The sequence below is a fragment of the Phaseolus vulgaris genome, chromosome 2, assembly GCF_051622355.1.
Source record: "Phaseolus vulgaris cultivar YP4 chromosome 2, ASM5162235v1, whole genome shotgun sequence".
Lineage (NCBI taxonomy): Eukaryota > Viridiplantae > Streptophyta > Magnoliopsida > Fabales > Fabaceae > Phaseolus > Phaseolus vulgaris.
The window spans coordinates 13,861,127-13,933,215 of record NC_143499.1 but is presented as its reverse complement, the minus strand read 5'-3'; the positions used below and the strand labels follow the sequence as shown (position 1 = coordinate 13,933,215).

Below are 72,089 nucleotides of genomic sequence, written 5' to 3'. Positions count from 1 at the left end.
TTCTGTTGAGATAAGGTTCTCATGAATGAAAGCTGTTACAAGAGTAGTTATAAAAGGGGCATGAGACCCTAGGTAAAGGGACGTTGTTTCTGAATACTAGACTGAAACCGAATACTTATCTTATTTTAGTAATCTCTCACTGACTTGATCGTCAAAGTGTGAGCAATAGGTAGAGCCCCTCTGTCCCAATAGAGCCACGTTCCAGTGCAACGAAAAGACACAGAAAAGAAGTTAGAGGAGACAGGTTAGGAGTAGAGCTTTCCACTCAAGTCAATCGGCAAGAACAATTTATATTGAACAAAATAATGTTCCAAATTTTCTAGGATCTCATGATACTTTTCTTTGTTTTTCATTGGTTTGATGTTGCTTATTACATTGAAACCATATTATTTAGATGTTTAAATTTAAAAATCTGAGAATTGAAATTAATTGTTAAAATTAGTTTAATATAATAGATTAATGTTTTATTTTACTTTATTCTAACTAACATATGTCTTTACTTTAAATAGAGTTGTGGACGACACAAACATTTTAACTAGCATAGGTAGAAAAAGGTCACTGCAATTCTTGTATCCTAAGGTTAGAAATCTTTTTTTACAATATGTACAAGTTGTATGAAATTATTTTTTGTCATTTCTTCTCATTTTACTGTTTAGGCAAACAAATTCATTCAAATGTGACTACTACATCATGTACTAGATAAAAGTCATCATTTGGATGGGTATTATTAACACCTGGACAGAGGTAACATATTTCAATGTAGGATGAATTTGTATTCTACCTTTACGAGTACTGCACAATAACGTGAGTGAAATGCTTCAGGTCTTTAATGATCAATCTTCGTTGTCCCAAGATGGCATCCAACAACTGAGACAACAATAGGCAGCTTTCCATCTCTAGCATAAATGGTGTGGTTTTATTTTCTTGTTCATAAAATTTTTAGGTTATTGGATTAGATAATATTTTTCATAAAACTTTTTGTGGAAATGGCTAGCTTATATTGTATGCAATGATTATTGACAATTTTCTATATTTTAGGTTTCCGTTTTGAATCCAAAGCTAATTCTATTTATGGAAAAAACATCCAAAATTTACATCAGACCGTTGATGACTGTTTTACGACAAGTGTACCATATCCGAAATAATATTTTGTCCATAAGAACGTATATCGAATCCACAAGAAATAATTGAATTTTTAAGTAAAATATTCATTAAGTAGAAAACAATAATTAATGTTTGTTGTATGTGACATTGCAAGAATTTTAAATAAAGCAAAGTAAAGAGTTGGTTGATTGAATTGAGAAAATTAGGATTCACTACAAAAAATATCAGATTTATCGACGAATTTTTTTCCACAAACCTGAATCCGTAAGTAAATTCACCATTATTTACGAATATTATTAATTGATTTGAATCCGTAGGTAAATTTAACTTTACCTATGGATTATTACCTACATATTTCTATCCATAGGTAAATTTTACATTATCTACAAATTTTACTATCTTAAATAAATTCAATATTATTACTAATTAATAATATATTTTTATTTATTAATAATATGAAAAATATTAAAAATGTAAATAATCTTTATAATTTTAAATTTTTTAATAAAATAAATAATACTATTCATAATAATTATATACATAACATTAAAAATATTATTATAATATAAATAATTTTAAAATTATAACTAATATTCATAAACAATAATAATAAATAATAGATATACATACTATTAACATTGTAAAATTAATAATATTAATATAATAAAACTAATAATATTATTAATAACAATATTATTAATAATAATATTAATGGTATTATTAATGTTGATAACACGAATAATAATAATTATAAATAATAATCTTAACAATATGTAATATTGATAAATAATAGTTAGAAATAATAAAAAAATTCAAATAATAATTAAAAATTTAAAAATAAAATATGTTGAATTTATCCACGAACTAGAGTTTGTCGGTAACTACTGTTTCCATTATCTATGGTCTGGAGTTGGTAGGTAACTACGGTTTCCATTATCCATAGACTGGAGTTGGTAGGTAACTACTGTTTTCATTATCTACGCCCATATTACATACAAATTTATATTAATAATATAAATAATAATCATAACATGACAATAAAACATGATTGATCTAACGGTTAAAGCTTCTTTTGTTATTCAAGGGACGTGACTTTGAGTCTCACCTGCAGTTTATCTCTAACATTAATAATAGTTATAATAACATATATAATAGTTGTCAATAATATCCTAAAAATAGACATAAGTAATATTGCGAAAAAAAATTAGAAATAATAATAAAATTCAAATACTAATTAAAAATTTAAAAATAAAATATGTTGGATTTACCTACAGACCAGAATTGGTAGGTAACTACTGTTTCCATTACCCACATACACATTGTTCATAGGTATATTACCTACACCGACATTACATACGGATTTTGGTTCGTGGGTAATTCGTAGGTAATGCTGATTTACCTACGGATTTTGGTTGTTACCTACGAAATTATTCCGTAGATAAATGGGTTTTTTCTTGTAGTGATTGAGGTTTATCCTTCTCACTTTTTTTTGTATTTTGAAAAGCATAATAATATTATCTTTTATTGATATTGATGCTCATATAAAATTCATTCATATGACTTCTCGCATATATAATTATTAAGATAATCTCCTAAATATAAATTTCTCACATATTTATATAAAATCCTTATCCTTATGAACAAATGTTGATAGCAATTAACATTTTAAATTTATTCCTAGCATTTAAATATGTTAAGCATTATCGTTTAGGTCAGATACTTAGAAGTATTTTCAATCAAATCTAAGGGTCAAATTCATGATAAAACAAGCATTACGAATAAAATGACAATACCAATCATCAATCAAGAACATAATATTATACTTAAATTTCACCTCAATACATAAGAGTTTGAACAGATTACTCTCAATCTCTAAGGATAGAATTAGCTACTCATGTTGGCCATTACAAGCATGAAAAGTAAGAAAAAAAGATTCAGGATGTTTCTCCTTGACAGTTGCCTCCTCTAGAGTTTTTTTATCACCTTCTATTCTCCAAATCATGTCTAGTGTTATGCCTCATGCCTCATATTTAACCTAGTTGAGCTTGGGCTAAGTGACTTTTCGCCTGTGCTTGATTGAGCTCGGATAGTTGAGTTGGATGAGAAAAAGCCCAACTTCTCTAGGGTGAGTTCCTCTAGAGTGCTTCTGGCTTAGACGAGTTTTGAGTGTTCCAGGCTTCCCTTTTCATCTTGTCTATTCTCCTTTAGCCCTTTTATCTCCATTTTCCCTTAGAATTATGTAATTAACACAAATTTTGGAATAAATCAATCTTATTCATATTATTATCACAAAATATGCAAAAAAAAAAGGTTTAAATTCATAAATTAGGGGTTAAGTTATAGTTATTTTATCAACAAATATCCATAAGCGTTTGTCTTTTAATATGAAATATTACTGAAATATGACACTTATCAACTCCCCCCAACCTAGAGTGTTGCTTGTCCTCAAACAAAGTAAATGAATATAAATAAATCATATTTGAATTGAAAAATAAAATCAACATTATTCACTAAGCAAAAGATTAAATTAGAAAGTTATGTTGCTTCCAACTTCAAATATAGAAAAATATAGATACAGTCAACTTCCAGGATCAAACTAAAACAATAAAATGACAACTCATCAAAGAATTTCTTCTCATGCTCACAGGTAAGTGTTTCTATCTATTTTCACCGAATCATAACAAATCACAGTTTCTTTTCATTTGATCTTCATATCACAATCATATTAGAAACATGAACCTTAAGGCCTTTTATATGGTTATAATGAGGTTTGGCTTCCAAAAAGTGTTTTTCAAATAACAAAATACATATTTTAAAGAAGAAGAACATACCTACAATCCAATTACTACACATATGTGTTATCTAATCACCATTTTCTTTTCACGTTTTTTCTCATTTTCTTTTTACTTTTTCATGATTTCAGCATGAATTTTTCTTTCTCTTCCTCTCTCTTTTTTATCAAATAATAGGAATACATTATTCCTACTTCCAATAACTGAATTATTTAAACTCTAAAACAACTACAACCAACCATTCATTTTCTATCTATCTATCTATATATATATATTGCATCTATGTTCTCTTAATAATAACAAAAATTCTTAGCTCAAAAAGGGTTATCAAAAAATGAATTCTATTTACATAGAGGTTGGCTATTTGGTCCTGAGTTCTAAATTAACACAAATGCCTCAATCATCTTCATGCTCTTTTATGATGTACATAACTAAAAACTAAGCAACCACAACTTTCAATTCATCAGTAAAATTCAACTATTTAAAGTTCACATACACACTTGGTTTAATTAGTCTCATTCCTTGATTTATCATTATCTGTTTTAATCAATCATTCTGTTAAATTTTCATGTATCATAATTTCAAATACATTTGAATAGGGATTCAATCACATTTTCTTTTCCAACTTATGTCTATTTCATTTCACTATTTAATATTTAAGCACAAATTCCTTTTTTTCCACAATTCAAATTTAATAATGCAGTTCTTATTTATTTAAGAAAAAAAACTAGAAAATCACTCAACAATTAATTAAATTAAAATTTAAAATAAGTCAAGAATAACAATACAAGCAAATTAAACAACTGAAAGAAAAATATAACAAAATAAGAAAATAAAATAAACAACTGAAAAAATAACTAGAAGGATAAAAAATTTAAATATCTGAAAAGAAAAGAAAACTAGAAAGATAAGACTTTGTTTTTGCTCAATCTTCTCTTCTTAGGATTTCATCCAGCTTTGTATTAAAGCCTTAATCTACAGTTGTAGATGGTCCTGCTTCTTCTACTGGATCTGCCCCTGAAAAATAGAACTTGTCCCAAGGCCAAGCTACATAAGATCCAAATTGATCTGGATACATATAGGGGTTGGGAGTGCCCTTAATTACGTACTTTTATATTGCTTGGGCGAGATTGTATAAGTGGAATCTCGCCTAAGCAAGATTTGTCTTGCTTGGGCGAGATTACTCCAGAGAGCACTCCTTTTAAATTTGCTTAACTCACTTAGGCGAGCTATATCACGCCTGTGCGAGTTTCCCTGCACATAAAATCTAAAATTTATGCAAAAACATGGATTTATTAATAAAAAAGAAAAACAAAATTTAAAATAACAAATCATAATAATAAAAAATATCTACAGGGTTGCCTCCCAGAAAACGCTTGTTGAACGTCATAGAGCTTGACACCTATTTCTCTACGATGGATGATCGCTTTGTCGAAACAATTTCTTGGTTACAACTTTAGTTCTTCTAGAATATGGGCTTTTAAGTTCAATAGTGACATCCATCCTGAGTTTTTTAATAACCCATAATCTTGACCCTTTTGTCCTCAACCATCTAGGTTGAAATTTTAACTTAGCAATTCTAAGCATGATGGGTTGCCCTAGTTTATATTCATCATTCTCTATAATTACCTCCTCTTTTGTCCCTGATTTAGATGACTCTTTATTAGGGAAATGCTTTTCTACAATTTTTGGTTTCAACTCTTTGTCTTCAGCTTTTGAAATGTGATGATGTATAACTTTCTCAAAAACAATTGAGAGGTTGATGTGAGGTTATTTTAGATTACTCAATTTTAGAGGTGACACTTTACTTATGATTGAGGTTTTTTAACAAGTATATGGTGAGACCTAAGGAAGATGTCCATTGCACACGAACTTAACCAAGTGGTTAAGTAAGTGTGAAGGTTCACTTTCAAAGGCAAAGAGGAAAATAAAGTTAAGGTGATAATGATGATGCATTGCAGAAATTGAAAGACACGAAAGGAAATAATTAAGATGGCCATGGCCGAATGCTAAATGGAAGAACAACACAAGAACACGAAGGAAAACCGAATTATAACAATTACAGAACACAATAATAAAGTGGCAAAATGGAAATGAAGGAAAATGATGGAAGAAGAATGCTTATGTGTGAATTGAGAAGGGACACGCCACTTGGAGTATGGTTTCCTCCAAGATGAGTGTAGAGGGTTGCCACTTGAGAGCTCTCAAACTCACTCAAGATAAGACCTATTGCTAGAGTAAAAAATCATCACACAAAATGTGCAGAGTTTTTCTTCTTTTATAAAATTCAACACGAAAATACAAGGAGGAAGACACCCTATTTATAAGAGATGGTGCCTTGGAAAACAAGAAGCAAGGGTGATGTGAGTTGATTTTAAATTTATCCATTTTAGATATGACACTTTACTTAGGATTGAGATTTTTATCAATTATATGGTGAGAACCTAAAGAAGATTATCATTGGACACGAACTTAACCAAGTGGTTAAGTAAGTGTGAATGTTCATTTCTAAAGGGGAAAAGAAAAATACAAGTATATGGTGATTGATGATGAAGGGCGGAAACTAAATGAACATGGAAGGAAACATAAAAGCATGATGGAAACCGAATTGACAATGGAGGAAAATAAGAACATAAGAACACAAAGATAAATGGAGTAATAGAAAAATGGAAGAGATGAAGAAAGGAAATGTTTATGTGATGGAAGAGAGTTGGTCACGCCACTTGGAGTGTGGTTTTCCTCCAAGATAAGTGTTGATGGCCGCAACTTGAGAGTTCTCCAATCACTCAATATAAGACCTAATGCTAAGAGGAAACAAGCCTCACAAACACCTCACACAATTTGTGCAGAGTAACTTTTCTATTCAAATTCAACATATAAATACAAGGAGGAAGACACCCTATTTATAGGAGATGGTGCCTTGGAAAACAAGAAGCAAGGGTAGGATGGTAAATGTGTGAGGGAGCTACCTTTAGGGTTTGACTAAGTCAAAACCACACCTTAGGCCACTTCTTCTAGAAACTAGGTAAAAAACAAGCTAAAATGATAACTACACCCCCCTATTATGCTAAAGACATCTATTCTAGCCTATCTTGTTATTTGGATCCCTAAAGTGAGGCCAATTTATTTACAACTTTTTTAATTCTTAAGAAGACTAGCATAAAGAACATTAGATGCTCTGGTCTTTGTCCATTTCTCCTCTGGAGAGGTCTTCACTTGAAAGTAGAGATGACTTCTCATAGTGTGAATGGTAATTTGCATCCTTGGTCATCTCTTTGTTGGCTTGGTTTGTATCAAAGGGTAGGATGGTAAATGTGTGAGGGGGCTGCCTTTAAGGTCTGACTAAGTCAAAACCACACCTTAGGCCACTTCTTCTAGAAACTAGGTAAAAAACAACTAGACCCTCCCTATTATGCTAAAGGCACCTATTATAGCATATCTTGCTATTTGGACCCCTAAAGTGAGCCTAATTTATTTACAACTTGTTTTATTCTTAAGAAGACCAGAAGGAAGAACATTTGATGTTCTGGTCTTTGCCCATTTCTCCTTTTGGTGAGATCTACTAGATCCTTAGTGGGGTCTTCACTTGAAAGTTGAGATGACTTTTCATAGTGTGAATGGTAATTTGGGTCCTTGATCATCTCCTTGTTGGCTTGGATTGTATCATGCCCCCCAAGTTTGAGAGAATTCGACCTCGAATTTAGAACTCCTGGAAAAAACATAGTTAGTTTGTTCACTTATAAAAGAGTGTAAGGTGTGGGAAGTGAAACAAAATTATGTTTTTCTGAGCTTGGGGAGTTCAAAAGGGAAAGCTCTTTGTACAAGCCATGTTGATAGAATATTTGAGGATGAAAGGGCTTGATGATAAAAATCCTCTTAAAAGGTGAGAACCCTTAGGAAGTGTTTGATGTTCATCCCAAAATTTCTTTGTTCAAGATGTCAAGTAATTAGTTTTATTTGGTAATGAAAATGATAAGGAAGAAGAACACCTTGGATGTGTAGTTTGTAGCATGGCACGAGTCAACATGATTGATTTAGTTGTGTAACATGATATGTTGTAACTCGATTTATCTTTTCTTTCTTTCTTTCTTTCTTTTCATTTTCTCTTTTGTTTTTCATTATTATTTGGTCCTCATGGACCTCTCTTGGACAAGATTGAACATGCATTAAATTGATTCAACTTGAAACTCACAAGTAAAGCACGTGTCTATTGGTTTAATCCATACCTGCTATGTTCCATGTGTGTACTACATGGCAATGCTTATCTCCTATCTCTTGAATCATGCACCAAGAAATTAATTAGAATAATGCGAACTAACCAAGAAAACAAAATTTAAGATAAGGAAGACTCTCAATCATGCGTTCAAGTACAACCTCTCACAAAAACCAGTTTTCCAGGAGATTAGAAGATAAAAAGAATTGGTATAGAGAACTCAAAAACATAACTTTTATTGATCAAAATCTCATAACTTAGTATGGAATTACAAAGGAATCAACCAAAAGAGTTTAACCTTCCACGCGGAGGCAAAACAAAAGAATTACAAAGAAAAAAAGAAACTGAGAAAATCATGTGAAACTTCCTTCCTTTCTCCTTGAGGCTTGTGTCTCTTTATAGCTTTTTCTACTCCAAAGTTCTTGGGAAAATATATTGATTTAGATTTTGTTAACAGTTTCTCAGTTTCCAACTTTCCAGAATTCTTGGATTTTGTTTCCTTGCATTTTGCATAAGATTTGTTTCCAATTATGTTTCTGAGATACTGTGAATTTTATTCTCTCATTCTTCTCCTCAAATTTTGTTTTCTATTTTGATTCAATGAAGCAACTTGGACTTTTGCATATTTGACCCATTTGCAAATGTAGACACTTCCTTCAGACTATCTAATCTAAAAAACACAAAATTAACACAAAAAACTAGTTAAGGCCCTAATAAACCGAACTATATGAATCTTAATTAAAACAATGAGTTTATTTATTATTACATTCCAATAATTTATGATTAAAGTTAATAAGTGTGAATAAAAGTATGTTCATCAATGACAAGGAAAGGTATGTTCATCAATGCCACTTTGGAGCACATGTGGAGGGTGTAAATACAGCTGGACTAGCCAGCAAGACAAAGCATGGAGGGCGTGAGTGACACATCTACTAATGTTACTAGAGTAACCATTTGGAATAATTATGTTCTTCATCTTTTTCCTTTTAATTCATTTTTTCTTCCTTTGCACCATCTTACCTCTCACCTTCTTTCTCTTATCTTCTTTATTTTCGGTCCACATATTGTCATATTCATCTTTGTTCATGTTAGCTTTCGCACCTTCATCATTATAATCATTATATATCTGTGTTTTTCTTTTTGCCCTTCTGAAGTGAACATTCACACTTACTTAACCACTTCTTTAAGTTCATGTCCAGTGGGAATCTTCTTAGGATTCTCACCATAATTGCTAAATCAAAAATCATAAACAACGAGCAAACAATAAAATGTGCAATCCTAAAATAAACTCACATCATGTGATAATCAGAGCATGGTTCTAATTGTGCTTATCTTTTAAGAGTTGATTTTATGCCTTTGATTTTCTGCATATTTATATTTGCTTTTACCTTCAATCAATTTAATTTTGCTTTACAATTCAGCACCTTTCTTTTCCACTTTTAAATTCCTTATCATTTACAATTTTGCTTTTTTTCATTAAGCAGTTTAAATTCTGCTTTTGGTGTCAATTTTTTTCTTCCTTACATTTTTGCTTGAATCATAGGTTCTTAGTGTTCTAGGAGTCTTAAATCCATTCTACTTCTTTTGATTTTAATTGTGAAGAGCTAAAATCAAATTAGAAGTTGTTTTAATAAGTGGTTGATTTAATTCCACACATAGAATGCAAGTGTTCATATGAATTGAATCCCAATCCAATCTTTTTTTTAAAAAAAAAATTGAAAGTGAATTACAAATATGCATGAAAAAAAAGGATATGGAACTTTTGAATCCATAAAAAAAAGCAAGAACAAAATAAAAAGAAATTGAGAGAATTCATATTTCAACTTTCAATTTCAAGTTTCTAAAAAAAAGGATTTAAGTATGTGGCAAATTGTGTTCATACTTGTGGAGTTTGATCCTTCTTGCTTTCACATTTTCTAAGAACTTTCAAACCTTCATAATTAAAGTTTAAGTAAGTTTCTTTGCATCTTTTTTGTGATTTTCTTGTTTGTCTTGTTCAAAGTTTTGTCTTCACCTTAATTCCATTTTGGTTTAGCTTTCTTTGCTTTAAGCTTTTCCATCTTGTCCTTTTTCTTAAGTTTTTGTTGAGGACTCTTTGGTGAGTAAGTGTAAGAACTTTGTCATCTTTCACTTGAGGTGTTGCTACAAGTGTAGACCCTTTTGAGGGAGTATCTTTCTTTAGTGATACACATGAGTTAAGGCTTAAACAATTTATTTTAACTAACCGTTTGCTTTCTTTGTGCAAATTTTAATGGCTCATTTCTCTTCGAGGGAGTCTTCCAAGCCTTAACCCCCCTAAAAAGGCACGTCTTATGGGGGAATTAGCCGAAGCCCAAAGAAAATTGGCCCAAAAAGAAGAGGAGATGAGACAACTGCTATAGAGAATGCAGAGGTTAGAAGCCAACCAAGAAAGCATGGTCCGAGAAAGGAGGCGGGAGCCTAGGCACCATACAAGACATCATATGCACTATAGGAGTTATGAAGACGAAGACCAAGATTGGAGAGTGCATAATTTTGAAGAAAGACGCCATCAACACCAACATCAACCAAAGAATTCTTTTTATTTTGTAAAGTTACCTAGTTTTAGTGGGGATAGTGACCCAAATGCGTATTTAGGATGGGAAGCTAAAGTGGAACAAATATTTAAAGTGTATAAGGTCGAAGAGGACCAAAAAGTTAGGTTAGCATCCCTAGAATTTGTAGACTATGTCAGACAATGCTGACATCAGACGGTAATGGACATTGGGCTAAACAAGAGGCCAATTGTGGTCTTTTGGAGTGATTTAAAGTGACACATGCACGCGCGATTTGTTCTTTCTTATAGGAAGGAACTCTTGTTGAAGCTCCAACGACTTCATCAAGTACCTAGGCCAGTAGATGAATACTTTAAAGACTTAGAAACTACTTTGACTAAAATTAATATGCATGATAGTGAAGAGTCAAAGATCACTAGGTTTGTGAGTGGTTTAAAGAGAGAAATCCAAGATATTGTAGAGTTATATGAGTACTCTTCTTTAGAAAAATTGGTTTCCTTAGCAATCAAGGTGGAATCACAACTTTTGCAGCAAACAAATTTCAAAAATACTCATAATGATGGCTTCCACAAATCTTCATGGAAGGATAAAACCAAAAATTCTACGAAAAATTTTCCTTCCGAAACCACTTCTCACCTTAGAGTTTCTAAAGACAACCCTTCCATCTCTACCCCTAAGTCACCCACCAAAACTTCAAGCACAAAATGTTTTAAATGTTTAGGTTTTGGGTACATAGCTGCCAATTGTCCAAATAAAAGAACCATAATGATAAAAGAGGTAAATCGAGACCAAATTAAAACAAAAACCAAAATAGAAAAATGAAAAAGAAGAGGAAAGTAAAGCGAGTCTCATCTTGTTAACCCATACGAAAATAACTGTGTCTCCTAGGTATACTTCTTCCTTTTTTTTCATTCCCAAATAATTCTAAATACTTAACATCTTTGATAAAGAATTTTAGGGATGATCTTCAAAAACCTCCTAAAGGTTCTCCCCTTCTAAGAGGATTTTCACAAACAAATCATCTCTTCCCTAAATATTCTCTACAAACATTACCTGTATCTAGAATTCACCCATGTGAACTCCTCAAGCGTCATGAACATAAGTTTGTTTCACATCCCAAACTTAGAAATATCTTCTCTGGGGACAAACTAACTATGTTATTTGCAGGAAATCTAAATTCGAGGACGAATTCTTTCCAACCAGGGGGGCATGATACAAACCAAAACAACCAACAAATGATTAAAGACACATCAAGCACTTCACAAAAAGGTCAATCATCTTAGTATACAAAGTCGGGCCCCACCAAACCTCGAGAAAGCATCAGCAGAAGAAGTACAAGCTATAAATCAGAATATCAGAAGTTCTTCGTTCTGGTCTTTCCACAAGAGAAAATTTATGTAAATAAATTGGGCTCACTTTAGGGGTCCAAATAGAAATAGGCTAAGATTAGGTCCACATAGCATAAAAGGGAGTGTACTTAGCGAAATGGCCTTGTACCAAGCACACTTTTTCAAGACAAGGCAACTAGAATTAGGGTTTTTAACCTACCTTTTAGAAGCTATGCATAAAGGCGCGGTTTTGACCATGGTCAACACCCTAGGCAAACCCTCTCCCATTCCATTTCTACCCTTCACCCATCTTGCCTACCAAGGCACCCCTTCCTATAAATATGGTGTCTTGCCTCATGTATTTTCACATTGAAAATTTGAAGTAAAGAAACTCTGCTTGAGTGAATTTGTGAGTCTGAGTACTCCTTTTATATGGGTTTTATCTTGGGTGGGTAACATCTCAAGTGGCGGCTCTGGGTCAAATCTTGGGTGGATAATATCTCAAGTGTTGGCTCTTGCACCACTCATCTTGGAGTTCTTCTGCTTCAAGTGGTGTGACATCTTCCATTCCATAAGCTTCCTCTGTCTCTTCATCTTTTTCATTTTAATTCCGTTTTGCTTTCTCTTTGCGCCATTTACCTCTCATCTTCTTTCTCTTATCTTCTTTATTTTGGTCCACATATTGTCATCTTCATCTTCATCTTTGTTCATGTTAGCTTCCACATCTTCATCATCATAATCACTATACATCTGTGTTTTTTTTTTCTCTTTGTCCTTCTAAAGTGAACATTCACACTTACTTAACACACTTGGTTAAGTTTGTGTCCAGTCGGAATCTTCTTAGGGTTCTCACCATAATCGCTAAATCAAAAATCATAAACAAAGAGCAACCAATAAAATGTGCAATCGTAAAATCAACTTACATCAACTTCGAACATAAATTTATATTCCTTCATTTCCTACAAGCTTCTGCATCTCCATTTAAAAACATAAATAAAAAACAATGCTAGAAGAAGAGGAGGCTACCATGTTAGGTAGTTATTACCAACGTATTTACATTTGGCTACTCTGAACAATCAAACAAAGTAATGAATTTGATGTTCAAATTTTTTTGAACAGTTAATGTACAATGCGTGTGACTTTATTTCTTATTATGTTTTTTTATTCTATCATGTGGTAGTTCGATTCGTTGGGACTTTTGAATTTGGATATACCATCATCAACTAAGTTTTTTTTATCGACGAATAATTAATAGAATAAAAGAACAAGGAGTACTTTAGGGGTACTTCAACCCTTATACAAAAGAGATAGACAAGTTATCTGTACATTCTTCCAAAACCCATAAAAGCAAAGGAAAAAAAGAAAGAAAACAACTATGTGTAGAAAAGCCAGCAAAAAAGTAGCACAAAACCTAGTACACGTCTAAAGGAAGGAAAATCCCTACAGACCTGAATAATTCTAATATAAACAAATCTACACAAAAGAAAACACATCATACTACTAATGCAACAATAGGACAACAAGAAATTGTGTCATTCACGCTCAGTAACACCCATGAAGATACTACAGAAATAATGCTTCGTTTTCCATAAAGCTTAACCCCTACTAGTAATCGAAACACACACAAAAACCAACATCATGATATCCTTCCAGATCCACACATCGAAGTCAAAAAGTAGCTTGACATCCATAGAAAATAGTTCCTACAACTGCAAAAAGGAAATTTCCAAATTCCTTGGACTTAATTACATTAGATTTGTCACCATCCAAAGATACTGCTATACGATATATTTCTCAATAAACCCATCATAAAATCAGGAATCTGAACTTACAAAACCCACCATCAACTAAGTACCATATCGAAGATTTAATTTTTATTAATAGTTTTAATGGATTGAATCGCTTGATAGCAAGCTCATTTTTTGGGTTTGATAAGAAGGAAGCAATAACAATAGTTGAGGCTCCAGAATCTGTCACTCTTTCAAATTTTAAAACTGATCTGAGACTCGTCATCACCCTGATATGAGATCAATAAGGTTTTTCCTTGAACCTAGTAATATCTTAAATTCGTTTTTATATAAAATAGAATTCTTTATATAAACTCTAAATGGACAACAAGATATTCCCAAACAAATTCTAACAAAGTATCATGGTTTGTTATTTTCTAGTTGTCCTGCTAAATTTCCTTTTAAGATTTTTATATTTCTAATACATCTAGTCTCTATATTTGCATTTTGATTTATTTGATGAGAGTAGGTGCCCACCAACCACTAGTTGATGAAGTTCATCCAAAATTTAGCTCTTGCATTTATCAGGTCAGTAGCTCAGTAAATTTATTAAGTCAAGCATGTATTTAGTCTTTTAAATATTATGCTTTTTGTTTAACTTATATTTTCCAGTTCCATATATTCTATATTGTAATAAATTTATGAATTTCAAGATACAATAGTGGATGTTGAGTATTAGTGTTTCTTAGCTATTCCTTTTATTGAGGCAAGTGATACACAATCTAAATCTTTATAATGGAGTGAATGCATTCAAGACTAGAAGGCAGGAACCATGTCACATTATCTTAGATCGTATTGGATGACATTTAATCACTGATTTTAGACTATAGTTTTATAGTTTTAGTGGTTTAATAATCAAAGCCTACACCTTCTTGAAAGGAAAAGAAAAAACGTGATAGTAAAAAAATCATGCTTTAATTGAATATTTGAATGCTTTGATTTTTCATGAATAACCTTTTCTTACTATTTGTTCATTAACTTTTTAGGTTACTGGCTTTACAAAGACAAATAAAGACCATGTTGAAGTGAAATTCATTCTAAGTTGGCTGGTCTCACTACAAGAAAATCATGAAATAGAAACCAATTTTTATAGACTAAAATAATTAGTTGCAGTAGTAACTAAATTAGAAACCATTTTAGAAACTAAATAAAAAATTAGTTTCTATTATTGTTAAATAGTTTCTTAATTGACATCTAATTAACAACTAAGATTTTAACTACCAATTATTTAGTTTCTAAATTTGGTCTCAAAAACTTTGGTTGCTAATTAGATACCAATTTAGAAACTATTTAACAATAATAGAAACTAATTTAGAAACCAAAAAAAAATTTAGTTTCTAAAATGGTCTCTAATTTAGTTACTATTGCAACTAATTATTTTAGTCTCTAAAAATGAGTTTCTATTTCATGATTTTCTTGTAGTGTCTTATGAAGTTTACTTTAATTGGCCTAACATGGATTCTGTAGGCTGGAGTAGTAAAATAGCAAATAATAAGGTTGTGGAATTGAGTTTATTTACGAAGATTGGTTCAATTCCTACTAATGGAGTTGGAAAAGAAAAATGATACATTGACAACCTTACTTCTGTATACAACCCTCTTTCTTTATCTAAAATTTCAATTTTTATATGAAATGATAAAAATACCCTTTTTTTTATTTCATCAATTAAAGGTTGTATAATGAAGCAAGTTGTCAATATATCATTCCTTGTTAGAAAAGAGACACTACAAAAAAATTACTAAATAGAAAGCAATTTTAGAGATAAAAAATAATTAGTTGTTATAGTGATTAAATTAAAAATCATTTTAGAGACTAAAAAATTATTGGTTTCTAAATTAGTTTATATTATTAATAAATAGTTTCTAAATTTGTATTTAATTAGCTATCAAGGTTTTAAATAATTACCAATTATTTAGATTTTAACTTTGGTAGCAAAAACCTTGGTAGTTAATTAGATATCAAATTAGAAATTATTTATCAATAATAGAAACTAATTTAGAAACCAAAAGTTTTTAATTTTTAATTTAGTCAATATAATAATTAATTTTTTTTTTAAATTGATTTTTATTCAATTATTTTCTTGAGGTAATCCCGTATGAGAACAAATATGACCACACACAAGTAGTTTTACATTGATTCCAATGCCCAGATTTTCTCAAACGAGTTCTTTATGTTTTTTTTTCTCTGTACAGTGAAATCATCGAGGAGAAAAAATTGCAACATTGACATGTATGAGCCTTAAAAATGTCATGCAGTTTCGGAGATTATAGAAATGATTGACCCTTTCAAGTTACTCAACAATATAACCTAAACTCTAAAATCAAAACCTAAATCCAAGACGCTAAATTATTATCCGGTAAAATTCTTTAACCCTCTTAATTTTATTAGGATTTCATGTTTTGATTATAGATAATGTTAGAGCATGCAAGACTCGAAAATTAAATAGAAGAACTTGAGAGTAGCATCTATTAGTTTTGTTGCTTTAAAGTTTATGGGTTTTCTACAATCTTGACAAAATGTAAATAAAACAATTCTATTTTCTTTTTCTCAGTCTGGCTTATACCAAGGATAAAAAATTTGAGTTTTCATTCTTAATTGATCGTGCCACTAGTGGGGTAGCATCAAAGATGGTAAGGTGGAATTGATGCTTCATGTGTATTCAAGCTGTCTTTTTATAGTCTAAATTTAGAAAAAGAAAAGCTTGAGAATGAAGTTTCTAAAAATCAACGATTGAAAATATTTGCAGACAAATTAACAAATTAAAATTTCAATTGATTAACAAAGACACATGAAATCAATTAATATCAATTAGTTAAATTAGCAAGAACACAATATCACAGTAAATAACCTTAAAAAGAGAAGAAATATCATATTATCAAATTTTATATTGGTTTAATCTTCCTCAAAAGATACCTATAGTTTGTCAACCGCACCAAATTAGATCAGAAACAATAAACTCGCAAAAACATTGTAATTTTAGAAGAAAAATGCACCACATAAGAACAATACAATTTGTTAAAAAAACAAAAACAATGTACTAAGAGTTGGAAAAGAAGTGATCTAGGATATGATAAATGGGAAAGATGAAAACCAATTCTGAAAAACTAAATAGAGGAAAAGGAAAATGAATATATCAATTGGAAGTCTTAATACAAGTCGAGAGAAATGGAGCTTCAAAAATTTTAAATATTTTTTTCCTTTGATTGAGAGATAAAGATTCGAAGAGTTGGGGATGATTTTCTAGGACATGAACAACAAAATATATGTCTCTGGTGAAGTGTAAAAAGGAAGAAAAGTGAAAAATGAAGTGAAAAATCAAAATATATAAAACTTTACTCATTTTTTAAAAAAACTGTTGACACTTATAAGGGTTCGGAAAGCCCCTATTCGCACATCTTACTAGAAGTTATTATATCATTTATTAACAAACCTCCATTCAAATTAATATATATATATATATATATATATATAAAAGTTAGATTTTTTTTTTATCTATTTCGTATATACACACTCATGCATGTCATGAATACATAAAACGCTTTCTTTGAAACAAGTGAAAAGAAGAGAAGCACAGAGTGATTAGAAAAACTAAAATTGTTGCCTTAATGTCTTAGTCTCAATGGCATATGAATTTAGCATCTTCTGTTTAGGTTTTGAACTTCATGTAGTGATTGGACATGGCATAGACAGTAGGCAATTCCAAAACCCTATTTATGCATCACGTTTGTGAATACAATGTGCAATTGTCTAGAGCTAAGTAGGCAGAAGCACATGACAGGAGAAAGCAGTGAGAATGGTCCCTTCAAGTAGTTATCAATATTGAAAACTCTTCAAATTTGAATGCCATCAGAAACTAAACTTGGCCATGGGGTCCTATTAGTAGTACCTTGTGGGGGAATGCTAAGATACTATAGTTGGTCCATTTCAGTGCTATTGGGAAGATAGCTACCCACGCATGCCATGCTGTTTACCCTTTTCCTCAAACATATTAGATTAGTACCCTCAACCAATAATCATTTTTTTATCACTTTGTTTTCTGTTTCGACTTCTTTTTCCATGTAATCCTAAAAATTTGCACTTAATTTGACCTAATATGCATGAAAAATAACCTTGTAGAAAGAAGCATGTAAGAAAGTTTTTGAAATAATACTAGTTTAAAGTTACAACACTTTTATCTCGAAATATACACTGAGATGAGTAAAAATAAAGAGAGAATAATACACTCTAATTTTATGTTACACTATTATTCTTTCCATTCTTGTGACCCCTTCTTGTTTGTAAATATTGAAATTGGCGGCGAGAAAAAATTAAAAAAAATAAGACATGAAAATAGTACTTTTATTTTTCAATAATAAATCTTATAATTATTTTTCAATCAAACAAGAGTTTTTCCTCTATATTTCTTGAGTTTATTATTCTTTATTTCACTCTAGCAAACATTTTTCATAGGTTAACCTTAGGTTAAATAATGTGTACTATAAATGGGTTAGTTCCACATTGTGTTGATGGAGATCTTTGTGGTGCAGGCAGAGATGTAACATCTTGGTCTTGGGCTAAGGTACAATGGATGAGTTATGAGCAGAAAGGATGTGAGATATTTTGTGGATTTTGTCTTTCTTCTATGCTAATCCAACTATGCAATCATGTGCTGTGCCTTGCGTATCTTCCTTCTGTGTCAATCATTCTTTCAAATGTTATCAAGTATAAAAAGAAGAATCTACCTACGCTTGTTTTTAATTAAAGTGCCTTTTAAATTTCATTCCACCCACTTTAAATTAACAAAAAAATTATTTTTTACTTTCTCACTTTACACATCTTATTTTAAAGTGGAGTTCATTCATTGACTCCTCTAAAAAATCATGGAAATAATTAACTTGTTTTACTAGTTTATAAGATAATTAGCAAATAATATTTAATAAATTCATGATTTATTATGTGAATAATTTATATCAATTATTACCTTTTCATCAACAATTGAAAATATTTACATTTAGAGAACCAGGTTCCATGATATATAAGTTGAAAAAATATTCACATTTTAATCTCTCTCTCTCTCTCTCTCTCTCTCTCTCTCTCTCTCTCTCTCTCTCTCTCTCTCTCTCTCTCTCTCTACGCACTCTGTGAAAAGGCGAAAATACCCTTAAATAAAATGAAGGAATATCTACAAATACATTTGGGACCCCTTTTGTAAAATATGTTTCCAGATTTCATTTTTGAAACGAAATTTTTGTGCAGATTTTTTATTTCTAAAATGGGATATTGATTTTTGAATTCTATTTAGAATTTTTATTCCCAGAACATATTAATCTCTTCCATTCCAGATCTACTTTTTCCATATGTTATTTCCAATTTTGGATTTTTATTTTCAGAATGAAGGACATCTTCGAAAATTTAAAACTATGTAGGTGCAGATTAAAAAACTGGGTTTAAGAAGAATTTTCCGAGGTTTAAATCCTATTTTAGAAAGAAAAAAAAAAAAGGAATTGGGCTTGCTGTAATTTCAGGCACTGGATAGACATTAATTGTTAAAATAGCATGAAAACAATAATACGATTAAGGGTAAATTAAGTTTTAATCTTTCAAAATATTTCAAAATGTTAAGTGTTATCTCTATTAAAATTTAATGTTTAGTACCAAAATTTAAAATTTTAATCATAAAAAATATTTAACTCGTGAGACAACTCAATTTACTTAATATTGAACTTATAGTTTTTTCTCTGAAGTGGAAAAGATTATTTGTTTCAAGAAAACATGTTCTACTTTAATTTCCTGCTTTTAGAAACTCTTGAAAATAAAATCAGATTAGTTTCAGACAAAAACGACCACTGAGCATTATCCTAAACAAAACTTTTGAGCATTGCATATTCCTCTACAATCCTCAACGTAGTTCATTATATATGCAATATTAGCCTGTACGGAAAATTTAATTAAACTTTCAATCAGCAAAAGAAAATGTTTTAAAACCCTAACTGAAGATGAAACTAATTAAATACATAAAATTAGGCAAAATAAGATAAAGTTTCAGGTGTGAATTCCAAAACACATACAACAAATGAATCTATACAAAATGTGGAACAGGTTAGGGAGAGTCAAATTTTGCTCAACAAAGTGGGAGAGTCAGCTTCTGCAAATCTCTAGGTGTAAGTCACAACTTACCAACATTTGCTATTACCTCCACACACTTGAACTTGCAGTAGCCTTGGAGCAACCAACTTCCTTCCCATCAGCCGAACTTCCACTAAACAGCTGTGAAGAAAATGTCCCATTTTTCCTCACCTTACCTGGAAATTCCTTACTTAGACTACCCTTCAGCGAAAGGTTCTTCCTAAGATTAAGCATGAACATAGCATTGCGTGGGGGCGCATGCAGAGCACCTTCAACACAATCACCAACCTGTGCACAGCCCCAAGGTCTGGAAGGTCCATCGCCACGAGATGATTTATGCCTAGGAAAACCATTCGTCAATCTCAAAAAGCCCCGGTGATCAGGAGAATTTTCCTCTTCCAATTTTACACATACAGGACAAGGAGGATCGATTTTCCGTGTCTTTGGTGTTGTTTGCTCCAAACATTCACAATGAAATGCATGACAACAAGGAAGAACCCCAATTGTAGGCATGTCTCCACTTCTCACAATGCGACGAGAACTCCAAGGTGATCTCTGCAAGAGAAATCTTTCACACAAGCCACACCTAAATCCATCGGAAGGAAAATGTGGTCCACCAGGTGGTTCTAATTCAAATGACTCAGTAACATCAGCAAACTCTTGACTGCTGCTGGCACTACTCCAACACTGGCCATCTCGGAGTGGAGTAGAAGTATCAAACTCTGTAAAATCTGTAACTGCAGGATCAAAGGCATCTCTAGTAGTTTTTAGATCATTAAAAGACATAGGATGAATGGGTTTAGAGATGAAAGAACGAAGATTAGAGAAATTCCTCTGACAGGATAAATGTGATTTTGTAGTAGACTCAGATTCACTACTTTCCGACAGAGATGATGTTGAGCACCCACTGTTTGGATTTACAGATGTTCCCTGCATATATTCCTTACCTGTTAGCTTATTTCTTAAGACAAAAACGTGAGAAATTATTGCCGCCCGAATATTTGCTTAGTAGTTCTTAAGCGGAAAAGTACCTCCTTAGTGGGAGTAAAAGATGTCCTGCCCGCAGAAGGATGATGATCTATCAAAAGTACAAATGAGAAGGGAGCAGTTCAATATGCAGAATTAACAACAAACAAGTTTATAGTGAAAAAATAAACCGCAAACAAAATTGAATGCAACAGTTTTAATGTTACTAATATCAGAACGATTTAACAGTACCATCAATTGCTACCCCGAATATAAAGATTGACACATTAACAAACAGATAAATTATGATCCAAAGTCAATTCTCAAGGAATCGAATGATACCATGATTCACAGTAAAAGGAAAATTATTACGTTTCACAAATTAAAAAATGAAAAAGTTAAAGCTATATAATTTAGAGGCAGAATTAGAAGAAATCATGACTCAATTCTGTACTGAGACCAGATTTATCAATATATGGGTTTCCTCATGTCATGTCATGCTACAGAAGACCTGGCAATCAACAGAAATACTAGTTCAGCTCTCTACAATTTGATGTAAGCCCTAGCTCTACAAACAAAAAATGACCAAAAACATGTTTATTGTGTATTGTTTCATTCCTTCATAGTAAATGTCAAAGGAACATAATGAGTATTTGATAATAACCAACAAGATTGTTGAGCACTTTTTTTCCCCAAACACTTTTTCAGTAGGACGGAACTAAAAGTAACTTAAGAGATCCTTTAGATTGAGAAAATGTTCTGTTTTCATATTCTATGTTCACTTTTAACTACAAAAGTGTCACTTCGGCTTTTGCTTTTATTCTATAAATTTTAAAATTATGAAACAAGGTGAAAACTAAGTAGCTTTCTGTATTTAATAGTGATGAGAAAATATGCACGAAAGCATTTTCTCAATCTAAACAGGCCTTAATTATCTAGCAGTGAACTATTATACATACAGACAGTACAATACAATACAATAAAATACCACTCATACAATTAACAACTTCCTCTCTATTTCACTAGGCTGTATACAAATAGGATGTAAATGAAATTTTTTAGCTTTGGATTACTAAAAAGACCCTTCTGGAAGCAACCTCTATAGAGACTAACTGCCCTAACAGCATTAAGGCTTCATTATCTCATATGTAAACCATTTTTTACAAGCAGTCAGAGTCTGAACTCCGTTCTACTTTATATGAAGTAATCAACATACAATGCCTTGGTAACCAAACCCTGATTAATCTCTAAAAGGCACGCATCCAAATTCCAAATCCATACAACATTGCTTGACCTCAACCCTCAATCATCTTTCTGCAACCTGCAAAAAGCAAGTCTTCTTTTTCATAATTACTTTTAACTTTACATTTAAATTTCAACTATTTTCCTGCAACATTATCAAAATGGTTGCCTTATGTTATTCACCATATCAATAAGTAAAAGCTAATATTACTCAACACTGCTGGCTGACACTTATCATAGGCAGGAAGGAACAATTACATGTTTCATCCTCAACATTACATACCAGACTTGCTGCCTCCCCTCTATTTGAAAGTCCAACTATTTTACATAATAAACATCGATGAAAGCAAATGGAGCAATAAGTTTCAAGAAGGAAAAAGAAAAGATAGAACAACAACTCCATTTAAAAGATCTTAGGGAATATATAATCGTATCTTGGCAGCAAGTGCTACCTGTTGTTTACAAACATCTACGTCATACTACTTTGAAAATTCATATATTAAAGGATTTACCTTTCCTAGCTGAAGTTTCATAATTGTCAATACTGATTTCTTGTATTGTAGGAGGTGTCCACTGAGGACCCTGAGAAAGGTCAGATGGACTGCTGAGGAGAATACCAGTACCATCTGAAGCAGAATAGTGAAGATCATATAGGTGGTTGCCTCGGACCCAGCCCCTACTTTCTTTATCATTTGATGATGTAGAAGACCCGTAGAGTTGAATGCTGTCATTCGCACTATACGGTATCCCTTCAGACTGGAATCTGAAATCCCACCTCGTTGGAGGTGGTGAAAAACTTGAATTTGTTCGCCAGAAGGGCTCATTTGGACCCATGGACCAGTCCCTACTGCCTGCATTTGATCCATGTGGCCTTGAAGCCACACAACAAAGAGACCCCGTTTTAGCTATTTTCTCGAAATATCACAATAAACCCAATTCTGAACGCCTCCAATCCAATCTATTTTGGTCACTGGTCAACTTAGTAATCACAACCAGAAGAGGGACACTTCCAAAAACAAGTTCCAACTTCTCAAGCCAAATAATTCAACACTCAATAGCTTCCACCTTCAACCTGCATGTCCAATAGAAACTAAATTCCACCTCCAGCAAGAGCAACATGAAAACCCAACAATCAGAAAAAGAAAAGAACCGCATTCACCATCTAAATAAAATAGAGAGAACATTTTTATTTCAACCACCATAAGAAAGAGATAAAATACAGTAAACAAGTAAAGCTAGTCTCAGCAATCACACTAAGCCATAAACATCAAATAAGTTGACAAAATGCAATAAATTCAAAAGGTGACATCTATTCACAGAAACATTATACTAAAAAAAATCACTAAAGCAAAAACCAAGCACAGCGATAAGCATCAAATTTGTTAATAAGTTACCAAACAAATTAAAAAAGTGTCATCTAAATCAAAGAAACATAATATTAGAAAAATTCTAAACACGGTTACTAAAGTTAAACCAAACATTCGCACAAAGAATACCCACAACTGCACAGAAACCACATCTAACTAAAATTCAAATGCTACTTTACCAAATATACAGTAAATGCAAAAAAAAAAAAGATAAACCTACACTTAACTTCTTTTTAAAACAGAAAATAAAATAGTAGAAACTTGAATACAATACAGCATATAAAAAGCAAGAAAAACACATGAGAAACCGAACCTCGTAGCGCACACGTGACAGGAGAATAACGGCACGTGCGAGTTCTCTAGTGAGAGAAATTACGTGTTACGTTTTCAATTTTTGGAGGAATTGCATTGTTGTATAGTTTGATTGTAAAAGCGCATTGTGCGAAGCGGAGAAGAGAGTGAAATTGTTAAAACCCTAACTAACCGAACAGAGGAAGAAGGAGAAGAAAGCAAAGTGGTTGAACAGCTGGCACCCGCATCTTCTCTTTGTGTTGCGTTCCTAATAAACTGTTTGAACTTTAAACGCGCCGTTTCCACTTTGTGCACTATGTTTTCTAATTATTATTACATCCTCCATGAGCATATAGATTTTTCTTTGATAATTGCAACGTTTTTTACGTTTTGTTGTTTTAATACAATGTCCCTAGTTTTAAATGTTTCTCAAAACGTCACTCAATAATTTTAAATAGCATTATGTTATTATTTATTAGTTTTAAAATTTATACAAATGTTGTATAAAATGAAGTATATCTAACATTTCTCGTATAAAAATGAAAGAAAAATTCAGTTAGCTAAATTCGTAACCAAATTTGTTTTCGTTAACTATTTTACCAGTGAAAATCCAAGGACATGTTCAGTCTGAAAAACATTACTTTTATATTTACTTATATAAGATTTCTCTCTTTTATTTTATTTTGAAATTATTTCTATAAAATATGAAAATCATTTTGAATTAATTGTTTTTTCTAAATTTACGAAAAAATATAAAATAAAGTTATCTTTTTATAATTAAAGAACTTGTCAAAGCTCTTATTTGTTTAAGAGAAACATGACATATAATTTTTTAATCAAAAGTTAGGTGCTGCATAGAGACTTCTTGACTTTTAGCTAAAGCTTTAACTTTACCAAAGGAATCTTATGCTTTTTACTTATGCTTTTTACTGTCATGTTTATATTTGAGCTTCGATTATTATTAAAGTTAATTGTTTTAATGTGAGGGCAATTTCTTATTTACTGATAATAGTAAATTTTAAATAAAATGATAAATTGTTTTTCTAATACTCCCATTCTTTTTAACGTATGCTTCACAAATTACTTAATGAAATTAATACACTTATTTTATAATCTGATTTGATGAAATTTGCAAATGAGATGAAAAAATAAATGGTAATTAAACGAAGTAACCAAAAGCAACCAACATTTGGGTTTGTCGTTTTGTATTATCATTAGTCATGAACATTTACGCAATTGTTCTTATAATTAGCAGAGAGTGAAATAGAAACTTCACCTACCATACCATAAGGTGGGGTCCAATGTGTGGATCAAAGCATAGCAAAACCCCATTAACTAGTTAATCATAGAAGCTTGCATTAAATACAAATTATAGATCTATAGGTATGTGGAGAGTGCAATTATTTGATGATGATGTTTATTTGATATAAGGTGGGTAACCATGGTACCACAGCAAAATGATCCTGTTGCGACAATGTGATGATAATGTTTATTATTATTACACTTGGTATGAAGACAACCAGAGACACGGATCATAACAAGGGGAAAGGTAACAAGGCAAACCAAGTAACCAATACTGCAACACGCGATTCAGATATATAAAAACAAATGACTGCAACAACAAACTAAACAAGTTCTTGTTCAGTCACAATCCTATCAAATTAGAACATCATACAACAAAGTCACTCTTTCTTTTCTGTTCTTTCTCAATACTCTCGTTCCTTTTTAATTGTTGATTTTTTATTCAAATTTTGATTTTATTTATCTGTTTATGAAGTTCAAGACTATATTGTCGCTTCATCAACTGTACCTTTGTTTTTGAAGAGTTCATAAAGAACTAACATGGAATGGAAATGAACTGGAATTTGCATCTGATTACATTTATACGTATTGGGCTTCATTATTTTTGTAGTTTTTTTATTGGATTTGGTTTTGTTTTTCCTTTTGGCACTTTTCATTTGCTCCTCGTTGGTGCACGTTTAATGTCTTCCATCATCGTTAAATGAGTGTCTTGGCCTTCTAATGTCTTCTGCACATCATGGAAACTCAATATGGTATCAGCGCGGGTTGATCCTGTTCGGTTCCTCTTCCTTCCTCTTTTGTCTTTCTTCCTTTATCCTCTCTTATGCCCTTTTTATTCCTCTTTTTGATTTTTTTTTGTTAAGATTCATGGATCCATCAAAGGAGACCTTAAAGAACTTGTAAGAACGGATTTGCTCATAATGCTTGGAAAAGATGCAACTTGATGGTGATCTCGTGGATTACTCGCACTCTTAACGCTCAAATCGCACAAAGTACCATATATATTGACAATGCTCAAGATTTGTGAGACGATTTAAGAGGAAGGTTTTCAAAGTGGGATTATTTTCGTATATCTGGTATTCTTCAAGAAGTTAACTTCATTAGACAAGGAGAAAGGAGTGTTTCTGAATATTTTATTGATCTTAAGGTTCTATGGGAAGAACTGGAATTCTTGAGACTCATCCTTTCTTGCACTTGCGAAGTCAAATGCAAATGCAAAGTCATAAAGATTGTTACTGATTACAGAGATTCTGATAACGTGATTTGTTTCTTGTGGAGCTCAGTGATGTTTATATAAACGTTAAAACTCAAATATTACTTATGGAACTATTGCCTAACATCAATAGGACTTTTTCTCTTGTACAATAAGAATGACAACTCAATGGAAATAATCTAGTAGAATCCAAGGGTTTCATCAACAATAGCAGCCTACAAGAATGGAAGTTTCAGAACAAAACTGACAATTACCAGAATAATAGTTGGGAAATGCAAGGAATGGGAAGATCAAGAAATCAAGGGAAGCAGTGTAGTTACTGCCACAAGATGAATCACATGGAAAATGTGTTACTCGAAGCATGGATTTCCTCCATGGATGAAGCAGATACAAGAATAGTGTTAATCAAATCGAATCAAAAAATCAATCTTCAATTTCCTATGGAAGAGGAACAGCTAAATCATGTTGAGAGTAAGCAAGTTGTTGAGCCGTTAACTTCAGAACAAATATAATAATTGTTGAAAATCTTACAAAACTCAGAAAGCAAAGTTCGACATATTAACTCCTTTGTGAGTCCTCTACTATACAATTGAATGAAAACAAAAAGTAATAATTCTTCTTGGATTCTTCATACAGGACCCACAGATCATGTTACATGCATGAAAAATATTTTCATTAGTTTTTACGAAATGAAATCTTTAAAAATCAATTTACCAAACGGTACATGTGTCTTTGCAAATTATGCAGGTACTGTCCAAGTAACAAAATGGCTTACATTTTATAATGTTTTATACATTCTTGAATTCACATAAACATCATTTCTATTCAAAAGCTTATTTCTTGTTCTAGTTTACAATGTATCTTTGCCTTTCAAAATTGTCAGATACATGATACTCATACGTTGAGAATGGTTGGGCAAACTAATCTCATTGGTGGCTTATATCATATTGTTGTTGACATGAATTTTATTAGTTCTCATAAGAATCATACCAACAATGTTACCAATTTTAAAACTCAGAATTTTGATATTTGGCATTTCAGACTTGACAACCCTTCTAATAAAATCTTAGATCATATTTGTAAACACAACTCTGATATCCAGTACAACAATAAAAATATATGTGATTCCTGTTATTTTTCCAAACATAGGCTTAACTTTCTTGATAATAAATATGTTACTTCTGATGTGTTTGATCTTATCCACATAGATATTTGGGGTTCCTTTGGCATAACTTCTATACACAGACATACAGATTTTCTTACTATTGTTGATGATTTCTCTAGACATACTTAGATATACCTAATGAAAAATAAAAGTGAAACTAGATATCTTCTTAATACTTTTGTTATATATGCTCAAAACCAGTTTAATAAACGCATCAAGATTATAAGGACTGATAATGGTTTTGAATTTGATTACAAAACTTTTTATGATGATTTTGACATATTCGTCAAACCTCTTATGTTGAAACCCCTCAGCAAAATTTTATAATGGAAAGGAAACATCGATATATCCTTAATGTGAAACATCAATGTATCCTTAATGGGCTAGAAGCATCTTGTTTCATTCTAGTTTACCCAACCAATTTTGGTCTCGTGTTATATGTCATGTTGTGTATATAATTAATAAAATACATTCTTTTGTTATTGAATTTAGAATTCCTCATGAATTACTTTACAAATGTATCCCTGATTTATCTCTCTTAAGAGTTGTTGGATTTTTGTGCTTTTCCTTAACCATAACAAATAACAAAGACAAATTTAACTTTAGAAGTAGAAAATGTATTTTTCCAGGGTTTAAATTTGGTGTTAAAGGTTACATTGTTTATAGATATTAAGACCAGAGAGATATTCATTTCCAGATATGTTTTTTCATGAAGAAACTTTTGTTCATCTATCTAATAATAATACCAAACAATTTGATGGTAACTCTAAAAAAAAATATTTCGTTTTACAAAGTTTTCCTACATATGAATGTGTCAATGAGAATATGCAGTTATAGGAGCATGTTAGAAATAATCAAGAGGATGGCTATCCGAGGAGATCCACCAGAACACATAAGGCACCAATATTATTTATAGGATTACCATCATCAAATATCTAAATCTACTCAAAATGATTATGACAACCATTAAGTTAAATTTCCTATAAGCTATGTTCTTACATACAATTCTCTATCTCAAAATCACTTGCTTTTTATTTTTGTTGTTTCATCTCACATTGAGCCTTGTAATTTTGAGGAAGCTATCAACATACCAGAATGGAAGGATGCCATGAATGTTGAGCGATGTTGATGTTTAATGCTCATGGCGATGTTGAGCGACACAAAGCACGTCTTGTTGTTAAAGGATACATCTAACTTGAAGGTGTAGATTACTTTGACACTTATTCTCCTGTTGCCAAAATGAACAATGTATGTTTGCTCATAGTTGTTGTTGTTGCTAAGAATTAGTTTTTGGGACAATTGGACGTAAATAATGCTTTTTCTCCACGATGATTTGAATGAAGAAGTCTACATGACTTTGCCTCAAGGTTTATGTATTGAGAAACCAAACTAAGTATGTTATCTTACCAAGTCATTATATGGCTTGAAACAAGTTCGCCGACAGTGGTATACAAAACTATCTTCCTTTCTGCATGATCTCAATTTTACTCAATCTTCTTCATATCATTCCCTTTTCACAAAAAAGGTCTAATACATCTTTTATTGCTTTTCTGATATATGTGGACGACATCATTATTTTCGGAGACAATCTTAATGACATGAATGTTGTTAAAAACCTTCTTGATGAGAAATTCAAGATAAAAAATCTTGGGACTTTAAGTTTCTTCCTTGGCTTAGAAGTAACACAAACAAGTAAGGGAATACATGTTTGTCAAAGAAAGTATACCCTGGACATCTTGGCTGACTAAGGAATGCTTGCTGCTAAACCTAGTTCTACCCTTATGATAAAGGATACGAAGCTCGTGTTTAAATGTACTTATGAGGCAAAAACTTATTGCATAATTATTGGGAGGTAATTGTACCTCACCAACACAAGAACTAAAATAAACTTTCCTATTCATTTTTTAAGTCAGTTTATGCAGTCCAAAGTTATCAACCCTATTTTGAGATACATAGAGAATTCTCTTGCTCAAGGTATTTTCTTATCTTGTGATTTTGACATTCAACTAAAGGCTTTCAGCAATTCAGGTTGGGCCTCTTATGCCATTACTCATTGTCTGAAGCCGAATATCGAGTTCCTGCTACCGCTGCATGAGAAATTCAATGGCTCACTTTTCTTTTACAAGATTTTCAAATCAATATTCAACAAAGTGCCAACATGTTATCCGACAATCAAGTTGCCCGACACATTGCTTCAAAATAGAAATGGTTATTCTTTCTCTGTTCTAGCATTTTTCATTTGTTCTTCTTTGGTGCGCGTTCAATGCCTTCCATCATCATTGAATGAGTGTCTTGGCCTTTTGTTGTCTTCAGCGCATCATGGAAACTCAATAATACGATAATGTAAATATACCACTACAAAAAATTGTGTATAAAGTGACGGTTTTAATAATGTGTCATTTTGAATTGCACAATTATCTTTCATAATGTGTCATTTTGAATTGCACAATTATCTTTCATAATGTGTCATTTTGAACTGTCACAACTATCCTTCAGAATAAAAAACCTGCGTTTTCCTTCCCTCCATACACCATTCCTCATTATTTCCAATTTTTTTTGAAAACTTGTTTTGACTCTTGGAAACTGAATACACTTTTCATAAACACTTTTCCCTCTTCCTCACAAAACCCTACCACTCTTCACTATCGTGTTCACCCTCGCGTCATTGTCCGCAAACCCTACCCTTTTTTGTTCTCGCGTTCACTCTCCACAAACCTTACCTCTCTTCACTCTCACGTTCAAGCGTTACACTGTCCGCCATCGTTGCCTCCTCTGACATCATTTGTTCAGGTTCAAAATCTACTGTTGGATTGTTCCTAATTTATCAAATATATTGTGGTTCATAATTTGTGAAATCTATTGTTTTTAACTATTTTTTGTTTGCCTTTCCAATTGTTCTATGATTTCATATCTTAATCTCAATTATTTATAATCTACCACATGTGATGCTGTTTGGAAAAAATTGATTCGGTGAAGTAATATTTCATTTGATCAAAGTGATTGTCCCTACTCGATTTGGTCAAATTTTGAACATGTGTGTTTTAATTTCCAACATAATAAATGAATGCTTATAATTTTATATATTATTTCATTTTATTAGTATTTTTTTATTTATTATGAAAATATATTATGTTTAGTTTAATTGTGCAAACCATATTATATTATAAAAAAATGGTGGCTAAATTTCATTTATTTATAATTAAAATTGCGTAAGTTGAAATCGACATATTATTTTTACAATTTTATTATAATACTAACAATTAAAAACGTCACATTATATCCTATATAATGGTGTTGAAATCCTTTTCACTTACGTATAAAACTCATCACTTTAAACAAAGGGTTAAAGTGACAAGTGTTGCAGCAGGTAACATAAAACCGCCACATTAAACTTTGTGATAGTCAATTCTATGACGATTCGGGAAATTGACACACACATATATTGTGGCATTTATAAATACCAACTTATACAACATTTTTTGTAGTGTACTCCAGTTTTATTAACTAATTTTGTGAATGATCTATTATTTTTCACCTTTTCCTCTCTATCTTCTCACTAATTAATATAATTTATTTTATTCCCAAAATTAAAATTTTATGATGATAACATTGAATTTAATTAAAAAGAATATACTAAAATGAAACTACAAAAAAAATAAAAAAATAAAAAGTAAATACTCTATAAAAGTTCAACTAAAAAAATGTGTCTCACCAAAAAAAAAAAAAATGTAGGCACTTAATTATAGAGTTGAAGACATTTTAATAGCAGAAAAATTCAGGTGGTTAAAAATTTATAGAGAAACTTATTTTCATTGAAATGAGAGAGAAGAAAACATGCCTTTTTGAATACTTCATTGCAGCCAGAGAATATATGTTATTGGGAAAGATTTCTTTTAACACCCCCAAAAAGTAAAACACATACTTGATAAACCATTTTAATAATATAATAATATTTTAAATTAAAATAAATTAAATATGATTAAAATATTAGTTTATTAGGGTGTGAAGTGTATGTTTTGTAATATGTGTGGTGTTAAGATATCAGTAAGTGAAGCTAAACCTTATATATATATACACACACACATTAAAAAACAGAGATAGAATATGCTTGGTTTTTTATAAGCATTTCCAACAATAGTAAGTGTAGAAAATATCACATTGACAAGTAAGATACCGAGTGTATAAGTAAAGGACAACTTTAGGAATAGTTTTTGTAATTAAGTTAGACACAAATTGGAATTTTAAGAAGTTACCTAAATGTAAGCTTCGAGAATATAAATAGGGCCCTTAACATGATGGTCAAAGCATGCATAACCAGTCCAACTCAACCCTTTTGGCAATACAGATGATCAATGCATGTTGAACTTCACACTGATTTGGTGAGGAGACACACGTATGCAGATAGACTCTACACAGCAAAGCTTCACAGTTAGTCACAAGATTTTTGTGTTGAAACCTGCAACTTTAGTGAAGTACCTGAATATGGCTAATATCTTTTCCAAGCTATGAAGATGGTAGGTTAAGAGGATCAACACATGCTTACTGATACTACTTGTAAGCTACTCCATATGCATGGGGGTTTATAAATGTAGCACTAGACAAGAATGCCAAGTTAAGCTCAACACCTGAAAATCCGGCTCTGGATATATTGTTTCCGGTTTCCCTAGAAAGGTGACAGCCATCTGCAAGTGTCTGTTGCAGAGGATCAAGAACTCTCTGCATAAAATTGAGAAAAGTTCCATCTGCATGTTCATGAAAACACAAAAGTTACCAAAATTAAGATATTTACTAAGTTTACTGAATTATTTAAAAGTTCTGTTTACACCTTTCGCAGCCACATGTTCTACAAACATATAAAGTCCACCAGGTCGCAGCACCCTCCTCACTTCTGCATGCAAAGTGCCAATGATTTGGATGATAAACTTGACTTTTAAAAGTGCTACACGATTAACGAATATACGTACTTTTACACATCCATGCACACATATCAGATGTCATGTGTCTAATGAGAGTGAGAATGAGAGGAATTAATCTTAACTGTTTAGTCAAAATTATTGAAGTTAAAACTAAAATGAACCAGGATTTACTACCCCACACTCTCATCTCTCACTTAATATGTGAGTATGTAAAAGTAACATCATAAAAAAGAGTAGTACATATGGAATCTCTCTGTATGCCCTTTAAAGACTTTAAAACACCGAATGCAGCATGATAGACAGGATTAATGTGAAAATTTATATATCACAAAATTGTTGAGTTGACAAGATCAATGTTCCAATCCCATTGGTGTACATTGTACAGTCTATTTTTTCCATTTTGTAATCTACGTATTATGACTGTTTTATCACGTAATTAAAGTTTTCATGATATATATAATTGTTATTTGCTACATATACAACCATCCATGGTTCTTTACCTAATAGCTTAAGCTTTTGGGTATGATATTATTCTACAATAAAGTTGTACCGCCCGGTACCGAGAATCTCATAACAGTTATTATCCACTTATGACGTGACATATCGCGTATACTGAAAGTAATTGATCCACCTTCCTTTAGAACTTGGCTTGAATATACTATAACCACATCGGTTACTTATAATCATATCAGTTACTTGAAATATAATCCTAATGAGTATTCTAACTTCACTTAGTACTTTCATTTACACACTATTTATATATTTATATTCTTACTCACTTGAGCGGTGGAGACTACAAGTGAACTTCCACTCGACTTTCATCACTTAAGCTCGACAATCCTTCAAGGTGTGGTTGGTCAATCTAATCAATTCGGATCCACCACATCGAACAACTCTTACTCATTTTTTATAAGAACATTTGACGTCCACCGTGAAGCCCTAGTAAAAATTTCCCAGGAATATCTTTTCGCATGGTATTCACTAGAAGCCAAACAAAAAGTAGTACATCTCATTGCAATGGATTCTTCAATCCTTGAAACCCTGAAAGCCCACATAGAATCATCACTGCAAAAGAATGAAACCACAGTTTAAAATGCTATCACTAGAATACGCCATCAACTAGATAGAGACATAGAGTCACTACGGGCTCAACATCATGACGAGATTCAAACCCTTCGGGAACAACATCACAAGGAGATTCAAGCTATTGGTCAAGAAATACAGAGCGACAAAACTGTTCAAAGGTCCAAGCAGGGCCGCCACCACAACCTGAACACGAAGGCAAATCTCATCCAGACCTCCATGAAGCTCAGAATGACAAGCAACAAGGTGAATCAAACATATACCAAGTCATAGCTAGTGCCCAAAGACAACAAACAACCAAAACACGGTCACTCCGGGTACTTGATCACAAACACATGTTACTCAACCCTGCCATCAACAAATTCCTTACATCACTTCCACCTCCTTAGGGAAATACAGGAATACGAGCTTTATCCTCATTTCATCCCTTCACCAAGAACATAATACAAACTCAGTTACCTAATTCTTAGAGATGGCCAAGTTTTGACAAGTATGAGGCACTTCTGACCTAGTTGTGCATGTGAAGGCTTATTTTATTCAAGTTAGTCTTATCTCTGATGACCAACAGATACATTGTAGATTATTCCCTACCACTTTAAAGGGATCAGCTTTGGAGTGGTATTACTCCTTACCAACACACTCCATTGATTCATTTGACACATTTTGTACAAGATTTACAACTCGGTTTTCCGATTGCAAACCCATTGTCACCGATTCGGCCTCACTCTAACACATCATGCTCTAACAAAGCCGCTATATGCAGCTTGATTTACAATTTTACGAAGCAAACTCAGTGTGAAGAATTTTTCTCCTGAAAAATCTTCGCCTTGAGTTTGAGGGGGCATGTGAGTAAGAATTGTTGAACGATGCAAACACTATAAATACTTGTAACATTCATTTCATTGATTGTTGAACAATTAATAAAATTTCTCTCGTTCAGTTTCTCTAAGAATCACCCATCACCTAATAGTTTTTGAAATAGTAGGTTCATGACACTATTAATATATCAATTATAATAAATCGAACATAATATTCATAGCTTACTAGTTGGCAATCCATCATGAAATTTACATTTATTTCATAATATGAATTAATATACATTTAGCTAGAAAGTGATGGACAGTCATTTTGTTTCTATCTGCATTGCATTAGAAGCACTATAATATAACTAGTTGACCAATGTCAATATCTTTTGTCAGTCAGCATAATTGTACATTTCTGGAATTGATTATAGACTAATGGATGATGAATGAGTATCTTCAAATATGAAGGAATGTAGAGATTACGATTCTAATCAACCTTTACATTCAAAAACTGCCATGATTAGTAATTCCACTTTTTTTCTGTTTCTTTACCAAGTTGAACGAGATATCATGTAATGCTATAAAACAAATTACTCTGTCCAATTTCTTTTTCTTTTTTTGTAAAACTCATTAGACATCACCATGAAACATCATCTAGGTTGACACCCCAAGTTTCAACTATCATATGTCATCACATGAAAGATAACATAAAACAGAAAAAAAATATATATATATACAAACAAACATCAGGGGACTAGGCCAAAACCTATGCTGAAAAACAAGAAACTCCCAAAAATTATACAAAGTGAAACATGGGGAGTTGAAATCTGTTATGAAAGAAGTCTAAAGAAATGCAGGGAAGCAAACTACTATACCAAACAAACTCCATCCTATTAAGTAAACCTAAAGAGACAAGTTTATTATCACAATGTTCTATACAATTTCTAACATAACATTCAATTATCAAAAAGTAAATTGTTTCAATATGGAAACAAACAAAAGTGCAGCTAAAGAAATATTATAATTGCACCAAATCTCAAGGGAAGCAAAAATATATGAACAAACACTGAAGACTCTCAAAGTTTCATTACCTTTCAGTGTCATATCAACATCTTTAACAGAACACAATACCAGTGTTCCAACAACTGCATCAACAGAAGCATCAGTTAATGGTATGACCTCCCCGACCTAAACAGAACAAACTTTAAAACTTGAAGATCAATTCACACAACCAGAGACAGACAACACTAAACTAAATAAAACAACAATATAGTGAAAGGTGATAAAGTGCATGTTCTACTGATTATTATACTAGGCCTATGATGCACATGTACAATATTCATATATAATAACAACAATGCGACCATTATGAGATTCAATACCATACAGAATATATTTAAATATGTAAAAGAATTCAGAAAACATTATAATTACAATTCTTCAAATGCAAATTAAGAACATACTTTTCCAAAGTACTAAAAACAAATAAAAATTATAAATCATTGCTATCATAAATTACTGCCTAATACCTACAAACAGAAATAGTATTATTATCAAGCCCTTCTTGAGCACCATCCATAAATGGATAAATTTCATTTCTAGTTCATCTAGAGATAAGGCTTCTATGTTTCTATCTTGTACATGCTTATACAATTGTATTAGATTTTCATAACTTGTTTTACAGGCTTAGATACTTCACATATCTGCAGCTTGAAGTGTCGGACATGTATCTGTGGTCCGACACACAAAGCAAATGCAAGTATCTACTAGGCTATTGAAATTACATTATTCTTACACAGAATAATGATATTACATCATCATCCACATTTAGCTTAAACCAGATATGCCCTAATCACCACAAGCATTGAAAGCATCTCTAAGAACTTTTCTTTGTACAGTATATTACTAATTAAAGGTTTTGATTTGTACAAGCATGGCATGGTTTCCATTCCCATTTAAAAGGGAGGCTTCAAACTACTGAGAATATCATACATACAGCTTGTATAAACTCAAAATTTGAAGGAGGCAGTCCAACTGACGAAGCCGAAGATCGAGCATATTTTTCCATCTTTGGGTTTGGATCAATGCCAACGACCTCTACATCAGAACCAATAGCATAATAACTGAGGTTGGGACCAGTTCCAATGCCAATCTCCAAGATTCTTAGACCCTTCTTCCCCTTCAAGTTACTGAAGATTTGAGACTTGTATCTTGCAACCTTACAAGCAATCGCCTCAAACTTAAACTCAATGCAATAAGAACAAAAAAACATAGCACCGCCCAAAACAAAATTATATAAATAAATTCCAAACAAACCCCATAAAAATGAAGAATGAACAAAAAACCTCAGCTTCATAAGACTCGGTAGCTGAATTCATAACCCCAGCATAGAACTCCTCGTACCAATCAGGTCTTGGTGGGTGAAACTTTTTAAGTACAGCCTACAAACACAAAACAAAGTAAAATAAAAAGTGATTTTTTTTCCAAATCACGTCAACAAAAACATAATATTTTTGCTAGAATTTGAACCCAACTTGTAAGCCTTTCTCTTTTCTATTATCTGGGTAGGTGGCGAAAGACCAAATACCGTGTAATCAGAGCATGGGCCGGTGGCAACGGATGGTTGAATTGGAAACAAGGCAGTTCCCAATGTTGAAGCTTCAATGAAGTGTCTTCTTCCACAGAAGCATGGTTTGTTGGTGGGTTCAGGCGAGTCATGGGAGAGAAAATCGGTGCAAAGTTTGCTTGGCGCGGCCAGGTTGATCCGTTTCTGAAGCGTACGACGCTTATTGGTGGCTTCATTGATGAAGCAAATGGAAGGTTCAAGTGAGTTGGAACGAAAGGATATAGCAGCACAATGAAAACTCATTTTCTTACTTCAATGCTAAAACACTGAAATTTAATTCATACATAATATAGAAAAAAAGTATCTCGACAATACTGTTATTAAATACATCTATTTAATAACTGCTTTTTTTATAAAATATTACGTAATAATAAAATTATATATAGATAGCTAAATAGATAAATAGAAAGATAGATACTTGTAAGATGAATGTAAAAAGAATACTAATATTAACTAATACAGGAACAAGGATGTAAGGTCGGAGAGCTGCAATGATAACTACTGATACTTAAATTATTGTTTTAGAGGGGTTGTTTTTATTATTTGGAGTCTCAAACAAACTTTGTTCATTGTCAAATCACTTAAACATAATAGATGTCTATAGTTCAAGAATATGAATAAATACTAATATTATAAAAAAATTATTAAATAGAAATTAATTTTAGAGATAAAAAATAATTAGTTGTTATATTGACTAAATTAATATTTTAGAGACTAAAAAAAATATCGGTATCTATATTAGTTTCTATTATTCATAAATACTTTCTAAATTGGTATGTAATTAGCTACTAAGGTTTTAACTACTAATTATCTAATGATTTTTTAATAGTATAAGAGTCCTAACATTTTGATTAGCGAGAGTGAGAACGAAGAGGAAAAAAGCTTATGGAAGAAGAGAGACATTATTATTCATTATAAAAAAAGCACACTCTAAAGTGAACACGAAGATGAGATCCCTTTGATTAAAAAGGAACATAAGCAAAAGATAAAATATGGTCATGATAAGTGTCTAATTTCAGTAATATTTCATATTAAAATATAGGCACTTATGAGAATTTATTGCTAATTTACATATAAAATAATCTCTAATTTATAAATTTATACCTTTTTACATCTTTTATGATCTTTATTTGAATAAGAGCATTTTATTCCCATATTTGTTGTTTATTGTAGGTTTCTAAGAAATATTGGAGATTTGAATTAAAGAGAAATGATTTGAACTAAAAGGAGAAAGTCGGAAGGTCTCAGAATGGAGAAAAGTGTCGAAAAAGTCAATTTCACAACAAGAGATTTTCACTCAAGCGAGAATACTCTAGGACAGTTTTCGAAAATCAACACCTTTCTCTCTCAAGCGAGAATTCCTCGCTTAAGCGAAAATGCGTTAGACAAATTGGGCATGCTGGGTTTTACAAAAGATTTATTAAAGATTTCTCCAAGATTTCAAAGCCTCTATGCAACCTTCTCAATAAGGATACTCCTTTTAAATTTGATGATAATTGTTTAGCTGCTTTTAATATCTTGAAAGGAAAACTAATTTCTGCACCAATCATAATTGTTCCTGATTGGAAACTTAATTTTGAGATAATGTGTGATGCTAGTGATTATGCAATATGAGCAATTTTGACAAAGGAAATAATTCAAGTAATACACTATGCGAGTAAAGTTTTGAATGAAACTCAAAGTAATTACACCACACAAAAAAAATTACTAGTTATAGTGTATGCAATTGAGAAATTTTAATCTTATTTGATAAGTTCTAAAGTTATTGTTTTCACTGATCATGCTGCAATAAAATATTTATTGAATAAAGTAGATTCTACGCCAAGACTTATACGATGGATACTTTTGTTGCAGGAATTTGATTTGGAGATCAAAGATAAGAAAGGATGTGAGAACAATGTAGCGGATCATTTATCAAGACTAGCAAATGAGGAGGTAACCACATTGGAGCCTGAAGTTTAGGCTGAATTTCCAGATGAGAAACTACTGGTAATCAAAGAGAGGCCATGGTTTGCAAACATGGCCAATTTTAAAGCCACTGGAACAATCCCAGAGAATTTGGACTGGCATCAAAGAAGAAATTTTTTTAACGATGCCAATCATTATGTGTGGGATGATCCTCATTTGTTTAAAATTGGTGCAGATAAGCTGAGAATATGTGTTTCTTCATAGGAAGCCAAGAAAATTATATGGCAATGCCACAATTCAACATATGGAAAACATTTTAATGAGGAAAAGACAGCTGCAAAAATTCTTCAATCAGCTTTTTTCTGACCTTCGTTGTTTAAAGATACACATGCATTAGTACAAAGATGTGACAGGTGCCAAAGGACAGGAAGCATTTCTAGAAGACATGAGATTCCATTACAAAATATTCAAGAAATTGAGGTTTTTGATTGTTGGGGCATTGATTTTATAGGGCCTTTGCCATCTTAATTTTCAAATGAATATATACTAATGGCAGTTGAGTATGTTTCTAGATGGGTGGAAGCAATTCTAGCACAACATGCAGATTCCAAGATAATCATTAAATTTCTTAAAAGGAATATTTTTTACAAATTTGGCACTCTAAGAGTATTGATAAGTGACGGTGGGTCTCATTTTTGTAATACCCAGTTGAAGTGTTAGAGCATTATGGGGTTAGTCATAAAGTAGCATCAACCTACCACCCACAAAAGAATGGACAAGCATAAGTTTCTAACAGAGAAATCGAGAAAATATTAGAGAAACAGTGGTCGCATCAAGGAAAGATTGGGCAATCAAACTTGATGAAGCTCTGTGGGCGTATAGAACTGCATTTAAAACTCCTACTGGCCTTTTCCCGTTTTAGCTGATTTACAAGAAAACTTTTCATCTTCTAGTGGAATTGGAATACAAAGCATATTGGGCATTAAAGACACTAAATTTAAATGCTAAAGCAGTTGGGGAAAAGAGTAAACTGCAAATCTATGAACTTGAAGAGATGAGATTAAACGCATATAGTTCCTCAAAGCTTTATAAAGAACACACAAAGAAATATCATGACAATAAGATTGTGGAAAGAAATTTTTACCTTGGGCAGTCTGTGCTTTTATTCAATCTAGATTGAAACTTTTTCCTGGAAAGTTAAAATCTAAATGGTGAGGTCCTTATGTTGTGAAAGAGGTAAAGCCTTATGGAGCAATAGAGTTAGAAGAACCAAAATCACATAAAAGCTGGGTTGTAAATGGTCAAAGGGTAAAGCCTTACTTGGGTAATGAACAGGAAAACCTCACTACGGTAATCCTTTTAGATGACCCTTAAAGACACAGGCGTCAAGCTAGATGACGTTAAACGAGCGCTTACTGGGAGGCAACCTAGTCCAAATTTTAGTTTTATGTTGTTTTGTTATTTTTGTTTTGATTTTACCTTTCAAAAATCATGTTTTCTTGTAGGGATTTTCGCCCAGGTGAGTCAACTCTCGCTTGAGCAAGGTTGACGTCGAAAAATAGAGTTTTCATGTAGAGAATCTCTTTCAAGCGAGACAAATGGCTCTCAAGCGAGTTCTACGACGAAAAATTTGAGTTTTCTGCAAGGATTCTCACTCAAACGAGTTTGGCGTCAGAATTCTCTCTCAAGCTAGAATTTTTTTCTAAAAAAAAAAATCTGAAAGGCACCCCGATTCCTATATGTCTCCTAATTATTTTGCAGGTTATATATTTTGGCCTGGGGACCAGGTTTTACTGTTCAGATGGGGGGCAGATCTAGCAAATAAAGAAAGACTATAGATAAAGATTTTAACAAAGAGTTGGATGACTTCTAAGGAAGAGAAGATTGAACAAAAATATGATTTTCTCTTTCTAATTCTCTTTCTCTTTTTAGTAATTTGAACTTTGTTTTATTTTTCTGTTTTCATTTTTTATTTTTCAGTTATTTTGTTTGTTTGCTTATTATATAGTTTGAATAAATTTGTTGTTTTGTTAGTTTTATGTCTTGAATTAAATTTCTTGAATAAATTTCAGTTTTAATTTGTTTGTTTTCTAGTTTATTTTTCTCAAATAAAAAAGAAATAGAATATTAAATTTGAATTGTGGAATTTTTGTTTTGTTTAAATATTAAATAGTGAGATGAATTAGACACAGGTTAGAAAAGAAAAAATGATCGAATCCCTATTCAAATGTAGTTGAAATGGTGACACATGAAAAATTAACAAGATGATTGATTAGGACAGAGAATGACAAGACAAAAAGGAATAAGGTCAATCAAACCAAGTGAGTGTGTGAACCTTAAACAATTTGGAGAGTTTTGCTGATGAATTGACAGTTGTGGTTGCTTTATTTTTATTTTTGTTACATCATAAATGAGCATGGAGATGATTGAGGCATTTGTTGTGTTAATTAGGAACCCAAGGCCAAATAGTCAACCTTTATCTTATTAGAATTCCATTTTTTTATATATCCCTTTGGGCCAAGAATTTTTTTTGTTAATATTGCACCTTAACCTTTAATGATATATTTTCCTACCCTTTGGCATGTTTAAGGAAGGAGAACGTAGATGGAATACATATAGAAAATGGAATGGTTGGTTCTAATTGTGAAAGTTCAAAAAGTTGAAAATAGGAAAAAAAGAAATGAAGAGAAACAAAAGAAGGAAAAGAAATAGAAAAGAAAGAAAAAATTTCATCATGAAAATCGTAAAGATAATGAGGAAAAAATGTGAACTCAAAAGAAAATGGTGATTAGATAACATATATGTTCTCTATAATTGGATTGTAGATATGTTCTTCTTCTTTAAGATGTGCATTTTGTTATCTGAAAAACCAATATTTTTTGGAAGCCCAACCTCATTACAACCCTGAAAAATACCTCAAGATTCATGTTTCTAATATGTTTGTGATTTGAAGATGAAATGAAAAGCAACAGTGATTTGTTATGATTCAGAGAAAATAGAGAGAAACACTTACCAGTGAGCATATGAGAAGATATTTCTTGATGAATTGTCATTTATTTGTTTTGACTTGATCTTGGAAGTTGATTGTGTATATATTTTTCTATATTTGAATTTGGAAGCATCATAAATTTCTAATTTGATTTTTTGTTTAGTGAATTATGCTCTTTGATATTTAAATTCAAATATATTCATTTACTTTGCTTGAGGACAACCAAGATTTCAAGTAGGGGAGAGTGATAAGTGCCTAATTTCAATAATATTTAATATTAAAATATAGGCACTTATAAGGATTTATTACTAATTTACATATAAAATTATATCTAATTTATGAATTTATACCTTTTTACATACAATTAGCGAATTGGGGCCAAAACAAATGAAGAATCCAGAGATCAAAGGGTTGAGCACATTCCAAAGGGTTGAGCGTAAATGATACTTAAACTAAAAAAAGTCCAATTTCTCAAGAAGGGCTTGGAACCACCATGCACCAAAGTTGGAAGCAAAGGGGTTTCACTTGAAGCCTAAACCAAGCCAATTTTACTTCACGGTTAAGAAAGCTCAATGTTGGCTTGGCTTGGAGTGAAGATCTCTGACTTCACAAATCGCAAGAAGCTCAAGAAACAAGCTTGAAACCTAAAGATTACTTAAGAATGAAGAAAGTCAATCCGTTGAGCGAATTGACCTGTAACGAGCAAATGTTGAATCCCTTTGAAACCCATTCAAAAATTCTATAAATAAGGACCTTGGGGCAACATTCCAAACCATCAAGAGGTATCAAGAAATCTAGATATATAGGTTTTGAGAGGCAAAAAATAGAGAAATCATAAGAAAGCCTCAAGGCCAAAGCCTAGAGAAATCTCTGAAGGAAGGAATCTTAAAACCTAAGTTGGCCACAACACTTAGGGATCCATGTTTGTTGTTTCTTAGTTACTCATACTTGAACTTTCATTGTAAGATCTTATTATGAGTTCCTAAATTTACCTTATTGGGATTGAATGTTAATGTGATACTTCTAAAGTTATTGTTGTTTATGAATGCATGTTTTATTTGAGATTCAAATTCCCAGGGTTTGGTAGTGTGCTTAATTCTCAAAGGTGAGGAATGACCATTGATTGTCTATAGAACATGAATGAGGCTGGATGATGATTTCATGTATTTGGACCCTATTCAGCTAGTCATAAGATTCAACAGTCACAAAACGCGGAGTTGAGACTATGGTGAACTGTTCCATCCTAATGCAGAAATAAGCCATAAGAGTGACTTATTGTTATAGATAGCCTTGCACGAGGAATCAACTTGGTTTGGCCATAAGGAAAAGAGAGTTTGAATAAACATTGCATTTATACATAATAGTAACAAAAGAAATTCACAAAGTTATTTTAATTCCAACACATGTGCTATATTGTTACTCCTTTGCTTCAGTTATTTGTCTAGCTTCACCTCCCAATCTAAATATCATAATAGTATTATTATTAGTTAGTTATTTATAGAAGTATATGCAAACCACCTCCAATATCGCATCACTTCATCTTGAAAGATATCTTTATTGTGATAAACATTAAATCCTTGTGGGTTCGAAAACCCTCAACTATAAGCACAAAAATTATAGATGCTTTGGTTTCAACGGACCATCAAGTGCAACAGACATATATGTTGGACAAAAATTGAGTGTTGGAACTAAACACAACTGATGCACTCCTTGCAGAAAACAAGATCCTAACCCAGTAGATTGAAGTTTTAAGAAAGCAAATTTCAAAGTTGCATCATCAACTACATGGCATCAATCCTTCTCAATCTTCCAATCAGCCAAGGAAGTGTAAAAAATTTGGAGAGAATAATTTCCCAAGTCAAAACTCCTGTGACCCCACAACATCAGATGAAGTTCAACATTTGAATAATCAAGGAAGGCAAGGTTGGGGGAATAATCCAAATAAGAATTTTGGTTGAAAAAAAATAATGTTTCCTCTAACAATAATCAATCCTACCACCCACATCAATAACAAGATTATTTTTCACTCCAAGAAAAGAACATCAAAACTAGAGGATACGCTGGACAAATTTACGAAGACCTCCTTGATGAACTAGAAAACACTAAGACTTCTATAAAGAATTTGGAGACACAGATGGGCAGTTGGCCAAGAACCTAGCAAGATAAAGAATTACAACCAACATGCAGGTAAAACCCAAAGAATAGTGCAATGTCCTAGAACCCAAAGATATGGAGATCGAAATTTTTAACTCTAGCCATTTGATTTTTGAAAGGAAAGAGGTGTTATCTGAGAAAATAAATAGAAAATAAAAAAATGGAATGCGAAGAGAGTTGTCCCAAGGAAGGCATGAAAGAAGAATAAAGAAAAGAGAAAAGAAAGGAAATTCCTTTTGAAGAAGGAATAAACAAAGAGAGAAGAATATTTATAAGAAAAATGGGAGATGTGATGGAGAAATGCAATGAAAGAATATATCAATCCTTACCAAGAAAAATGAAGGATCCTAAAAGCTTCACTATCCTAATAGTTATAGGAAACCTTCAGATACATAATGCACTATTATACCCCTCTCTCTCTCATGAAATAAACAGGAAAAATTATCCTAAAGAAAACTAGCATGACATTAATAATGGCTAATGGAAGTGGACAACAGCCATTTGGAATCATTGAGGACATGCTAGAATGAACTAACAAGTTTACATTCCCTACTAACTTTGTGGTCATGGAAATGGAGGAATGCAAGGAGGTCCCTTTACTGAAAACAACAAGGATAGTCATTGACGTGGATAAAGGAAGGGTCAAGTTGCAAATGCAAAATGAGGTTTTGGTAATGCATCTTTAGAACAATCTTCATCAACCACAACCTCAAAGGACATGCTTTAAGATAACAGATAGGGAGAAAAAAATATATGCTATTTGGCCCAAAAATTTCTAAGCTACTTGGCCCAAAATACAAGACTCAAAATCCTATTCTACTTAGTCCAATATAATTCCTAAACTACTTTGAACAACTCTTACAAGGCTAAGAAGAAGAAAAATACTCTTCAATTTATGATTGCTCCTCTCCAATCTTGTTCTATCTTCTTAGCCAAAGGTTTTGAGGCTGAATGATTTCCATCAACATCAATGCCCCTTATGTTTATTGAATAGAAAGAAAGATTGCAAGAACCCATGATTTTTAATGTTCAAGTTCTACATGCAACCTCAAAAGTTTATTAAGATGGAAATCCCATCACCATTCAATTGATTAGAACAATTATAAAACATGCATAGAAGTGACCTTCCCTTCTAACAGTCACAAATGCACTGAGCGTTATCCCAAGCGCTTCAAAACAACTAAGAATGGCTTTAAGGAATGTAGTGACTTACTTTGTTAGCATTTCTGAAGTGAATCTGGAACTTGATTGTATAATATCAAATAGAGAATGAGTGAAATGAAGTGAACTGAAACAAGATAAAGCAAACAAGAAAATAGATACAAATAAATATAGAGTTTGGAATGTGAACTGAGATTTTCAATTTGAATGGCTTATATAGCACGCGAGTGGTGCGTTTAGCACACACCACTTATATCTTATGCTTAGCCAGATGATCTTAAGTAGAATTCAACCTGAGAGTGCCTCATTTTGACACCTTGATTGGCTTAAGTGTTTTTCTTTAAACGTTGAGCGAATTTTGTTTTTTAAGAAAGCTATACAGAATTTTTGCTTAGCACATTACCTTGAGGCTTACTGGATTCAGACCCAAGGGTACCTCATTACTCCAATAATGTTTGGATTAAGTGCTTAGACTTGGGATTTGAGCAAATTTCATTCAGAAAGAGTATGTTCCATCTAATGAGATTTAGCTTGAGCTTTTTGATTTAGTCTTAAGCAATTTTTCCTGAGAGTAAAACAAATGCAACTTCATTCATGCAAAGTGCAGTTGCACTTGTATTTTTGTCACTCCATGCAAAGTAAGTCTCACATTGCTCAATTAGATTTTACAAGTGTTTATAAGCTCCAATACTCATCCACTTATTACTTGGTCATGTGGCTTTAATATTGGACCATGTGCACTCTCTCCTTACCTCTCCAATTAAAGTTTTTGACTTTTCTAATGCAGAGGATTGCATGTTGACTCCCAAATTAAGGCTTTAACTCCTAACCACAATTAGGCCCAAATCAAGTCACTTGTGTATCTTTTTTTTTTACACAACAAAAGTCCTAATTCCTATACATTTTTCTACTATATTTTATTTACTTCTATACATTTTTACAAGACTAAAGAGAAGAAAAATATTTTAATATTCTTCTCTAAAATGTTGATTCTTCCTTCGTGAGACTTTATCTTCTCCATTCTTCTTAGTCAATGATGTGATGGCTAGATGATTTTCATCAAGAATACTCATTAAGTTAGGAGTGACTTGATAAAGAATACTTGATTAAGTTAGTAGTAACTTGGTCAAACCAGAAGTAACTTAAGAAATAATACTCATTAAGTTAGGAGTGACTTGATAAAAAATAGTTGGTTGAACTAGAAGTAACTTAAGAAAGAGTGGTTGAAATTAAAAATACTCATTAAGCCAAGAGTGACTTGAGGAAATAATACTCGAGGGATTAGTCAAAAGTGACTACGATCCCAAAGAATACTCTAGTGTACTTCAAAGCAGTAGTCTCCTTAGTTGAACTTGACTTGTTTGTCAAGAACTCAATGTAGTCTATTGTAACAAACAAACCAATATAAATTTTTGTGTGTATTTTCTCTCCCTGTCTCCTTTACTTTGCATGTTATTATCATTTGCAATAACCCAAGAAGGAGAATTATTGTACAAACTAAAAATGTTTTTAATTAGAATTTCTTCTAACTATTTTAAAAAATTCCTTGTAATGTTTCACCAAATGCAGAAACCATGATCTGATCACTTGAGAATCATTGATCTAGTAATTCAGATGAATCATGTAGTTTGCGTTTGTCTTAACCTCGCATATGAAGAAGCTAAGTTCAAAATAAGTTTTTTAAAATATCTCAATCTTCGAAATTTGCCATTAATTGTTGAGACCATACTGTGTGTATTACATCATATGAAATATGTTGAAAATCATTTATGAAAAATATACTTCATTATGTCAGTCTATTGATACAAAGTATGCAACTCAAAATTACTTTAGTTATGATTTATCAAATGCGAGAATCAGAATTTGGTCAGTCAATAAGTAAATATTACAGACAAGGTCAATGAAATTAGCTAGTTGAGTTTGACTCATTATTTTTTATGAAAAGAGTTATAGTTTGATAAACTAAACTATCGCCAAAATACCATCATGCATACGAGATTTGCAAAAAAAAAAGCTTTAAAATTCAATTAAATCACAAATCAGTCTTCCTTCTTGTGATTTATTTTTCACAATATTCATCTTTAGAGATAGCACACATAAGAACATTTTGGTGTTTTGGCAATCATCTTATACCAATGTTTTCTTCTTCAGTCCATTCATACTTTTATTCTCTTTCAAGCTCATCCACAATTGTGTTCAAATTTGCATTAGTGTTTATATTCTCGACATGATTCAATTTTGGTCCGTCCACTTGTGTTTTTACCTAAAATATCATGGGACAAGATTGAATTATTTGCTCATAATTTTTTTTTGGATATATATATATATATATATATATATATATATAAATATAATCCGTATTTGTAATCTTAATTTATTAATGATATTTGTGCTTTATACTAATATATACTTTTAAATATTGATTTTAACATTAGCTGCAACTAATATTAAAAAATAACTAATATTACATGAATACAAATTTAAAAACATTACAATAAAATTACTATTTTTTAGTTTCGTATAAATTTTAAATTCTTCATGTACATTTAATTATTTTTTAATTTAAGATTTTATAGTTAAATTTATATAGGCTTAACTTTATAATAATTTCAAATTCAGAATATTTATTTTGGTTAATTTATTAATAAATATAGTATTAGTATAAATTACAAATTACAAATCATAAATCTAATAATTTATTAATTTCGATATAATATTATAGTTTGTTTAATAATTTTATTATTGATTTAATCTTTTAAATTAGATTTATAATATTTACAGTAATATTTTTCAAATAATTGAAAAAGTAAATTACAAAACAGTTTGTCAGAGGAGCAAAATAAGCTTGAAAGACCTTAAGAAATTATATGTACATTTGGAAAAATAAAATGATAATGGGTGTAGTTGAAATTTTTTATTTAAAATAGGTTTATTCTGGTTTCCCAGTATTCAGTAGTTTAGACATTTTATAATTTGGAAAAAGTGCACAGGTAAGGTAGGTGGAGGACCGGACAAAAAGAGGGAGAATCAATGATAATTGCACTGGAGAAAGAAAACCAATAACTTTAATTATATTTTATAAGCCAATGAAAATCTTCATGCACAAATAGACACATTTTATGGGGGTTGTACAGACATTCATGCAATGGCAAAACTCAAATCAGGGTTGTGCATACAGAACATTGTCAAAATCCAGTCCACGAACTTGGTTTTATACTGTTAAAAACCAAACACACTATCCACTTTTGGTCTTTTTCACTCTTTACATATCGTGGCATCTCTCAACATGTTTGTTTTCCATTTACATTTCACCTTTATCAAACACAAACTCTACATCTGTTAAGCACTCATGATAGAATAATCTCCAATTCAGTTGTAATATTAGCTTACACCAACTAAGATCACATATGGAGAAGCTCTAGGACTTGAGGGAAGCAGAACTACACAAACTCAAATTTTCTATATGCTAGTCAATAACTTGGCAATCATAAGCTTTTGGAAAGGAAAATGTTTCCTTTGTCAAAAAACCAGATGGCTAACACAGAAACCAGCGGGACATAAAATGCTACTGAAAGAAATGACAATTTTCTGCTACTTGCAAGCTTATCTTCCGAAATAGATGATGCGACTCGCGTGTTTGAGCTTGCACTTTCTTCATCCACCTAATAATTGAAACCAAAATAGGAAGAAAATTTTAGGATCTGAGGAAAAATATGTTTGGACCTGTAAATTAGTTTTACTCTATCAATGCAAGCTGAACTTCTTCTCACTGTAATGTTTCCAAAGCAATATATAAAAATCCATCCAATAAAATGATGGTAGAAAGTATAAGATTGAAAGAAAACAATTGGTTATGGATACATGTTAGGCATTTTGCCTAACTTTGTCAATTTCCATTGTAAGCATGATTGTTAGATAAGATTTTTTACACTCTTGACATGTAATTTCAAATTCTAAAACAAGTTTTCTTATATTTATATTATGACTATAGCATGGCAGACAGAAAAAGGCTTCAGAAGGGAAAACAAGGGTCTGTAGACTTGTCATGGTAGTATTCAGGCAGAACGTAATCATGTTATAGAGGCAGAACATAATTATATTCTCTTATAATAACTGTAATGCTAGGTGTGAAATTAAATGAAATGAGATAAAATCTACAGAGATGCGCAGAAAGATCAGATTGTTATGTTTGCTTCATTTGAATTGTCTAATCCTCCAAATTCAAAAACAAGCTTTAGTGAAAACCATATAAACCTAGCGACAGTTTATATGCATGAATTCATGAACTCTTCAAGTGTATGGTGGTTTAACCCAATAACTATTTAAATAGAATGAAACAGTGAATGAGAGACAATATCTTCCGGCAGGAAGATCAGAGTGTTATGTTTGTTTCATTAAATTTTCTATTCCTCCAAGTTTAATAACAAACTTTAATGAAAACCATATAAACATAGAGACAGTTCTTTTGTATGAATTCATGAACTCTTCCAGTATATGGTGGTTTTACCCTAGAATTATTTACCTTAAAGTTTCTTTGGAGGGTTTAAACAATGACCAACTTATTTCTGTATTCCCATCACATAGATAAAAAGAACATTCCTCTTTCCATTTACTACAATTTTCATATGCAATAAAACAATGAACAAGTAGACAGCCTAGAAGGTTTGAAGTGCACTTGTATATCACCAGTGTACTAGTAAATAGTCACATCTTTCATATATGACCAACCAGAGTGCATCATCACAATAATAACTAGCACATTTCTTGTACTATGCAGGTATATATAATATTTTATTGAGTTTCAGTTAATTATTAAAATTATAAAGTAACAGTGATATACCAAAACTTGGGTATGGTCTGTAGTCCCCCTACCTATAATTATGCAAAGCATAACATAAAGAGTGGAACGATAGTCTTGTTATTTGAAGTTTTACTACTTGTTTTTCCCATCAATAAAATATAAACATAGATTTGAAACGATATGCAAGTATGTAAATAGTTGTCAAGGCACTTCATATGTAATAATAGAAACATTTGTATGATGTGCAGTGTTTGTGTTACAAGAACAAATTAAGTGTCTCTAAGAATAAACTTTTTCAGAAATACTTATTACGATAAAAGTACCTTTCGGATATCTGCATTGATTAAGATATATATGTAGAATCTTTCTATTTGTTTAAGCATGTTATTTCCTTCGTTTAGAGAGATTGATTGTTACAATAGAGGAGCTGATAATGTAATTGTTATGAATAAAATTATTCCTTCGATTCCTTGTGTATTTCACGTTAGTATCAAAGATCCCGATCGGGAGTTTTGTTTCTACTGCCCCGGAAACAAAGAAACAACCAGGCTCTACTGTTGTTAGCATAATTGTCGTGTAAGTCATGGGCTAGAGAGGTGTGCCCATGTGGTGATCACAACATCGACAGTCACGTAGTCAAAGTAGCCCCCAAACACCTAGTTCCAACAACGCTCAGTCGTCACTGTTGCACATGCTGAAGTTGTGGAGAGCAAATTCTTACATGGCCAAACCATGAGTATGATCCAATTAGGATACATATATTAGGGAAAGAGAAATTGCCACCACCATCAGAAGTATTTTTAATTGTATGCAAAGAAAAATCTCCAAAACAAACTTTGTTGTTGTTCCGGTGCGCTCAATAGTTACACATCGTTCTGGAGTCAAGCCAAGAACAATTTAAATACATTTTTCTCCCATAACCCTCTGAAGTGCCTTTTAAGGGCAAAATCCTGATGGAGCTCGAGTTCCAAAGCGAACCATATTGACCTTAGTGATGTTAGTGAGTAGTAGAGGTTCAATCTCATCCACGGTGTGGGATTGATTCTTGAAGTAACAGTTGTGATGAAAGGGTCATACTCATCGGAGAGACCATCAAGGATGGCGTCGATATGATCTCCGGTTGAAATAGGAGCACCAACAGCAGTTAACCAATCCACGATTGTTTTCTTGGCATCAAGAAGGTAAGTGTTAATGGTCTTGTCATTCTTGGAAGTTTTAAGTTGCAACTTCAACTTCTTGATCTTAGCCCTAGGGTGGGAAGCAAAATACGAGCGAAGGGTGGTCTAAATGTGATGTGAAGATTCAAGACGCACCATCTTGATAAGGATGAGGGTGGTCAATGAAGCAAGGAGCCAAACTACAATTAGCTGGTCTTGTTTATCATATTGCAGGTAGGTGTCATTGACAAGAAGAAAATGTGCATCATCAGGATGGAGATACCACGGAGGAGCATTGTTGCTTTGGAGAAAATGCATTAACTTGAGTCCTCTAAGTGTTGCAAAATCTTGATGCTTCCATATAAGAAAGTTGTCATAATTGAGTTTGAGAGTGATTGGAGTGGTGAAATGGTAAGGAACAAATGAAGTCATAGCGTGAGAGAGGAGCGTAGCAGAGGTGGGAGAGGAATTCATCAGGAAGAAAAAAATGGCTCATTATACATGTCAAGATTAAGAGAGGAAGGAAAGAAGTGAAAGATGGTTGAATGTTTCATTTCATTCATACTATTATACGATACAAAGAGAGTATCTATACATATGTATGCGAAAGAAAAATGGCATGCATGCAGCACAAGACAACCTACTTAATACCTCTAGCATGACTATTTATCCTTTATTTCTACCTAGTTTTTAAAAATTGTTTATTATTTCATTTCTAGCATCCTCTCATCTTCACACTTCCCCCCCCTTGTTTAATGCCATTTTTTTTGTCGTCGTTGTTCAAACCTTAGTGCATTCCAACCAGTGACCCCACCATTAGAGTCACCCTTCCTAGGTGACCATTGCACTGACGAACTCACAGCCACCGGAGCTGATGGAAGAAGGCCAAGCTCAGGCCCAAATTCAGGTCCAACAACTAGGTCAATGGCAAGGAAGATCCAAGAAGACTGGGACTCTGCTACTGATGGTAGAGAAACTTTCCTATACATGTTCAAAAATGCCATAAACCTAGTGTAGAGTAGAATTTATTTTCTTGTCAAAAGTAGAATAAGAATTTTACTTATAATTTTTCTTAAATGTAATTAGGGTTGGATTTAGGCATCTAAAAACCAACCTAGGTTAAGCCTTCTCACTCTCTTGTGTTGCCTCTCTAGGATAGACACTTTAATCTTCTTCTTCACCTTTCTCCAAGTGATATGACCCAACCAATCACTCTCCCTACCTATCATGCACCTTCAAGGAAACCATAACTCCATTGGAGTCATCCTTGTCCGCCACTTCCATTGAGCTTCTGCAAAACTCCATCCAAAATTCAAGAAAGAAATTTGGTCATGAAGGCACCAACCATCAGGAGCAGCCACACGCCCTCATATTTGTCATCAATAGTCGACCACCATTCTGACCAATCTCATTGGTGTCGGACTAGCCCTGATTTCTTCTCCTCACATCTTATCTGCGCTTCGTGATTGGGAACTCTTTTATGCATCCCCTCTCTTTTGGGAATGTTTCTTCTCTCTCCCTTAAATGCCCATAGTTTCTTTTAGTGGTGGCAAGTTTGAACCCTTTACTAACTATGTCAATGTCCCTATTAGGAATCAACATTTTTTTTAGAGAAGAACAATGAAAAAAAATAAATAAAAACTGTTTCACCAAACGTACAAAAAGTGTTACAAAGAAGCACACTCCTATACATTGGATTATTCTAGTTACAAGTCTCTCAAATCTCAAAAGCTCCTCCCTTTTTCCTTCCAAGAGCTTCTTATTAAATGGCTCATTTCTGCTAGCAAACTCATAGGTGTAAAAACTACATTACAACTGTATTCGTAGTTTTTCTTTTTAAACCTCCTCATGCAATAAACTTGCAATCCTATCTTATTATCAACTTGGTGTGTTTGCTCCTGTCTAACAATACCACCCTCCTTAAAGACAACCTTGTTCTCACGGTTAAAGTCAATAAATTGATTTTTCGTAGTAGATAAATCTTTCCATGTGGATCTCAATTGTTTTTCCCTTCCATTGCACTAATACTTTTTGTACAGGTGCATTAGTTTGAGTGATCATTTGACTACCCTGAATGTAAGCCGAAATGAACACATTTATAGTTCCTTCCAATTCTAATGGTAGTGCAACTTTCATTGAATGTTGAGCTGAGATATGTGGAACATAAGTTGAATTCGAGCTTGTTACAATGACTGTAACTTGAAAGCCACCTCATTCATTTGCTTAAGAACCAAATATGGTCCATAGCCACCTACGATGAATATTAGCATGAAATTTTATTTGAGGTTGTGTTCTATGCAAATCAAGCCCAAGAAAGAGGGTACTTGATGAGTAATATCCAAGTAGGTACTCTCCTTTCTCTTTGCCTATTCATGGTAAATCATATCCAAGTAGGTGGGATACAGATTTCTTCAAGTTCCTCCAAGAATTCTAAGATTATAGTTCCATTTGAATCATCAAGGTAATCTCCTTCCTTTTCTCCATATTTTTCTTTCTTGGTTTCTATCCATTCTGTTCTCTTTGAATCTTGGCACCTCAAACTATCTTCAAGCTTTAGCAACAAAGAATCAACAACTTCCTAATCCAGAAAACGACCTCACACCTAGCCAACCTCATGGCCTATCCTAAAACATAATTCCAACCAAAGCTTTCAAGAACCAAGCCAAGAAACACCCTACATATCATAGCTGCAGCTTTTTCCAATATCACCCACTTAAAAGCTTTTATAATTCAAATCAACACCATATCTACCTTCCTCTCGGTATCCCAACCAAACCCACCAAGTTACACAACACCATAAGTCATCACCATCTAGCTTTCGCAAGCTATAGTTTCTTGACTCTCCAAGAAATCCTTCAGGATTATATAAGAACCATAATAGCACATGCCTAACCAACCTTATTCCTTTTCCTTAGTGAACCTTAGCTTGGTGGATCCAAAACCAAGACTTTTAACATCCAAGAATCCAACCTTGAGCAAGGTTCTTCTTCTTGAGCTCTTCTTTGTTTCTTTGAAGCTTGAGTAGATGATCCCTAAACTACAGAAATCTATTAAGGGGTTTGCATCACTCTTGTTCTTGTTCAGGAAGGAAGACACTTAGACGTTTACGTAGATTCTGTCACTAATAAAAAATCTACCTAAGTATTGTGTGTATCTTGGAGAAAGCCTATTTACTTGGAAAAACAAAAACAGGATAGAGTATCTTGTTTTAGTAAAAAAATTGAATTTTGAGTCATTGCTCAAGGTATGTGTAATGCACTGATTAGTGCATGACTAGAGACTAAAAATTGAATTTCTTTTATTTCTTTTATCTGAAATTTTATTGTAATAGTAGTTTGGATTGAAATTAGTCTTCCATTGCAGACTCAATCAAGCCCAATTGAAACGGTAGAACTTTGACCAAGATGGAAGCGGAGGTAAGTTTAACTAATTTATAAACTAATTTGAGCTGGTAGTGCACTGAACTCTTTCCAGGATGTAGTGTCTCATGATTGTATTGTAGAGTCGTGTCATGGTTGTAGTTGTAGATGTCGTCTAGTAGTAGGGTTGTGTTACGTGCCTTCTAAAGAATTGACAAAACAAGATAGAGATCACGTCGAGAAAGAAACCCTTCTTTGTATTATTCAACAATTATCTACACAAAAGACACGCACAAGAAAACAAAGGAATTACTTCCTTTCACACGTGCCTTCTAAAGAATTGACAAAAACAAGAAAGAGATGACATCGAAAGAGACCCATTTCTGTATCATTCAACAATTATCCATGCAAAAACACATGCGCAAGGAAACAAAGGAATTACTTCCTTTCACACAGGGCATTCCCGGTCACAACAAACCAATATCCTTCTTAACCTCAACACCCTCAAGATAAGAAAATATCGACTTTCTTAGTCTCAACTCCCTGTAACGACTAACTACTTTTATTTTTAAATTTCTTCCTATAATACACTTTCCAACAACTCTCGGTACTTCCCTGCCTAATAGATTGTCTGATGACCTGAGTTATGTTGTGTGGTCAACCAGTCGTCTAGTATTTACATTCTTTTGAGTTAGTTAGTTCTCTGTTATAATTCTAACTAGATTGTATCCATTTTATGCTTCTATATAAGGGAATGTTGACTGAGATAAGAAACCAGATGTAGTGAAGCAACTTAAATGATATCTTGCTTAATACAAGAAACGGTTCTTTCATTTCTATGTTTGTGTTTGTTCATTGTTTATTGTCTCTAGTGGGTGTGATTTGCTTTACTAATTTCATTGTTCTTGGACAAAATTCGACAGATAGTACACAACAGAGCTTATAGAGAAACTTATTTTATTTTAATTTTTCTTATTTTCTTTTTCTATAAGTGGTTTTGGAGAAAATTTTCTAAATAGACTCTAAATTTAACACCTAAATTTTACATAATAAGCATACCAACAAGTAAAAAAGATTAGGCTGACAAATAAGTACCTGCCTGAAAGGCCGCATTAAAGTAATCTATTCCTTCTTCATCTGACGATTTCGCACAGCTATCATTGCTTGAGTTATTGTTGGAAGCTTGATCTTCGTTTCTGTTATTTAGTCCATTGTTGCATGTATGTAAAGGGCCATCAATTTTAGTATTCTTTAACTTTTGTACCAAATGTTTATTTTCCTGTTTTAAGGCAAGTAACTGCAATGTCCCTGTTAGTGTTAATACCTCAGAAATAATTGAATAATAATTCCAGAGTTATTTGAAAAAAAAATTAAATCAATAAACATAATCATTACATAACTTCAAAATTATCGTGTTACTTTTGGTATCTTACTCTGTTCCAAGGAAAATTACTGATTTAATCTTTAAATATGCCAAACATAGTCATAATCAACTAACTTCACTTGTTTCTTTCAGGATAAGCAACCATGAACCATTATAGATCTGGATTTGAAATTCTGATTCAGGCATACTGAAGATTATCCATATAGATATATTTTCTTTAATGTCCCTAGAAAAACTAGAAAAAGTGAAAAAAAAAACACTCCTTCGATCCTTGAAATGTACATTTTTTCTCAATTGTGTTCTGCAGGTACGATTTCCAACTATTGAATCATTAACTATTTTATTTTCTAATTCGGTCCTAGCAATAACAGTTAAGATGAACTAAAGTTTCATGAAATAAGCACAGAAGGATCAAACTTAGATAAATGAAGACATTGAATACTTCTTTGATGAAATCAAACTTCAGGGAACCCAATTGAGTACAAATGCCTTTAAAGGACCGAAATACTAGTTTTCTCTAAAAGAAACCATTGAAACTAGAGTTCAAAACTATAAATATCTTGAGTCATTACCTGGTTATTGATGCTCTCCCTTTGAGTGGCTAATTGCATTACCATATCCATGATAAGCTTGGTCTTAGTATCAATTTCTTTTGCCCTCGAAAAATTTGTATTGCTAGCTTGATCCAAAGATGTTTTCAAGCTTATTGTTCTGGACCTAAGGAGATCCAATTCTTCATTAAGTTCTAAGTTTGTTTGGGATAGCACAAAGCATTTCTCAGCAGCACTTTCATTATTACTTTCAGCTTTTGAAACCTTTGACTTCAGCTCTTCAATTAATATTTCCATATCCCATATAGCTGTGTATAACATGTTCTGCTGTTCTTGACTTGCTTCAGAAGATGCCTTTGCACTCTGTAGTTGGATATCTAATTCCCTTAGTTGCTTCTCAAGTGAACCAACCTTTTTCTCTGCAGTGCTTGCAGTCCCTTTAAGAAAATTCATCTCTTCAGTAAGTTCCAAGTTGGTCTCAGTTAGGTGCGTAACCTTGGCTTCTGCACTCTCAGCCCGAGTTAATGCAATGTCAATGTTTTCTCTCAGAGACTCAACAAAATTTTCCATTTCAATTTGATGTTCATGATATGCTTCATTCTCCGCAATCGTATTATTAATCCGAAGCTCAAAATCCTTTCTCTCTTTTTCAAGAAACTTCAACTTTTCCCTCAAAGCCAACACATCAGATTTTTCCTTAGTACTATGAACATTACATGTCTCAAGCTTATCTAAAGCAGCATCTTTAGCCTTGAGTTGCTCCATCAAATTTTGAACTGTTGATCTCAGCTCATTTTCTCGTTGCATAGAACTACTGAGGTTGAACTCAGTTACTTGAAGGCGTCCCATTATTCCTTTAGAAATCCCCATTAAAACCTCTGCAGTATTGTCTGCCTCTAGAAATCTTCCCCAAACTACTTCTGCTGCCTCTTCCATATAAAATGCAACTTGTTCTGTGTAATGCAGTTTCAACTTTAGGTCCTCATTGCTTTTTGACTCTGCTAACCTCCTTTCAAGTTTTAGCTCCCTTGCAAGAGATTTCTCAAGCATTTTTAGAATATATCTTCGCTGTTCAACCATCTGATCATTGGATTTTGCTTTCACATCTGAAAGTTGACCATTTCCTGATAAATTCAAGGCCTTCCCCGTTTCGCCTGTTTACATGGATGACTAAGAAAGGTAAATAGTCATCCCAGACTTGGAAAAGAACTGCATGCTCAGTACAAATATGTCAGAAATAAAAAATATTTTATTAAGAATTCCAACTTACAATTTTCCTTTCGATAAGCTTCCATGGTTTTCGGTAACTGGGATGATTGCATTTTCAACTCAATTAACTGCTGTTGAAACTGCTTCACAGACTCTTCTACGTCACATAATTTTTTGTCCATCATAAGGAAAAACTCAGTCAAATGGCTACATGAAAATATTTTATCACTAGCATCAACAATTTCTTCTTGGAGAGCGTCCATGAAACTGTCCAGCTCTCTTACCTCAGAATCCAAAATGCCAGACAATAGATCAAATGTCATTGCCTTCTCAAATAAGTGTGCCAAGATGCAGTTATTCTTTGAATCAATTGCTTCAAGATCACTTTCCTCGCTTAATAGATAAATATAAAGCATATGCAAGTTCACCAGCTTCTCGGCAAAATAGGCTAGGCGATAATCTATTTCCGTTAAAGCTTGCAGGGATAACTCTTGCGCGTCATTTTCTTTTGTTGAGAACCCCTGAAGTGCGTAGGGTTTTCCAAAAGCTGAATCTACAGCATAAAAGTCACCTTCAACTTTATTAGCAAATTCATCCATTGGTGGTCTGTATTTTGTCAGCCAGTCCTGAAAGTAAGGTCGAAATGAGATCTTTGGTAGAACAAACCCACCATACCTTACGTACTAATACAACATAAATATAAAAAGATAGAGCACAATTGGCTAGTTAATTCACGACTTATTTGTTTCAAGACCACAAAGTTAAAGAACAAAGGGAATGTTCGATCATCTAATACAAACAAAGTATAAGCGAATGTCTAAAAGTACTAACACTACTAAAGTAACAATAGTCAGCAATTGGTGATTAGCATGCCATAGTTGCATAGATTAGATCTAAAGTTCACATAATTCCGTAAGAGTCTAGAATAATTTGATAATTTATAGAAGGCTGAGGAAGAAGAATTTGATAAAGGTATAGTGAGGAATTTGTATGCTCTCATTCATTTGCAGTATTCACTGAAAACATAAAAAGAAAGTATTGGTATCCTTATGTTTTCCCTTCTATTTCCCAATGGGAAATACAAAAAATTGGTGTTATATACAAACCAGTAAGGTATTGAAGAAATACACATAAAGTGAAGTACAAAATGCTTGGTAGCAGAAGAATTTCTTTTAATGGGAATGAGAGTAATTTTGAGGATCAACTAAACTTGTTTGTTTCTTTATCAAGAGAAGCACCACAACCAAAATTAAAAGCTTCAATGCTTCTTCCACACACATACAAAAAATGAGCGTACGCAATATTTCCTCTTCACGCTCTTCTTTAAACACCCATAGCACAGCACAAGAAAAGGTTAAACACAATAGCAGTTCAATTCAAAATACATTTCGTTTCGTTTCAAACAGAAAGCTAATTCCACAACCAAAACACCTATTCCAAATTCCTTCCTATCTTAACAACAGAAACAATAGGATATCTTGAGTTTCCTAACAAACTCAACACACAACACACTACCAAACCGTTGCAATCCTTGATGATATAACCCAAAAAACCATCAATGATAACATCAACTGAGAATCGCCATAATTTTACTGCCCATTCAGTGACAATCCTGAACAAAGCTAACTTGATGGTTCCAAAACATGAAATGCTACGAAAAGAACGAACATGACCTCCCCCATTTCCTACAAGGAAGCACACAAGGCCCCAAAGTCGCATTAAATTCTCAACTGGGAACTAAGAAATTGAGTGTTACCTTGATCAAAACGCTTTTGGGTCTTCGTTTTCCCTCGCTCCGACGAAGATATTGAAGAAACTTGACTTAACAAAAATCCACATGAAAATCCTGGTGGATAGTCTTTCTGAGCCTCCTAACTACCACTCATTTGGAAATTACCGTTATAGAAGGGTCACTTCTGTTGTGTTCCAACCTGTGGTGATTGATGAAGTGTAAGAGGAAGAACCAAAAGTGCAAAAGGCAAAGTGGTCAACCCAGAGCGTGGGAGCGGTGTTTGTTGTGATTTGCGGAAGACAAATCAAAGACTTGAATTGGGGTGCACGTTAATATTGACTTTGAATAATTGAGTTTCAGGAACAACACCAACAACCCTCTACTACTCAACTAGATAGATAACACACCAATGGCTTAGGCCAATTTAAAGCTGAACTGTTTTTGTCTCTTTGTGGGTCCATCACGCATTGCTTTGTTTTTCTGTCATAGAATTATCTTTATATATTCTGTATATTTTTAAAGAATGTAACGTGCGATTATTTAGATGAAAAAAATAGGGACCAAACTAGTATAACTATTATTTATTCATTAAGCCCACCACCTTTTCACCTTTCTATTAAGAGAATATTCTTTCTACATAAGTTCCTTTTTTTATTTATTGAGATGGGATTAAAAAAAGTATAAAGATTATTTAATAATAATATCTCATACAACTCATTTTTATTCTTACTAAATAATATATATATATATATATATATATATATATATATATATATATGTATACACACAAATTTATTGACATATGATTTTCAATTCTTGAAATTGAAGATGATTTTTTTTTTCTAAAATTTACAATATAGAGAACAGCCTAGGTCGATTATATATATTGTTGTATTCGGTCTTTAATATATATTCTTTATATAAATTAATTTGGGGATATACAAATTTAAAATATTAAACAAATATTCAAAAAAAATGAAAGAGGTTGTAAAACCGGAAATTAAAAGGATGAAGGTCAATTTACACATTAAAGAACCAAAACAAATAATTCCTTTTATGACAATTCTCTAAAGACTCAAATTTAAGTTTGAATAATTAACCGATTCAATTAATCAATTAAATTAGTTATACAAATTAAATCAGAATATCATTCAACCTGATATGTATTTGATTGTCAAATCAAGATTCACTCGATTTCTAATTTGATTTCTAAAATTAGAAACGCAAATTTTATAACAAAGTGTAAAACAGAAATTAGAGAAGGGAAGGACAAACTCAAAGCATTAAATGATCAATGTAAAACTCAATTTGGTTTGTTTGATCTTGATTTGATGAATTGATCCTCAATAATTAGTTCTCCATGGATGAAGAACACAAAATGAAATTCAGATTGAGAGAAGAAGAGGAAGAGTCAAAATGGAATTTGAGAGAAAAAAGAGAAAAGGAAAGAGACAATTTCTAAACCTAAAAAAACTAAACAAATGATGTATGAGTACAAGTTTAGAGCACACACGCTATGATGAGAATCAAATAAAGGAGGCTTTTATTAATGGAGGAAGAGGATATCCACCCTCACATTTGAAGTTCTTCCTTCTAGTCTTCTCAAAATTAAAAGAAGACATAAAATAAAGATGAGGCCCAAGCCCAAAGCCCAAGCCCAAGCCCAAGAAGGCCAAAGCCCAAAGAGCCCAAGTCCATCCCATGAGGGGCAAGGCCAAGCTTTGAAATACTCTTGTATAGTTTTAGGAGGTGTGGTTATTAAATAAAGGAGTGTGAAAATGTAAAATAAAGTCACATTACCCATGTGACTTAGGAGAGTGGTGTAGGTGTAGTTTTTGGGAGGTGTCATAGTAGAAAAAGGTCACACCTCCCATGTGACTTGTTTTTGGTGGGAATTTCAAATGAGTTTATTTGAAATTTCTCACCTATTTTTCAGCACCTTAGGCTATAAATAGAGGTGCTTCCTTTGTAAAATTCAGATTGGAATTAATCTAAGAAAACTCTACTCAAATTTTGAGTGAACTTTGGAGAGCTTTGAGCCTTCTTCTCTAGTCTTATCTTGATGGATCATTGGAGTCCTCAAGTGGCGGCATCACTCTCATCTAGGAGCATTCCACACTTCTAGTGGCGAGATCATCCAACATTCTTCCATCTTCATGAGCACTCTCTTCTCCTTCCTTTCTTCTCTTTCTATTGTTTTTGTTAGCTTGTGTTCTTGAGTTTTGGTTTGGTGTTCTTGCTGTTTTTTTATGAGTTTTGGTTCGGCAGTTTTATATTTCAGTCCATTCATCTTGTTCCTTTGCTTTTCTTACTCTTTTGTTCGGTTCAATTTGACTAAAATTGGTTCATCCAAATGAGTTTGGGATTTGGTACTAGTTTATGGTGAGTTCTTGTCTTAGAACAATGATCCAACTCTAAGAAAAGTGCCTCTATAATGTCCAACTCAAGGTGATTCCTAAGAAGGTCAAGAACCTTTCTCTATATGGCTATTGGAATCACATCACGCTATATGAATGTTCTGAAATATGATAGTAAACATGAGCTTAAATGTCACTATAATTAGGTTCATAATCGCAATCACAATAGTCTAAACTAAAACAAAGAGAATTGAATTCATTTGTGTTCCTTTACAAAAAATTGAGCAAATCTACCTCAACTTTTAAAAATCGTAGAAAATAGCACAAAACTCCATATCCAACAAAACATGTGTCCGTTTTAAAGCCTAGAAGATGTCAAAGCCAATGCAACTAATATCAATAAAAAATAATACCCAAAGAAAAAATTATATCCAATAAAGTGAGTAAAGATCAGATGAGTTAAAAATACAAAATTAAAGCAAATACGTATATTGAATCCAATTTATTAGTACTAATAACTGAAAACTAAAACTGAAAATAAAGCACATGAAAAATGTTTTTAATGTTCAATAAAACTATAAATGTGTGCACAAAATATTTGTTATAATTACATATCTAGTTGTAACAAAAAGGACAACCGTAACCGCGTGTCACTACCACAAAAATTTGTAATAAAATTCAAAATTTAGTACTTTTCAAGCTAGAAATTAAAAAAAATAAACTCATGTGTGACACCTCCAATACCGTACATTTCCTAACCTATATTTTTTAAACTCCAAAGTGTGTCGTGCCCTTTACCATTTGCACGATTCCTTTACCTGTCTCTCTTTGCCAAAGCCTTTGTGCATCCTAACCCAAACTTGGGTTGTACTGGAGATGATGAACCTTATTAGAATTGATGAAAACATTCATTGAAGTGACTCTTCTCACACAAGTACAAAGGTAATAAGAGCTAGGAATTACTACCCCTTGCAATGACAACTTCATGGAATCTTGGATTGAACCTTCTTAAGGACTGTGAAGTAAGTTTGAAGCTATAATTGAATTTACGTATTTTTGTGTAATATTTGGTTTTTTTCCCTTTACTTAGCTTTGTAATTTTTTTTTTCTATTTGTATTGGGTTTGTATATGTTTCTATTTTTCTTGAATTAGAGACTTTCCAGACTCTAGTTTTTAGAGGCTTATTGGATAGGGTCTTATTAGTGTTGGGTCCATGAATACAAGGTTCATAGTATATAAGTTCTTTTTATAGATTCTTGTACTCAAAATTTATCATGTTTGAATTTGAATCATCTTCTTAAAGGAAGAATTCTCTATAAGTTATTCATTAGAAATTTTGATCTTTATCTTTGACTTTCCAATTCAACATTGCATATATTCATCTACTTATCAATTTCTCTTTATTATGGCATCAATCAAGGTAGGTTAGAGTTTCTTCATCTTTAATATCTTCCATATTTTCTCTTTTGTCAATCATTTGGTGGATATTATCGAAAAAAATCCTACATTATGTTAGTTTTTCATCATTTGGTAATCAGAGCTCAAATTCAAAATTTCAGAGGTTAGTTTTGGAATTTTCATAACTTTCTAAGAATTTTTTTATGTGTAAATAGAGAAATCTAGTGGTGCAAATAGAAGTTCAATTGTTGCGTGTTTCAATTGTTATGTGTTTTGAAATTCTTTGATTTTGTTGTTTTTTACTATACAAGGGTTGTTCTTTTGAATCTTACACAGTTGCATTTCTATTGAGAAATTCTTCATGATTCGAGAAATTGAATTCGGGGTTGATGGAGATTTTTCGATGCTAAATGTGATTCATCTAATGACATTCAAAGGTAAAATTTGAGTTGCAAGTTTATTAAACGAGTGTAGAATAAACGTTGAAGCACAATTTCAAATTCCAATGAAAATTGCAATTGGAGAAAGTGATTAGAGGTGATTTCAACGTCAATCATCATTTTGTTGGTGAAGTATTAGTAAGCTACTCATGTTCTTCGATTTGTGAAACTCAAGGTGATTGAAATTGCTGCAATTGTTGCGTTATGAGTTCCGACGAATTTAGTGTTTGGTGCAATTTGTGATCGGAACAATATCATAGGAGGTTTTCAATAATTGAGCAATTTTCCTATTCGAGTATCAAATTATCACATAGTAAGGCATATTGATCGTCCTTCTTAGCGGCTTGCATGACTTCAGGTTCATCCACTGGCAAAAACTACAGTGGTTTAGTGGCAGTTTGTTATGGAAGATTGTTTACTGCGAATAATACGAGGGAAAGTCTAGCTCGAGTGTCTAAGAGACAAGGGAAATCATCTAACACGAGGCTCTAGCGACATGAACAACCATATTGTTAGAATTTGAGGCCTTAAACAAAAGAGGATAATTGTTTATGAAAGATTTTCGCAAGTATTAAAGGTAGAATGAAAAGCTATGAAGATTCAATCAATTGAAAATTCTGTTCAACCAATAGAAAATTATTTTAAGTTTGATTCTATAAAATCAACCAGTTGTTTTCACAAAACAACCGGTTGTTTATATCAGTAGATTTGAAAAATGATGTTAAAACATTTTAATGAGTGTAGGGATAGAAAGATTCACACAACATGTTTACACTGGTTCACTCTCAACTAAGAGCTACATCCAGTCCTCAACTAACCACTGAGAATCCACTATGTAATCAAACCTAGATTACAACACACACACACACCAAAAGTGATGATCTTGAACCCCTCAAGAACATACACCACTTTTGGCAAACAACACAGTTTACAGAAATACCTTCTGAAATTCCACCACACAAAAACACACAGAAATACAATGTTCAAGGAAGAAGAGGAACAAAATACACCTGGGTAAATCAAAGCTGAAAGTTTAGAAGTACACCCAATCCTATTTCACACACTTGAGATGATACAAAGCTTTTGAAATCTTGAAAACGTTTTTGATTAATATCTTTTTCTTAGTTTATGCAAAGGAACGTATAATAACCTTTATGTGCCTTAATAAAATGGTCAAAGCAGTTAAGTCAAAAGCCAAAAGCTATTGGAATCATTTAAAACAAATTAAAACCTCTTAACAGAATTTTAAGATTTGCACAAAAACAACCAGTTGATTTATCGAAACAACCGGTTGAATATGTTTGATAACAAAGCCAAAACAAAGTTAAGCTTTTCCAAACCATTTTAAAAACCAAACAACCAGTTGATTCAACATTTCAATACGTTAAATTTCACACCCTTTTAGAAAACCCATCTTTTAAAAAAAGGTAAAGATTAAATTGACCTTGGATCATCTTTAGGAGTGAATTAACAAGTTTCAAACAATTAAACAACACACACACATATCAGCAGGGTCTTCAAGCTTTCCACTTGGATTTGGAGACATCAAAGAATATTGTTCAACACATTTAACACAAGAATCTAGCGATAAAAATGTTTAATGAATTTCCAAAAAATAGAGGAAGATGGAAGGATCTAGGTTTGAAGACAACATACCAAGATTACATAAATGGGGAACCAATAATGGATCTATGCGTGAATTAAAACGGGAGAGTAACAAAGTGTTTTACAAAAATGTCTTGTACCTTGTTTTACAATTAGAATTATTGTTTGTAGGAATTGACGGCAAACAACCAAACTGACAAACATAATAATGTCCCCCTTAAAAATACCTTGTCCTTAAGGTTTAAACAACATAAATATGTGCTTCAAATCATAATAAAACTCTCAGGTTGCATCCTTTGATATTTTATGCTTTCAGTTAACCAAAACATTAGTTACTAGCACACCTCTATACTTCGTAGTCAATATATCAAGTATAACTTTAGGTTCTTTGTCTATGCTTAATTTCCAAGGGAATGTTATGAGCTAATGTTGTGTCACTCACAGGTTTCTTCAACTTTGACACATGAAATAGGTTATGGATCCATTAGGAGCTTGGAAGCTACAACTTGTAAGTGACACTTCCTACACTGTCAATTGTATGAAAAAGGTCATATAACTTTGGAGCATGCTTAATATTAACTATTTAAGCTAGTGAAACATACTGATAGGAGCGTAACTTAACATAAACCAAATCCCGCATGCAATTCCTTAGAAAGAAAAGCTTGACTCAAAAGAAGAAGAGAAGAAGAAAAATATGAGAAATCTTACAGAAAAAGAGGAAAAACAACAAACAAACGGAAGGATAAGAAATGACCAATCCACCTAGTGCATGGAAAAGGGCTAAGCGGATTAACTTCAGAGAACAAGTATTGAAAAACCTCCAAAATGTTGAGCGCCAAAGGCATGAGTTGAGAAGATTGAGGCAAGAGAAGGATATAAATTTAGAGTTTAGAAGGCTAAGTGAATCCAAAAGGGTTGAGAAAAAAGAGTCATTCACAATGAAGAAAGCTCATATTCGCTTAGAAAGGGCTTGAAGCTAACCTAAACCAAGAAGGAAAAGTTTCATACCCGCTTAATCTTGGCTTGAAGTGAATCCCAAGACTAAGAAAACTTCATAAATAAGAAAGGATTATGCTGACCTTGGCTTGGAGCGAATCCTTGCATAAATAAAAGACCTCTAAATCTACTGAAGGCCAAAAAGAGGCTTGAAGCCAAAGGGTTTCTTCAAGGTGAACAAAGCCACTCTTTGTGGAACAACCAGAAGAATCTAACCCTTTTGCCAAAAACATTGAATAATTTACGAATAACACTCTTGAAGCTTTGGATGAACCTGAGGAAACACACTCAAAAGAAGCAGTTGAATGAAATTTAAATTATCCTATAGTTTGTAATTAAAGTACTCATGATATATGTAATAGAATTAGTATATATATATAGTATATAATTGTCTAAATCCCTTCACTAACAACTAACCAGAAGGCAACAAAATTACAAAGAAGAGCACTGAGGAGGAGAAGCATTACAGGCAGATCAAGGACAGTCTCTAAGGAATTGCATCAAAAGAGAACCCACCTGAAGAGCTGAGTGAGCCACAAAGTGAGAAATAAACCAAGCAATTGATCTCATATATTTAAATTGGTTTTTTTTGTTGAGTTTTTGTGTTTACAAGTTTGCACATTGCATAAATATTTGAAGTTTGGCGCAAAAACTCCTCTCTAAACTAAAAATAGTGAAAACAATCAGCCTCAAAAGTAAAAAAGAAGTATGCAAAAAGCTTACATGAGCCCCAAGAATCAAAAAGGAAAATAATTGAGTTATAGAGGTGTTTGACTTAAAAAAAAAAAACCAGATGACCATGAGATCTATGAAATGCTTAAACTTTGTTATGTGCTAACCTGGAACTGTGAAACAAAATACAAAACTAGTTAGAATTTTGAACTCACTTAAAAGAGTGGAAACAACTAGCTGGGTAAGAGATTTTGGACTCAATTGGGAAATTAACTACTAACTAATGCATGACTCGTAGATTTTCAATTGATCTAACTGTACATGTAAAACTACTTTAGTGTATCTAGACTTGTGCTAAAAACACAAAAAAGGAGCAATAATTGGCCTGTGTTGAGCGAATCCCTGACTGTGAAATCTCAAGAAGCCCAATACATGAAGATTGAAGCCCAAAAAGAATGCTCAAGGCCAAACAGATTGGCATGTGTTGAGCGAATGACCAATCTCCTTGGAAATCCTTGAATCCTAATTCTAAAAACATTAAATAGTGGCTTGGGGTAATATCTAAGGGATCGAAAGGGAATCAAGAGGCATTGAAAGGTACTTAGAATAAGTGAAAAAAAGAGAGTCTTCAAATAAGAGGTACTATAGGTTTAGGTAGAAGGATTAAGTGACTCAAAGAGGCATAGATAGCGAGGTTCTGTTGATTCAGGTTCAGAGAGTTTGAACTTAAGAATCCAATCAGGTAAAGAAGGCCAAAGCCTCAGAAAAAGTGAAGATAAATCTTTAAATAAGGCAATTTAAAAGCCAGTTGGTCACAACATCAAAGGATTCTTGTTGTTGTAATTTAGTCGTTCATCCCGAAATGTACTATAAGATTTCATTATGAGTTTCTAAATCTATTTTGTTGGGATTGGATGACATTGTGATATTTCTAAAGTTGTTGTTTATAGAAGCATGTTTCTCTTTTATATTCAAATTTCTTGAGTCGGGTATTGTACTTAATACTCAATGGTGACGAATGCCATTGATTATCCATAGGGTGTGAATGTGACCGAAATGTGATTACATATTCGAAACCCTATTTAGCCAGTCATGGGATTCAATGGTCACAGAGCGTGAAACTTAGAATATGGTGAAATGCTCCATCCTAATGCAGAGGTAAGATCATAACAGTTGCTTATTGCTTTAGATAACCTTGCATGAGGAATCAACTTGGTTTAGCCAAAATAGGAACATGGATTTTGAAAAAAACATTGCATTTATAAATAAAAATAGCAAAGGAGATTCAAAGGGTTATTCCAATTCCAATAATAATGTTATATTGTTCTCACTCTACTTCAAAGATTGTCTAACACTTCACCTCTCGATCTAAATAGTTAGTGTTGGACATCTCAAAGATCTCAACTACAATGTTTGATGAAGCCATTCTATTTTATGTGTCTAGGTAGCTTAGGCTTTCAATTTGTTTGTCCTGATTTATCTTTTGCCTTTAGAAATGATGAAGGATCCAAGAATAAAATGTTTTTCAACTAGTTAAATTGTTTTTAAATTGGTTAAAAAGTTTTTCAATAGATTAAAAAGGTTTTCAACTGTTTTTTTTTTGGAAGTTACAATTTTTCAATCTATTATCTTTCAAATCAATTGATTGAAAATACTGAAATGTTTTTAGATTTTTTTGTAATATGTTTTAAATATTGAAAACCATATTTTGATATGTAAGATAAGAAATATTTTCAGTTTAAGTACATTCTATTTGAGAAAAATTAGTTTTCATACAAACTATAGTTTTTAAGTAAAATTAACATATTGTTTGAATTTTAGATGGTTGATTTTACTAATTGTACCCTTTTTATTTTAAAATCGTTTCTGTTTAACTTCTATAAAAGTGATTGTTTGTATTCAGAAAAAAGATATTTACACAATTTATACTTATACAATCTGTGAGAACCTAAGTGTGAGTAGTTTTTGAAAGGATGAGTCTTTGATTGATCTTTGAGAGTTCTTGGAGCTTAATTTTCATAATCTAGATAGATGTCAAAGATTCTTCAAAGTGTTGTTGTGAATTAGGAGATCCTGTTGCATGTCTTGGTTCACAGTCAAGGTGTTTTTGTTCCTTTTATTACTATTTTGTAATTCTGTGTTTGTTGGGGCCAAGATATGGTTTCTTGGGGGGAATCACAACTATGATAGGGTGTTGCAGTAAGTGCTTTGGTTCTTGTAGTGTTTAATAACTGTTTTTGCTATTCTTGTAAAAGAATTGTGTTGTTTTAATGAATTCCACCTTGGTTTGAGGCGGGACTGAATGTACCCCTGTTCTGAGTGAACAGATATAAAATCTTGGTGTCTTTATGCTTTCTTTATCACTGTATTTAAATTTTTTACATTATATTTTGTTATGGCTTAATCAATTGATTTTTCGTAAATATCAATTTGTTGTTTTTGTTCTCTACAGATTTGTTTTTTTTTTGGAATAACCAAAACAGTTGTGTTAAGCAATATTGTGTATTACATTGTGAATTGATTATGTTTGTATCCATTCATATTCATTATTGGTTATACAACAAATCTTACACTATATTATTTAATTTTTTTTTCTCTATTTTCCCATAATTAACAGTTGCACTAGCCAGCCACAACCTTCCCATGATAGAAGAATAATTTAGAAAATTTTTGTCTTGGCCTTGAGATTAAAATAGAAATTCCATTGCAGCTTCAACCAAAGGATCTATAAGGAATGAAGAAAATATCGAATCGATAGTAACATCTGCACCACTTCAAGGAACTGAAACTTCACAACAGTCACTATCTGCAGAGCAACCATAAGGAGTTGAATCTTCTCCTAGAAATAATGATGAATATTTCAACAGTATTCTTGAAGCTTTAAGAGAGCCTAAAGAAGAGAACTTAAAAGAAGCAGATGAATGAAATTAGAACTATATTTTAATTTGTAAAAGTACTTGTAAACTACGTTTCTAAATAGAAAAGTAGTTGTACATTTTTTGTATGAATATCACATATCCCTACCTTAACAACTAACTAAGGAGGCAACAAAAGGATCCACACTAATCTGCAGAAACATTACAGAAGGATCAAGGACAATCTTTGAAGCTACGCATCAAAAGAGAAACCACCTGAAAAGTTGAGTGAGCCACAATGCAAGAATTAAGCCAAGTAAGTAATTTCAAGTTTATAAAAATGGTTTTGCGTTGAGTTTTTATGTTCACAAGATTAGCACATTGCATGAATATCTAAAAATTTACCCAAAAATTGCTCTTAAACCCAAAACAGTGAAAAATAGCCAGCCTAAATATAAAAATATGCATGAAAAAGCATACATGATTCCTAAGAGTTAAAAAAAGGAAAAGAATGGGGCAATAGGAATGACTAGCTGAAAATAAAAAGAGCAAAGAAAGGCTAAGTGGCCATGAAATCCATAATTGCATTAAATCATGTTTTATGCTTGCTTGATCTATGAAACAGGATACACAACTAGTAGAGAAGTCTAGAAATCACATAAAGAGTAAAAAAAGATAGCTAGATGGGGATGTGGACTTTAATTGAGGAATAACTACTAATATATGCATGCTTTAGAGATTTTGAATTATTCTAATTGTATATGTGATGCTAACTTAGTGTACTAAGACTTGTGCTTAAACCACAAGTATAAAAGATTCTAATTGCATCTGCATAACCTTTCTAGAGGGAAAGCAAAGAGTTAAGTTAGAGGGAGTTGATAAGTGCTAATTGTAATAGAATTCATAGGTCAAATGGCACGTAAATTAGGAAGAATTTGTATAAATATTAGCAAGAAGCATGTCGAAACACGCCAACCACTACTGCATACGAAGAACATGAAGAGAAGAAGGAAATTGTAGAAAATTGTGCAGAAAAGCAAGTAAAAAAGGATGGAGCAGCAAAGTCAATTTGCCCAGCACATGAAGAATGGGTTGGCATATTGAAATTCTCCCAAGCATTGAACACATCTACATTCGCTGATAAAATTTCAAGTTAGCACAACTAAAGAATTACAAAGAAAAAGGGTTGAGTGAAACTAAAAGTGATGAGAATCAACTAAAGGTGGCTTTTTATAATGAAGAACAAGATCATTCGCCTTCACATTTAAAGTTTTTCTTGTTAATCTTTGCAAAAGATAAAGCCCAAGCCCAAGCCCAAGCCCAAGCCCAAGAAGGCCAAAGCCCACAAAAGCCCAAAGACCATCCCATGAAGGGCAATGCCAAGTTTTAAATAAATATTGTTTAGAAAGGTGCTTAGAGGGAAACATTAGAAACCTCTATTGTTAAAGCATCTTTTAGTCTTTAGTTAAGAGTCTTAGGGGGGGTGTATTAGTAGATAGGTGTAGGAGTAAATAAGGAGGTGCCAAAGTGAGAGAAAGGATCACACCTTCCTCATGCCTTGTTTTAGGCGCAAATTCTAGAAGCTTTTTGGGAGGGAGTTTTTTTGAATTTGTGTAGCTTACATTTCAGCACCTTAGGCTATAAATAGAGGTGCTCTCTTTGTAAAATTCAGATTTGAATTTATCTAAAGAAACTATACTCAAAATTGGAGTGAGCATTTGGAGAGCTTTTGAGCTTCTACTCTAGTCTTATCTTGAAGGACCATGGTTTCCTCAAGTGGCGGCTTCCACACTCATCTAGGAGCATCCATACTTCTAGTGGCGTGATCATCCAACCTATCTTCCATCTTCATGAGCATTCTCTTCTCCTTCCTTTCTTCTTCTTCAATTGTTCTTGTTGCCTTGTGTTTTTGAGTTGTCTAGCTTTCGGTTTTTCTATTTTCAGCACCTATATTCTGTTTTGTTTTTAATTCTGTTCGGTTCATATGATTAGTAGCTAATTCTGTTCGGTTAATCTAGTTTCTATTCCTTTGTTGATTCAATTTGACAATATTTGGTTCATCCAAATGAGTTTGGGATTTGGTACTTGTTATTGGTGAGTTCTTGATCTTAGAACCATGATCCAACTTCTAAGAAAGTGCCTCTACATTTTCCAGCTCAAGGTGATTCCTCAAAGTGTCAAGAATCTTGTTCTATGTGGCTATTGGAATCACATCATGTGGTATCATGAGTCTTAGGTTCATTCTTGTTTAATTGTTGAGTTGTGTGCACTTTATTTCAAGAGCTCTTTAATTTTTCTTGCAATTTAAGTTTCTGTTTTAGAATTTTAATTGAGTATTCTTGCTGTTTTTCTTTTGCTCCAAGTGTTTGTGGAAAGGTTTATGGCACTCATAATTCTTATGAGTATGGTTGCTCTTTTGGAATGGCATTATCCTTCCTAGAGTTTACCTTAAGCTTCCTTCCACTTGTTACAATTTGTGTTGTGTCTTTTAATTTTTGAATCTTGTCAAGTTTTGTCTTAGTC

General features: G+C 32.5%; 3 protein-coding genes across 14 annotated transcripts; all 3 read right to left on the bottom strand.

Annotated features, from left to right (window-relative positions):
- Positions 1-19,728: 19,728 nt before the first annotated feature.
- LOC137810735 (uncharacterized) lies at positions 19,729-24,116 on the bottom strand. Of its 4 annotated transcripts, none has more exons than XM_068612144.1 (4): positions 23,752-24,116; positions 22,584-23,143; positions 20,895-20,941; positions 19,729-20,793 (listed from the first exon to the last, which is right to left on the bottom strand). In XM_068612144.1, exons 2-4 carry the CDS (start codon positions 22,903-22,905, stop codon positions 19,927-19,929), a joined length of 1,236 nt encoding a protein of 411 aa, XP_068468245.1. In that variant the 5' UTR covers positions 22,906-23,143; positions 23,752-24,116; the 3' UTR covers positions 19,729-19,926. The 4 variants fall into 4 exon arrangements, with proteins under 4 accessions (XP_068468245.1, XP_068468247.1, XP_090154428.1 ...); XM_068612146.1 differs by having other exon boundaries at positions 22,584-23,161; positions 23,752-23,991; XM_090298302.1 differs by having other exon boundaries at positions 20,895-22,150; positions 23,752-23,982.
- Positions 24,117-31,493: 7,377 nt separating this feature from the next.
- LOC137810734 (uncharacterized) lies at positions 31,494-37,257 on the bottom strand. Of its 6 annotated transcripts, none has more exons than XR_016518455.1 (8): positions 36,799-37,114; positions 36,557-36,652; positions 36,208-36,429; positions 35,303-35,399; positions 33,105-33,390; positions 32,235-32,297; positions 31,886-32,151; positions 31,494-31,817 (listed from the first exon to the last, which is right to left on the bottom strand). XR_016518455.1 is itself a non-coding variant. In XM_068612143.2 (6 exons), the coding sequence occupies exons 1-6, from the start codon at positions 37,078-37,080 to the stop codon at positions 31,958-31,960; spliced, it is 954 nt and encodes a 317-aa protein (XP_068468244.1). In that variant the 5' UTR covers positions 37,081-37,113; the 3' UTR covers positions 31,494-31,957. The 6 variants fall into 6 exon arrangements, 1 of the variants encoding a protein (XP_068468244.1); XR_016518458.1 differs by having other exon boundaries at positions 35,303-35,356; positions 36,799-37,113; XR_011080958.2 differs by lacking the exon at positions 33,105-33,390 and having other exon boundaries at positions 36,799-37,257.
- A 10,974-nt stretch (positions 37,258-48,231) lies between these two features.
- Positions 48,232-59,658, bottom strand: WIT2 (WPP domain-interacting protein 2). Of its 4 annotated transcripts, none has more exons than XM_090298301.1 (6): positions 59,267-59,638; positions 59,026-59,195; positions 57,572-58,136; positions 56,323-57,455; positions 55,462-55,663; positions 48,232-48,711 (listed from the first exon to the last, which is right to left on the bottom strand). In XM_090298301.1, exons 3-6 carry the CDS (start codon positions 58,107-58,109, stop codon positions 48,704-48,706), a joined length of 1,881 nt encoding a protein of 626 aa, XP_090154427.1. In that variant the 5' UTR covers positions 58,110-58,136; positions 59,026-59,195; positions 59,267-59,638; the 3' UTR covers positions 48,232-48,703. The 4 variants fall into 4 exon arrangements, with proteins under 4 accessions (XP_090154427.1, XP_090154426.1, XP_068468253.1 ...); XM_090298300.1 differs by having other exon boundaries at positions 55,466-55,663; XM_068612152.1 differs by lacking the exon at positions 59,026-59,195 and having other exon boundaries at positions 59,267-59,658.
- Positions 59,659-72,089: the final 12,431 nt, after the last annotated feature.

Coding starts and splice junctions, on each gene's coding strand:
- LOC137810735 (XM_068612144.1), bottom strand. CDS start 22,905: ATGGGTCCAAATGAGCCCTTCTGGCGAACAAATTCAAGTTTTTCACCA. Junction 20,942..22,583: donor TGAAACTTCAGCTAGGAAAG/GTAAATCCTTTA, acceptor TACTTTTGATAG/ATCATCATCCTTCTGCGGGC. Junction 20,794..20,894: donor CTTTTACTCCCACTAAGGAG/GTACTTTTCCGC, acceptor GAATATATGCAG/GGAACATCTGTAAATCCAAA.
- LOC137810734 (XM_068612143.2), bottom strand. CDS start 37,080: ATGAGTTTTCATTGTGCTGCTATATCCTTTCGTTCCAACTCACTTGAA. Junction 36,653..36,798: donor GCCCATGCTCTGATTACACG/GTATTTGGTCTT, acceptor TTGTGTTTGTAG/GCTGTACTTAAAAAGTTTCA. Junction 36,430..36,556: donor CCGAGTCTTATGAAGCTGAG/GTTTTTTGTTCA, acceptor ATTGCTTGTAAG/GTTGCAAGATACAAGTCTCA.
- WIT2 (XM_068612150.1), bottom strand. CDS start 58,109: ATGGATGAATTTGCTAATAAAGTTGAAGGTGACTTTTATGCTGTAGAT. Junction 57,456..57,571: donor AGCTTATCGAAAGGAAAATT/GTAAGTTGGAAT, acceptor CCATGTAAACAG/GCGAAACGGGGAAGGCCTTG. Junction 55,664..56,322: donor GGGAGAGCATCAATAACCAG/GTAATGACTCAA, acceptor GGGACATTGCAG/TTACTTGCCTTAAAACAGGA.